The sequence below is a fragment of the Bombina bombina genome, chromosome 3 (assembly GCF_027579735.1).
Source record: "Bombina bombina isolate aBomBom1 chromosome 3, aBomBom1.pri, whole genome shotgun sequence".
NCBI classification, from domain to species: domain Eukaryota; kingdom Metazoa; phylum Chordata; class Amphibia; order Anura; family Bombinatoridae; genus Bombina; species Bombina bombina.
Window position 1 is genome coordinate 348,015,169 of NC_069501.1, and position 72,089 is coordinate 348,087,257.

Genomic DNA, 72,089 nt, shown 5'->3' on the forward strand with positions numbered 1-72,089 from the left:
AATGCACCACTTCGCCCAGTCATAGGACCCCTGCATTTCTGTCAGATAATGCACCACTTCGCCCAGTCATGGCACCCCTGCATTTCTGTCAGATAATGCACCACTTCACCCAGTCATGGCACCCCTGCATTTCTGTCAGATCATGCACCACTTCGCCTAGTCATGGCACCCCTGCATTTCTGTCAGATCATGCACCACTTCGCCCAGTCATGGCACCCCTGCATTTCTGTCAGATAATGCACCACTTCGCCCAGTCATGGCACCCCTGCATTTCTGTCAGATAATGCACCACTTCGCCCAGTCATGGCACCCCTGCATTTCTGTCAGATCATGCACCACTTCGCCCAGTCATGGCACCCCTGCATTTCTGTCAGATCATGCACCACTTCGCCCAGTCATGGCACCCCTGCATTTCTGTCAGATAATGCACCACTTCGCCCAGTCATGGCACCCCTGCATTTCTGTCAGATCATGCACCACTTCGCCCAGTCATTGCACCCCTGCATTTCTGTCAGATAATGCACCACTTCGCCCAGTCATGGCACCCCTGCATTTCTGTCAGATAATGCACCACTTCGCCCAGTCATGGCACCCCTGCATTTCTGTCAGATCATGCACCACTTCGCCCAGTCATGGCACCCCTGCATTTCTGTCAGATAATGCACCACTTCGCCCAGTCATGGCACCCCTGCATTTCTGTCAGATCATGCAGCACTTCGCCCAGTCATAGGACCCCTGCATTTCTGTCAGATAATGCACCACTTCGCCCAGTCATGGCACCCCTGCATTTCTGTCAGATAATGCACCACTTCGCCCAGTCATGGCACCCCTGCATTTCTGTCAGATAATGCACCACTTCGCCCAGTCATGGCACCCCTGCATTTCTGTCAGATCATGCACCTCTTCGCCCAGTCATGGCACCCCTGCATTTCTGTCAGATAATGCACCTCTTCGCCCAGTCATGGCACCCCTGCATTTCTGTCAGATAATGCACCACTTCGCCCAGTCATGGCACCCCTGCATTTCTGTCAGATAATGCACCACTTCGCCCAGTCATAGGACCCCTGCATTTCTGTCAGATAATGCACCACTTCGCCCAGTCATGGCACCCCTGCATTTCTGTCAGATAATGCACCACTTCGCCCAGTCATGGCACCCCTGCATTTCTGTCAGATAATGCACCACTTCGCCCAGTCATAGGACCCCTGCATTTCTGTCAGATCATGCACCACTTCGCCCAGTCATGGCACCCCTGCATTTCTGTCAGATAATGCACCACTTCACCCAGTCATGGCACCCCTGCATTTCTGTCAGATAATGCACCACTTCGCCCAGTCATGGCACCCCTGCATTTCTGTCAGATAATGCACCACTTCGCCCAGTCATAGGACCCCTGCATTTCTGTCAGATCATGCACCACTTCGCCCAGTCATAGGACCCCTGCATTTCTGTCAGATAATGCACCACTTCGCCCAGTCATAGGACCCCTGCATTTCTGTCAGATAATGCACCACTTCGCCCAGTCATGGCACCCCTGCATTTCTGTCAGATAATGCACCACTTCGCCCAGTCATAGGACCCCTGCATTTCTGTCAGATCATGCACCACTTCGCCCAGTCATAGGACCCCTGCATTTCTGTCAGATAATGCACCACTTCGCCCAGTCATAGGACCCCTGCATTTCTGTCAGATCATGCACCACTTCGCCCAGTCATGGGACCCCTGCATTTCTGTCAGATCATGCACCACTTCGCCCAGTCATGGGACCCCTGCATTTCTGTCAGATAATGCACCACTTCGCGCAGTCATGGCACCCCTGCATTTCTGTCAGATAATGCACCACTTCGCCCAGTCATAGGACCCCTGCATTTCTGTCAGATAATGCACCACTTCGCGCAGTCATGGCACCCCTGCATTTCTGTCAGATAATGCACCACTTCGCCCAGTCATAGGACCCCTGCATTTCTGTCAGATAATGCACCACTTCGCCCAGTCATGGCACCCCTGCATTTCTGTCAGATAATGCACCACTTCGCCCAGTCATGGCACCTTTGCATTTCTGTCAGATAATGCACCACTTCGCCCAGTCATGGCACCCCTGCATTTCTGTCAGATCATGCACCACTTCGCCCAGTCATGGCACCCCTGCATTTCTGTCAGATAATGCACCACTTCGCCCAGTCATGGCACCCCTGCATTTCTGTCAGATAATGCACCACTTCGCCCAGTCATGGCACCCCTGCATTTCTGTCAGATCATGCACCACTTCGCCCAGTCATGGCACCCCTGCATTTCTGTCAGATAATGCACCACTTCGCGCAGTCATGGCACCCCTGCATTTCTGTCAGATAATGCACCACTTCGCGCAGTCATGGCACCCCTGCATTTCTGTCAGATAATGCACCACTTCGCCCAGTCATGGCACCCCTGCATTTCTGTCAGATAATGCACCACTTCGCCCAGTCATGGCACCCCTGCATTTCTGTCAGATAATGTACCACTTCGCCCAGTCATGGCACCCCTGCATTTCTGTCAGATAATGCACCACTTCGCCCAGTCATGGCACCCCTGCATTTCTGTCAGATAATGCACCACTTCGCCCAGTCATAGGACCCCTGCATTTCTGTCAGATAATGCACCACTTCGCCCAGTCATAGGACCCCTGCATTTCTGTCAGATAATGCACCACTTCGCCCAGTCATAGGACCCCTGCATTTCTGTCAGATAATGCACCACTTCGCCCAGTCATAGGACCCCTGCATTTCTGTCAGATAATGCACCACTTCGCCCAGTCATGGCACCCCTGCATTTCTGTCAGATAATGCACCACTTCGCCCAGTCATGGCACCCCTGCATTTCTGTCAGATAATGCACCACTTCGCCCAGTCATGGCACCCCTGCATTTCTGTCAGATAATGCACCACTTCGCCCAGTCATGGCACCTTTGCATTTCTGTCAGATAATGCACCACTTCGCCCAGTCATAGGACCCCTGCATTTCTGTCAGATAATGCACCACTTCGCCCAGTCATGACACCCCTGCATTTCTGTCAGATAATGCACCACTTCGCCCAGTCATAGGACCCCTGCATTTCTGTCAGATAATGCACCACTTCGCCCAGTCATAGGACCCCTGCATTTCTGTCAGATAATGCACCACTTCACCCAGAAAATTGTTGCAATTACAAATGTTTAGGCATTCTCATGTTTATTTCTTTTGTTTCTATTGGTATGACACAAAAAAAGTGTAGAAAAAAAGCCAAATCTAACACATTCCACGCAAAACTACAAAAATGGACTGGACAAAATTATGGCACCCTCAATTTAATATTTGGTACCACACCCCTTGGAAAAAATAACTTAAATCAACCAGTATCTTTCTTATCTCTAAGAATCAGTCGAGAAGGTGACAGCAATAATCTAATATTTATTAGATAAGACAGAAAATGGGCTACGTTTCGGGGTATTATCCCTTATTCTAATCTCTAACAGCCATTCAACCGCTATTTTGATTAAGCAGGCAATATTAAAATTAACAAAGCTACTAGTGGGTCTGTATAAATATTTTAAATAATTTTAAATAATTTTCCTGTATTTTCTTTTTCTTCTTTTTTTAAAGCTGTTTATGTCACCTTAAGGATAAAGCATTCAACTAAAAAAAATACAATTTACTTGTATAGTCAAATTTACTTTGTTCTAATATTAGTCTTTGTTGAAAACCTAGGTAAGGCATAGGAGCTCAGGAGCGTGCACGTGTCTATAACAAAAGAGGTTGATGGTGTGACGACTGATTGCTTGATATTGTGGGTGCTGGTCTGTGAGATTGCAGCAAACTCAAGATTCCTAAAGAGAGATGCTGTAGCAGTTGATGATTTTGTAGCTGCAACTTTCTGATAGGAGACCCAGATGAAGATCTTGAACAATTCCTCAACAGAAAGATGTTCTTAATCTCTTAACAGGATTTGATAAAGCTTTAGCCCAAATCAGACTACAATATTTGCTAAACCGTATCACTTTATTGGTAGCAATATCCTTATTTCTGCACCACTTTAATAAAGTTCTGGGTTTGTCACAAACACTAAAAATGAATATCAGATGTTTAAATTCCCACTTATTGAGCCACAATAAAATAAACAAAATATTAATTAATAAATTATAGTCAGAGGATGGGCAGTGGGGTAGTGAAATGTATATTATGTGCTGTCTTGCTCTATTCTTCTAGTATGTTTAATACTATGGAGAAAATGTTTTAAAAATTAAGAGGACTTCAGGTTAGAAATAGAAAAACAAGGTGAAGATGTGTATATTTCCCACACCTAAATCCAATAAGGTAAGCAAGTGCTCTTAAAGGGACAGTCAACACCAGAATTTTTGTTGTTTTAAAAGATAAAAAAAACTAATTACCCATTCCCCAGTTTTGCATAACCAACACAGTTATATTAATACACGTTTTACCTCTGTGATTACCTTGTACCTAAGCCCTTGCAGACTGTCCCCTTATTTCAGTTGTTTTGCCAGACTTGCATTTTAGCCAATTAGTGCTCACTCATTGGTATATTCACGTGCATGAGCTCAATGTTATCTATATGAAATATATGAACTAACACCCTCTAGTGGTGAAAAACTGTCAAAGGCAGAGGCGGCCTTCAAGGTCTAAGAAATTAGCATCTCCTATGTTTAGCTTTAAACTAAGAATACAAAGAGAACAAAGCTAAATTGGTGATAAAAGTAAATTGGAAAGTTGTTTAAAATTACATGCCCTATTTGAATCATTAAAGTTTTTTTTGGACTTAACTGTCCCTTTAAAGATAAGGTGATCAGTTATAGACAAATATTTCAACAAATATTTTAACTTACCCACTATTAACCTCTATTATTAACCCACTAGCCACCCCCAGCAAAAATCCCCCACTGCATCCAGATATTTGCACCCCCCTAATTTCTCTATAGCAATAAAAATTACACCCTTCAGACCTGATGAGTGTTGGTCTGATTGGGTTACACATATGCACCAATGATTAAGTGATAAAAGGGGGGGGGGTTCTTTAGAAGTTTAATTTGTTACTTATTGAGCCAAAATAAAATTAACAAAATATAAATTAATAAATTATGGTCAGAGGATGAGCAGTGGAGTTTAGATATTTATTTTACATGCAGTCTTGACCAGTGTTCCCTCTAAGACCAATTTTGTGAGAGGCCCAGCAGTGAAATAGTTAATATGGGAACCACACCTTGAAGTCTGCATTGTGTAGTGTTTGCTAATTGCTCTAATTAACTATTTCACTCCTGTGCTGCCCACAAAACTGTCTCTAGAGGAAACACTGGTCTTGACCTATTCCAGCATGATGAATACTTTGGGCCAGATTTATCAAGCACAAGGAGAATTCTCCATGCCCTTTAGAGAAGAGCATCTGTTCTCTCAAATTTATAAAAAATTGTTGTTGTTTTCTGCTTCTCCGTAGGAGAGCTAAGCAGATTTAATGATACATTTCTCCAGTGGGATTAGTATCTGCACCTTATTTAGCATAGAAAATAAGCAACTATTCTCCCATGTAACTCATATATAAACCAATAGAAATATTTATTCAGACCCACTAGTAGCTTTGTCAACACTCCCCTTCAACAAACTGTCATAGATCTAAGTTTACATTGTTTTTGTGCTTCTATTTTAGCGCTTCTATTATATATTATTTTTTTGCCCCAAAAGATATTATTTTTGCATTCTGTTAAATATTTTTGCGCTCCGTTAGATATTATTTTTTATTATTGTGCTTTGCTATATATTATTATTGCGTCTTGTAGAGCTTTTGTTTTTTTGTAACATTGCTTCTACAACTAGTAGAGAATAGATTTCTAATGCTGTTCTCCATAGTAGTTATGGAGAACTTTAATGCAGGCACTTGCAGGAGAACTTTCAGTCCTCTGTAGGAGAAAAGAAATGATACATTTGTAACTGGGAGAAATAATGAGGAGTACTATAGCAAATATACTATGGGATCCATTTATCATTCCGTGGGGGACAGGGACATACATGTTTGCGCCTGTCCGCCTCTGGCAGGCTGCAATCCACTGTCCACATTTAACATTCCACACAAGCGCTCCTGTGCACTTGTGTGCAACCCCACCCCCTGCCCACGCACAGCCAATCACGCACAGGCAGGTGCTGTCAATCTCCCCAGTCGGACTAGACCAGGAAGATTGAAATTCTCCACCTCTTAGGTGAAAAACACGGTAGGGAAGCAGCGGTCTGATGACCGCTGCTTGATAAATACTTACTTTATGTTCGCTTGTGCAAACCTGCAGTCAAAGGGGGAAGAAGGGAACATTTAACCATTTTTTTGGAGCAAATTTTCTTCACAGAGAATGAGAACAAAGTGAGAGAGTTTTACAGTCGAACTTGCCCTATTTTAGGCACATTTTTGAATGATAAAAAGGGGAATTATTTCTCATGCACATTTTTAAGAGAAAATATAGGAGAATAGCAATGATAAATCTTGCCCAATTGAGGAAATGTTTCAAAATTAAAAAGACTTCAAGTTAGGAATGGAAAAACAAAGTAAAGACGTGGATATTTTCCCCACACCTAAAACTGATAAGGTAGGTAAGTACTCATAAAGATAAGCTGATCAGTTATAGACAAATATTTTAACAAGAAGGTGTATTCTATTTAATCAATGCATGTTACTACGTAATATGGAGGAAGCAATTATAGTGTTTTATAAGTTTTAGCCCATATTTACACATACTAAGAGTCCGAATTATCAATGTGCGGGAGGACAACGATAAATGCCGACAGCATACGCTGTCGGCATTTATCATTGCACAAGCATTTCACTATAAATGCTTGTGCAATGCCGCCCCCTGCACATTCGCGACCAATCCACCGCTGCTTCTTAACTCCTGTTTCCGGCGAGCCTGAAGGCTCATGCGGAAACAGATGCATTCTGCTGCATTTGGGGCTTGTTAAATCGGCCCCAAGGTGTTGGGGAAAAGGGACTTTAAACACTGAGAGCTAGATTACAGTTAGGCATGAGTGATATCGGGTTTATCACAACTGTTTGCGTGTATATGATTTAGCGTGTGTATTACAAGTTGAAAGTAAACACAAACGCTTCAGCTCAATTAAATTTAACACACATCTGGATAGCAACCTCAACGCCAGGGGCGGACTGAGACCAACCAGGGCCCCCGGGCAAAAGTGTGACAGGGCCCCCCATCCCCTCTTTGATCCACCTACCTACCTCATCTGCCCTTCCTCCACCCTATTGCCCCTCCCATCTCCTGTGCCCCTCCCACCTTCCTTGCCCCTCCCACTTCATATGCCCCTCCCCCACCATGTTTTTAATTGCCATATAAAGAGACAATTTGTTTCCTTCAATATTTATTATATGAACTAAATATTGTAAATTGGCAAGTGCTTATTGCAAAAAATTCCTTTAAAGGGACACTGAACCCAATTTTTTCTTTCATGATTCAGATAGAGCATGCAATTTTAAGCTACTTTCTAATTTATTCCTATTATCAATTTTTCTTTGTTCTCTTGCTATCTTTATTTTAAAAAGAAGACATCTAAGCTTTTTTTTTATTATTCAGAACTCTGGACAGCACTTTTTTTATTGGTGGATGAGTTTATCCACCAATCAGCAAGAACAACCCAGGTTGATCACCAAAAATGGTCCGGCATCTAAACTTACTTTCTTGCATTTCAAATAAAGATACAAAGAGAATGAAGAAAAGTTGATAATAGCAGTAAATTAGAAAGTTGCTTAAAATGTCATGCTCTATCTGAATCAATAAAGAAAAAATTTGGGTACAGTGTCCCTTTAAATAAGAGATGCATAATTCTATAAGTATGCGTCTATACTAAATAAAGATAAAACTATCTCCATTTTAACTGAAACCAGGGCAAGTTTAGAGAAAAAATTATTTCATGATTTAGTAGAACATAGTATTTTAAACAACTTTTCAGTTTACTTTTATTTTCAAATTTTCTTCATTCTCTTGGTATCATTTGTTGAAGGAGCAGCAATGCACTACAGGTTTCTAACTGAACACATGGGTCAACCAATGGCAATCGGTATATATATGCAGCCACCAATCAGCAGGTAGAACCTAGGTTCTTTGCGGCTCCTGAGCTTACCTAAACCTTTCAGCAAAGGAAAACAAGAGAAGAAAGCAAATTAAATAATAGAAGTAAATTGCAAAGTTGTTTAAAATGTTATGCTCTGTCTAAATCGTGCGTCTAATTATGACTTTACTGACCCTTTAATGATTCAGATTGAACATACAATTTTAAACACATTCATTACAATTTACTTCTATTATCTAAGTTGCTTAATTCACTTCCTATCATTTGTTGAAAACCATACCTGGGTAGGTTCAGGAGCAGCAATGGACTACTGGCATTTAGATGCAGATTGGTGGATGCACATATATGCCTCTTGTTATTGGCTCACCCAACATGTTCAGCTAGCTCCCAGTAGAACATTGCTGCTCCCCTCCTATAGCATCTCATGTAGAGATATGCAGTACTCAAGAGAGGTCTAACGCCCACCAAAACCTAATGTATACAAATTTAACACAATTGTAGAGGTTCCCTATGCCTCAGACAAAGCCCCATCCCCAGTACCTTATATACAGATATATAACATTATTGAGAGGTTACTTCTTTCTCTGATACACACAGCACCCTCCCCAATACCTTATATACAGATATATAATATTATAGAGAGGTTACCTCTTTCTCTCATACACACAGCACCCTCCCCAGTACCTTATATACAGCTATATAATATTATAGAGAGGTTACCTCTTTCTCTTATACACACAGCACCCTTCCCAGTACTTTATATACATATACTGTATATAATATTATAGAGGTTCCCTTTGTCTCACACACACAGCACCCTCCCCAGTACTTTATATACAGATATATAATATTATAGAGAGGTTCCCTCTGTCACACGCACACAGCCCCTCCCCAGTACCTTATATACAGATATATAATATTATAGAGAGGTTCCCTCCTTCTCACACACAGCCCCCTCCCCAGTACCTTATATACAGATACATGTATATAATATTATAGAGGTTCCCTCCCCAGTACCTTATATACAGATATATAATATTATAGAGAGATTTACTGTGCCACACACACACATCCCCTCCCAAGTACCTTATATACAGATATATAATATTATAGAGAGGTTCCCTTTGTCTCACACACACATCCCCTCACCAGTACTTTATATACAGATATATAATATTATAGAGGTTCCCTTTGTCTCCCACACACATCACCCTCCCCAGTACCTTATATACAGATATATAATATTATAGAGAGGTTCCCTGTGCCACACACACACACACACATACATCCCCTCCCCAGTACCTTATATACAGATATATAATATTATAGAGAGGTTCCCTGTGCCACACACACACACACATCCCCTCCCCAGTACCTTATATACAGATATATAATATTATAGAGAGGTTCCCTGTGCCACACACATCCCCTCCCCAGTACCTTATATACAGATATATAATAGTATAGGGTTTCCCTTTGTCTCACACACACACACAGCCCCTCCCCAGTACCTTATATACATATATATAATATTTTTTTTTTAAAATAAATTTTTTATTGAGGTTTTGCACAATAAACATAAGACATAAATCGCCTTTTTGATAACAGAAGGAGATAAAAAGTATTATTAGACAGCAAATATCAACAATCATAATGTTCAGCATAGATAGGCAGATGAAACCTCGATTTTTTAGTATATTAGCATAAGTGTCTGACCTAGCGATGGCTCATTTTTAGGCCAAATGGCTAATTAGTATAGTAGCTAACTGATGGTCAAGTAGATAGCTCTTAAGGAGCTGTAACAATAGTAGAAGTGAATATACGTTATGGGGGGGGGGGGTGAGTTTCAGCGGATAAGCACCGCTCTTAAAATGAGGGGGGGTTTGGGGTGGTGGAGCCATATGCGCAAGTACTTATATGTAATAACTTTACTTTGGAGTATCCTTGGTTACCGTATAACCAGTTAGAGTATACAGTATAAGTAACTCTTAAGAGGCTGATGTCTGATTATGCATGTGTGACAGAATGAAGATATATAATAGGTCGAACAAATGCCTAGTCTAGAATTGCAGCATTGCAGTCTCTGATATAACTCAGTGGATAGGAGAGTAGCATTAAACAATCAATTTGTTTTTAAACCGATACTATACTATGCCTATAAACTCAGATAAATGGAGCAATAGAAATAATAATAAAAAACATTAACATTTTACACTTTCATAAAGCGTTATGCATACATATTAAACATTTATATCAAAAGTAAGTCATATTATAGCCAAACTACAGTTAATAAAATAATTTTATGTTGATAAGTTGACATGCCTGTCCTAACTCTATTGGTGAAAAATCTAACATGGTGAAGCGCAAGTGTCTGTCAATTTCTGGATAATGGCGCATTTAGCAAGGTGCTCATAGCCAATGTCAACTATGTAGGGGCATTATGTCAACGCTAGGGCAAACATCTTTGATAAAAATTTAGCTCTGCAGTATTATATCTGGTATTACACAGGCCAATGGCCAAGCATTATACTCCTATCTCCACAATTATAAGCATATGTCTATGTAACTCATTCAATACTTTGTGACTTGGGATTGTAAAAAACATATTCATGAGATAATATAATGCTATATACGCCTATCAATAACTAAGTAGTGGGATTTCCTAGTTTATTAACACAATAGTACAGTGCAGTGCGGTATGACACAAAAAAAGATGTAGTCCGCTGTTATAGAACTGCAGTGCAAAGAGTAGCCATGTTATGGGCACTTAAAGTATATTACATGAAAAATAAGATAACAGTGTTATCGTTCCACAAAAAGTAATAAAAACGGTGAATTCTAGCTCCTAGAATGCAATAGAGTTACAGCCCAAAATAGCCTATTCATACATAATGCATCCATGAATTAGTAGTGTCTCTTCAGTTAGCAGAGCAAGTTTATGAAAGTATGCATATTTATAAAACCTGCAAATTTACTAGAGAGACGTCATATTTAGGCGTGTGAGAGAATAGGAGTAGTAGCTTACTCAGAGTGTCATACAGAGTTTTAACATTATCCATGCCCAGTGGTGAGCTAAGCACACAATGCAGTCCTGAAATATCAAAATACAAAATACAAGCAATATAGAGAAAACCAAACATTACTCCAGAGTCATGTAGTCGAGGTAGCACAAGTAGGACTTGTTTGAATTTAGATTAGTAAAAATATAGGTGTAATACAATATATATATGCTTTTTTTTTTTCCCCAATAAAAACCCTACATTGACAGTGTATATAGACAAGCAATTAATATTATTGTATGTAGCATTAAATTATATAAAGCTAACTTCACACAGATTTATTAATCTAGACTGTCTTATAAGATACCTAAGGTAAGACCTAGGTATAACAAGCTATAGGGTGTTAGCTTTATACATATATATCAGACACATTTTGAATATATAGTGAATATGCAGCACTATAAACCTCAATGACAAGGTGACTGGATTAGGGGTACTGCAGCTTACCGGTTAGGTATTCTAGGCTCATTAAATAGGAATAGCAACTTCTGCATGTAAATAAGATCCTCAAACCATAACAACCTGAGGATCACTAGTTTGTGACAAGCTTAATCAACAGTATAAACTATAAACTAATAGACATAGGACCAGGGGCGTATTTAGGTTTTGTGCTGCCCTAGGCACTCAAAATTCTGCTGCCCCCCCCCCCCACCCCACCCCAGGTTTAAGGCCTTTTTTTAGACATAATATTTTTGGGGCAGGGTGTAAAAAATAAAAAAATAATGTCTTTTTAAGTAGATGTTCACCAGGGCAAGTCAGATGATTAAAGTGTTTATATCAGAAAAAAATATCCTTCACTGTATGATAGTTTGTCAGTAGGTAGCTGTTTAACCTTAAACATCTTCTTTAGTGATTGACAGTTATTTAAGCAAAATATCTGCTTGGATAAATATGTAATGAATATACAAACTGGCCTTTAAAAGTACTTAAAAAATACAACAGTAGTTATGATAGGTTTAGGAATTGTATCCTAGGGGATAAAGTCACATTATACAATCATAATAAAGTATATAATTGTATTGTTTCTGAATGTATTAAATGCATACAACATATTTTTAGTTGTGTTTTAAGTCACATGGTTGTATAGATTCAGCAATAAATACTTATTCTTTGCATGTAGACAAACAGTAAATGTACAAGTATTTAGTGACTAATCTGTTTAAGTATTTTAATGCCTAATGAAGATGTATTGAAGGGAGAAAGGCATATGCTGTTTCACAGTGGTCACGTTGTAGTGCACACTGCACTGTGTAGTCTGTGTGAGTCTCAATCACACGGTGGAGCCAGGAAGAATACCGCATTTCCTCTCAGTCCAGGCCAGGCTGCGCAAGTGAGCTCCACCTCCACTGTCACCACGTCATGCGCACTTACATACAATCCCATAGGATAGCAATAGCCGGGCCCTGGTTGATTTAGCCACCCGGCCCTGAGTTCAGTAGAGTGGCCCTAGGGACTTAAAATTCTGCTGCCCCTTAAAAATCTGCTGCCCTAGGCACCGGCCTTGTTGGCCTATGCCTTAATACGCCCCTGCATAGGACCACACATAGGAAGGCTATATAAAATGTGAATGTCTCAAGCAAATGATCAATGTTAAGAAGGTTCATACAGTCCTTGAGAGCTTGATAAAGGTGTTACTGGGATCTTGAGTCAGCACCTGAAAATGTCCCTCGGTCCAGCAGGGCAGCAGGGGCACTAAACCTGTATTTTGGCTGACCATCAACCTATTCCACATGGAGCTTGTTGGGATGCATAGTGTAGGATGGTATGTGAAAAATCAGAGTCTGAGACCATTACCCTCAGACAAAAGGAGAGTTGGAAATTACTTAGGTTTGTTATAAGCAGTCCCTGTAGTTCCTGAAGACACAGTGTCAATATAGCTACAGTCCGTTTCAACATCAAATCTCCACAGTGTCTAGGAATCACCTGTCTAGCCGGGTCCAGTGCGTCAATCATCACCAGAGAGTAGTTTCCCAAGTCCGAGAAGAAAACTTGGAGTAGGGCCAGAGGATCACGGCGAGCCGGCAAAGCTAAAGATGATGTCCCCTCATGCGCGCTCACTATAACCGAGCAAAGAGTCTCCTTGGGTTCTAGTTTCTTCTGCATAGACAGTGGGGGTGCAAGAGCTGAAGATCGATTCGTATCGTAGAGCCCGGTGTCTTGCATGAACCTGTAAGAAGGCTTTTCTAGATTTTCCTGGATGCCGTCTGCAAGTGCCGTACAATCCCTGACACACTGAACAAAGTCTGTGGTCTCAGCAGCATGATTCAGCTGCAGTGTAAGGGCTGATAGAAGTGACGCCAGATCCTCCTTCAGGTTCTGAAAGTGTTGCTCTAAGAGTTGTTGGGTACGGTCCTCCCAGTTTTCTAGGGCTTCCATGTTAGCAGTACCGCTGTAGGGAAGGTGCCGCCTGAAATCTCCACGTGGCGTAGTCTGGCAGTAATCATCAACGTTATGCTCATTAGATAATAAATCTTTGGTTTCATGAAGTATGCAATCGATGATACTGGCTTTCTAGGGTTATATAAGAAAGGTGTGGGCTCTCAATATATTAATTAAGTTTAAATATGATATCTAATAGCCCGGAGCTGTTAAGACACACGTCCTGCTGCCTCAGTAGTTGGCTCCGCCCCCCCACATATATATAATATTATAGAGAGGTTCCCTGTGCCACACACACACATCCCCTCCCCAGTACCTTATATACAGATATATAATATTATAGAGTTTCCCTTTGTCTCACACACACATCACCCTCCCCAGTACCTTATATACAAATATATAATATTATAGAGAGGTTTCTCTGTCTCTCTCACACACACACACAGCCCCCTCCCCAGTACCTTATATACAGATATATATAATATTATAGAGGTTCCCTTTGTCTCACACACACAGCCCCCTCCCCAGTACCTTATATATATATATATATATATATATATATATATATATATATAATATTATAGAGAGGTTTCCTCTGTCTCACACACACACAGCCCCCTCCCCAGTACCTTATATACAGAAATATAATATTATATAGAGATTCCCTATGCCTCACACACAGCCCCCCTCCTGTACCTTATATACAGATATATAATATTATAGAGAGGTTCCCTCTGTCTCACACACATACCCCTCCCCAGTACATTATATACAGATTTATAATATTACAGAGGTTCCCTCTGTCTCACACACAGCCCCCTCCCCAGTACCTTATATAGAGATATAGAATATTATAGAGAGGTTCCCTCTGTCTCACACACAGTCCCCTCCCCAGTACCTTAAATACAGATATATAATATTATACAGAGGTACCTATGCCTCACACACAGCCCACTCTCTATACAGGGTCGGCAGAACTCTCAGCCAGCCCAGAGGTAAAGTCATTCTAGTTCTAGTTTAAAACAATATATTTTGTCTCCTGCACTGATTCATTTATGCTGTAGGTCTGTGTGTCTGTGCAGCCAGCCTGGGCCATGTGTCACTCATCTGCCAGAGTCCAGATAGTGGTCTCAGTATGAAAGTCACTTTGCAATAATCCCAGACCCCAGCAGACTTATTTTAAAATTGAAATGCTGTAACTTAAAAGTTCTGTTTGAAAATTATGGAGCATACGTAGAAAAGCTGTGTAAGAACTGGTACGTTAAAGGGAGATAAAATGTATTAATGTATTTTTATACACAGTGTATGTCCGCATCATGTCACTGTTTGATAAGATTTTCCAAAACAGATTATTGCACTGTGTCTGCCAGTCTGGAGTGGACTGTCTGCCTGGTCTGCCACTACTTACCTTAGTCGACTCACTGACTCGTCAACGTCGTTGAACTTGTCCGTCTCCTATAGGCCCGCCTGCCTAACTCGACTGTCAACTCTGTCTCCTCCGCAGATCGGTTCCTCACGTGTGGCCACCGTCTGTCTGCTGCAGCTGCCGCCTAGCCTCTAATGCGTGCGCAGTTAAAACTTTGTGCGCACGGCGTGTGGAGGCGGAGCTGAGCAGCCAGACAGAGCCTGGGCAGGTGATGTCACTGTGACCACTAATATGTGGACCCGGATTCCGGATTGTTTTTGTTACACCAGCCGGTTGGTCCACATATTGCAGGGCAGGCTGCCGCTTACTACACCCGGCTCCACGCTCCAGTCCAGTGTCCAGAGTTCTAGTTTCTGGCTGCTTCAAACTTCATCACAGTCACGAGTCACGTCTCCTTCAACACTGTACCGGAGACCCCCCACCCCCCTCCGCAAAAAAAAATTAAAAAATATTTAAGACAAAACAAATAAATATATATTTAATTAAAAAAATATATATAGAGAAAAAAAATGCAGCATCAGTATGATGCATGGGGCCCCTTAGAGAAGCCGGGCCCTTGGGCCAGGGCCGATTTGCCCGACTTGTCAGTCCGCCCCCTGCTCAACGCTCTGGTTAACTGTTTTGGAAAACAAAAAAGTGTTACAAAACACATTAAAAATACTTTTAAAAGTACAGTTACACTTACAATAACACTATCTAATAAAAAATATTGTAAAAATATATTGCACAAAAAAGTTCAGGTGTTAGAAAAAAAACGGAGTTAAAGGGCTTTAAAACAGAGATACATACATATACATGCCTAAATATGTATATGTGTGTATGGATTTATTTATGTATTTATATGTGTATATATATGTATTTACAGAAATATATTCACATATAAACATATATATACATACAGTCATGGCCAAAAATATTAGAACCCCTGCATTTCTGTCAGATAATGCACCACACCAGAAAATTGTTGCAATTACAAATGTTTAGGCATTCTCATGTTTATTTCTTTTGTTTGTATTGGTATTACACAAAAAAGTGGAGAGAAAAAAGCCAAATCTGATACATTACACACAAAACTCCAAAAATGGACTGGACAAAATTATTTGCACCTTCTCAACATTGTAAGAAATAATTGCATTCAAAGTTTGTGATGCTCCTGTATTTAGTAATTAAACTCACCTGTATCAATTAACAGGTGTTGACAATATAGAAATCACACTGGAAACCAGTTAAAATGGTGAAAAAAATACTTAACCTTTCTGTTGTTTGTCTCTGTGGGTCACACTGAGCATGGAGAAGAGAAAGAGCAGCAAAAGAATTGTCTGAGGATGTGAGAACAAAAATTGTGGAAACGCATGGACAATCTCAAGGTTACAAGTCCATCTCCAGAGATCTTAATTTCCTGTGTTCACATTGTCAAGAAGTTTACAGCCCATGGTACTGTAGCTAATCTCCCTGGACGTGGACGAAAGAGAAAAATTGATCAAAGATTGCAATGAAGGATTGTTGGAATGCTGGATAAAAAGCCTCAATCAACTTCCAGACAAATTCAAGCTGACCTTCAGGCACAGGGTACAAATGTGTCAGCTTGCACTATACGTCGCCATCTGAATGAAAAGGGAAGCTATGGTAGGAAACCCAGGAGGACCCCACTGCTGACACAGAAACATAAAAAGTCAGATTAGAGTTTGCCAAAACTTACCTGAGGAAGCCAAAATCATTTTGGGAGAATGTGCTGTGGATAGATGAAACTAAATTTTGGTAAAGCCCATCATTCTACTGTTTTCAGAAAAAGAAATGAGGCTTTTAAAGAAAATAATACAGTCCCTACAGTCAAACATGGTGGAGGTTCACTGATGTTTTGGGGTTGCTTTGCTGCTTTAGACACTGGATGTTTTGACTGTGTGCATGGCATTATGAAATCTGAAGACTACCAAAGAATTCTGTGGTGCAATGTAGGGCCCAGTGTCAGAAAGTTGGGTCTCCATTAGAGGTCATGGGTCTTACAGCAGGACAATGACCCAAAGCACAAATCAAAAAGCACCCAGAAATGGTTTAAGACAAAGTGCTGGAGAGTTCTGAACTGGCCAGCAATAAGTCCAAATCTCAATCCCATAGAGCACCTGTGTAGAGATCTCAAAACAGCAGTTGGGAAAAGGAACTTTTCCAAACTGAGAGACCTGGAGCAGTTGGCGAACAAAAAGTGGTCCAAAATTCAAGTAGAGAGGTGTAAGAAACTCTTTGATGGTTACAGGAAGCAATTGATTTCAGTTATTTTTCCAAGGGGCGTGCTACCAAATATTAAATTGAGGGTGCCAATAATTTTGTCCAGTCCATTTTTGGAGTTTTGCGTGGAATGTGTGAGATTTGGCTTTTTTTCTCCCCTTTTTTGTGTCATAACAATACAAACAAAAGAAATAAACATGAGAATGCCTAAACATGTGTAATTGCAACAATTTTATGGGCGAAGTGGTGCATTATCTGACAGAAATGCAGGGGTGCCAATAATTTGGGCCATGACTGTATAAAGACATATATAAAAGTACATTGGAGCCCTTTGCAGTCAAGTTGATGAAAACATGTTATAGCGTATTTATGCAATATTCAATTACTTTAATAAATTGTTATACTTTGTATTTACTGTAAATATTTCACTTTCCAATTTTCTATACATAGCAGAACATGTTCTAAGTATTTATAAATAAATATTCCTATATATATATCTATTTAAAATCTATACCTATATATAATCATCTATAGATATAGGTGTAGATATATATTGTACTAAAATACCGTCAGATATATGTAACAATATGTATTTATGAATAAATAGAACATATTCTGCTATTTAAAGAACATTGGAATGTAAAATATTATCATGCTGGCTTAGCAAACTTAAAAATATGCAATCAGGTTTGCTCACGAGTAGGGTTTTTCTTGCTCTATTGACTTCTATGGGAGAATACGTTAATGTGGTCGCGATATTCTAACTTCGGATTTTTGTGTGCATTAGGTTAGCACGTGAGCAAAAACGTTTTACTTTTAATTGGTAATACAAGCGCTACCCGACAAGCGCAAAATGTTTTCTTATGGCGGAGTTAGCACGTGAGCGCGAGCGTTAAATACCACTCCACTTGTAATCTGGCTCTAAATACATTTTATAAGCATAATACTGGGGTTTTTCCCAACCTCCCTCTAGTCATAAATGCCATCATGTTAAAATATAGCTCATGTTGAAATCTAGCTTTCACTGCATTCCAGTGCTGACGTGTTTTCATATGTCCAGCAACTTTTCTTCAGATACCTGCGGTGAAACCTAGGTTCCAAAATGACTACACATGTAGTTAGAGGGAGGTGCATGAAATGTTTTTAGTGTTTAAACTAGATAGAGCATGCAATTTTAAGCAACTTTCTAATTTACTCCTACTATCAAATTTTCTTCATTCTCTTGGTATCTTTATTTAAAAAACAATGTAAGTTTTGAAGCCGGCCCATTTTTGGTGAACAACCTGGGTTGTTCTTGCTGATTGGTGGATAAATTCACTAACCAATAAACAAGTGCTGTCCATGGTTCTGAATCAAGAATTGGCTGGCTTCTTAGCTTAGATGCCTTCTTTTTCAAATAAAGATAGTAAGAGGACGAAGAAAAATTGATAATAGAAGTAAATTAGAAAGTTGCTTAAAATTGCATGCTCTATCTGAATCACGAAAGAAAAAAATTGGGTTCAGTGTCCCTTTAACGTTTTTTTAATCCTATTCCAAAATTCTTTAAAAAGTTAATACTACAAACAGTGAGCAGCTTTTTTTAAGGGGTGTTTTATAATGTAGATTTATTTTTTAAAGTAACTTTTATTAAGGTAGGAGACCCTTTGGTGGGGGGTCCTTGGTGATACTTTTCTAGACTATTGTTCTCAGGCTTTTTTTTTTTGCATTGCGCTCTGGCAGTTTAGGGGTTAATTAAAGTAAAAAAAAAGAAAAGGAAGATAACAGGGGTTTAGTGCGCTCCCTCTTGCATATAAGAATAATAAAAAAAAAAATCACTTTTATTAGATGATTGAATAAAAAAAACAAAAAAACAGTAATCTTAACGTCAGGCTAGAAAAAGCAAAGCCTTGATTTCAAACAACTGTTCAAGTGTCACCTCCTTTGTATTTCTTGACAATAACAGGAACCTCGGCATAGACAAATGCTAAAATGAATAAAAAACGGCACCCACATGGGCCTTTCTTAATGCTGGTTAAAAGGATTACACAGGCGTGTGCTTTTTATATAAAGTGTTATATTTTGTATTTACTGTAAATATTTCACATTTCAATGTTCTGCACATAGCAGAATATGTTCTATGTATTATTAAATGGATATTCCTATCTGTATATATATATACACCAAAATACCATCAGATATATATAGGAATATGTATTTATGAATAAATAGAACATATTCTGCTATGTACAGAACATTGGAATGTGAAATATTAATATTTTCATGTCGGGTTAGCACTTGAGAATATGCGATCGGGTTAAAGGGACATAACACCCAAACTTTTTCTTCTTGATTCGGTTTCCAATTTACTTCTATTATCAAATTTTCTATGTTTCTTGTTATTCTTTGTTAAAAATCAGAAAGGTAAACTCAAGAGTGTGCACGTGTCTGCAGCACTATATGGCAGCAGCTTTTGCAACATAGTGCTCCAGACATGTGCATGCTACCTATCTAGATATCTCTTTAACAAAGAATACCATGAGAACAAAGACAATTTGATAATAGAAGCAATTAGACACTTTTTTAAATTAAATTCTCTATCTGAATCGTGAAAAAGAAAAATTGGATTCCATGCCCCGTTAAAGGTAAAGGTACAGTAAACTACTTGTAATTACAAGACATTTCAGTTGTATTGCTATGGATTAACATATCAGACAAGTCTAAACATTTTGAAAACAAATTAAAGGGACAGTCTATACCAGAATTTGTATTGTTTAAAAAGATAGATAATCCCTTTATTACCCATTCCCCAGTTTTGCATTACCAATTTACCAACACAGTTGTATTAATAAACGTTTTACCTCTGTAATTACCTTGTATCTAAGTCTCTGCAGACTGCCCCCTTATTTCAGTTCTTTTGACAGACTGGCATTTTAGCCAATAAGTTCTGACTCCTAGGGAACTCCATGGGCGTGAGCACTAGGTTTAGCTTTCAACTAAGAATACCAAGAGAACAAAGCAAATTGATGATAAAAGTAAATTGGAAAGTTGTTTAAAATTACATGCCCTATCTGAATCATAAAAGTTTATTTTTGACTGGACTGTCCCTTTAACATCCTTTTTACTACAATTATTTTTCAATAGGCAATTTCCACCCAATATTTGTCTTATTTAGAGTAGCCAATCTGAGCTTAAGTTTGTGGACAACTAGGCTAGCCACTGTCATCATTTTAGTATAAAATGCTTTGTTTTAAAATGATCAGTTAAAGTGAATTACGGAAAGATATGTAACAGGGTTAGCCATTATAAGTTAGCAGGGCGCATTTCACTTTCTGAGCATTAAAAAATCCTCCACTCTCTGAGCTAAATTACATAAAAAGGGGACAAAATAAGGATAATGCTGTTTAATTATTATCTAAAATAGGTATATGAAAATAGTCTAACTCTTAAAAATCAACTGTTATAGAACATTTTATATATTCACTTTGGTTAGAAAGTAAAGATTTGCCAGTATAATTTAATACATTGCACTCAGTATGTACAAAATTCTGCAAAAAATTTATTAGATTATAAAAACGTAACACACACACTAATTAAACAGAATACACCTTCATACACTTTCTTGTTAAAATATGTGTCTATAACTGAACACCTTATCTTATGAGAACTTACCTACCTTATCAGTTTTAGGTGTGGGAAAATATCCAAGTCAATTTTTTAACCCAAAGTAATTTTTAAAACATTTCCTCCATAGTATTCAGCATACTGGAATAGGGCAAAGCAGCATGTAAAATAAATCTCTATACTCAACTGCTCATCCTCTGACCATAATTTATTACTTTATATTTTGTTGGCTCAATAAGTTACAAATTAAACATCTTATAACCCCGCACTCTTATTAACACTTAATCACTGGTGGATATGTGTAAGCCCAATGCTCAGCAGGTCTGTAGGGTGTCATTACTATTGCTTGATTTGTGTGCGCATCAGAAATAGAGTGTGTATTACAAGGTGAAAGTAAACATGTTTGCTCAAGCGCAGGGCCGGCCCTAGCCATTGCGGGGCTCAAGGCAGGATGACAAAGCGGGGCCCCCTTTCACCCCGCCCCCAACCCAACCAATCTCCGCCCAAACCCGCCCAATCTCCGCCTCCAACTCCGCCCAATCTCCGCCGCACAACATTTTATATATATATATATATATATAAAAAACATACATCCACAAATGTGGAGCACTATAACATTGTATATATTGCAATATACCATTTGTACTATTGGAATAACTGTTTATGTATATAATGAAGAATTATGCTGACAATTAGGAACGGTTGAGTTGAACTGGGCCTTATTTTTATGTCTTTTTCTTATGATAACAAGAACATTACAGAGACGCCAGGGCCGGCCCTAGCAAGTCCAGGTCCCTAGGCAGATTGACAGCCCGGGGCCTCTACCCAGAACAAAAAATACTTAAAAGAAATGGGGCAATGCACTGTACCACACAAACACACAGATATAATACACACAGAGATACTTATATACACATACATCCACACATTGTGTCAGACATACACAGGTGTACACACAACACACACACACCACAGCCCACACACACACACACACACCACACACACACAACCCACACACACACAGCCCACACACACACACAGCCCCCCCCCACACACACACACAGCCCATACACACACACACACAGCCCACACACACACACACACAGCCCACACACACACACACGCACAGCCCCCCCCCACACACACAGCCTACACACAGCCCCCCCCCACACACACACACACACACACACACACACCCCACACACACAGCCCACACACACACAGCCCACACACACACAGGCCACACACACACAGGCCACACACACACAGCCCACACACACACAGCCCACACACACACAGCCTACACACACACAACCCACACACACAGCCCACACACATAGCCCACACACACACAGCCCACACACACACAGCCCACACACACACAGCCCACACACACAGCCCACACACACAGCCCACACACACAGCCCACACACAGCCCCCACAATCACACACACAGCCCACACACACACAGCCAATACACACACGCAATAAATAAATAAAATAAATGGTGCCCCCAGCAATAAAATGATGCCCCATCTCCCCTGCTATAAAATGATGCCCCCTGAAATAAAATAATGCCCCAACAAAAATATGATGTCCTCAGCCCCCCAGCAATAAAATGAATCCCCCTGCAATAAAATGATGCCCCAGCCCCCTGCAATAAAATGAAGCCCCCCTGCAATAAAACAAAGCACAGTCCCCCTGCAATGAAATTATGCCCCAGCCGCCTGCATAAAAATTATGCCCCTGCAATAAAATTATGCCCCCAGCAAGAATAATGATGCCCCAGCAATAAAATTATGCCCCAGCTCCCCTGCAATAAATTGATGCCAACAACAAAAATATGATGCCCCCAGCAATAAATGATGCCCCCAGCAATAAAATGAAGCCCCCAGCAATAAAATGAAGCCCCCAGCCCCACTGCAATAAAATGATGCCCCCAGCAAAAAAATGATGCCCCAGCAATAAAATTATGCCCAGCCCCCCTGCAATAAAATGATGCCCCAGCACCCCTGCAATAAATGATGCACCCAGCAATAAAATTAAGCCCTCAGTCCCCATGCAATAAAATGATGCCCCCAGCAATACAATGAAGCCCCAGCAATAAAATGAAACCCCCTGCAATATAATAATGCCCAGTCCCCTGCAATAAAATGAAGCCCTTAGTCCCCCTGCAATAAAATTATGCCCCCAGCAATACAATGAAGCCCCAGCAAGAAAATGAACCCCCCTGCAATAAAATAATGCCCAGTACCTCTGCAATAAAATGATGCCCCCAGCCCCTGCAATAAATTGATGCCCCCAACAAAAATATGATGCCCCCAGCAATAAATGAAGCCCCCAGCCCCACTGCAATAAAATGATGCCCCCAGCCTCACTACAATAAAATGATGCCCCTAGCAATAAATGATTACCCCAGCCCCACTGCAATGATGCCCCCAGCAATAAAATGATGCCCAGTCCCCCTGCAATAAAATTATACCCCATCCCCACTGCAATAAAATGATGCCCCCAGCAATAAAATGAAGCCCCATCAATAAAATGAAACCCCCTGCAATAAAATAATGCCCAGTCCCCCTGCAATAAAATGATGCCCTACCTGCAAAAATAATGATGCCCCTGCAATACAATTATGCCCCAGCTCCCCTGCAATCAAATGATGCCCCCAGCCCCTGCAATATATTGATGCCCGCAACAAAAATATGATGCCCCCAGCAATAAATGATGCTCCCAGCCCCACTGCAATAAAATGATGCCCCCAGCCCCACTGCAATAAAATGATGCCACCAGCAATACAATGAAGCCCTCCTGCAATAAAATGATGCCCAGCCCCCTGCAATAAGATGATGCCCCTGCAATAAAATGATGCCCCCAGCCCCCCTGCAATAAATGATTACCCCATCCCCACTGCAATGATGCCCCCAGCAATAAAATAATGCCCAGCCCCCCTGCAATTAAAATGATGCCCCATCCCCACTGCAATAAATGATGCCCCTAGCAATAAAATAATGCCCAGTTCACCTGCAATAAAATGATGCCCCCAGCCCCCCTGCACAAAAATGATGCCTCAGCAATAAAATTATGCCCCTGCTCCCCTGCAATAAAATGATTGCCCCAGCCCCTGCAATAAAATGATGCCCCCAACAAAAATATGATGCCCCCAGCACCCCTGCAATAAATGATGCACCAAACAATAAAATGAAGCCCCTAGTCCCATTACAATAAAATAGTGCCCCCAGCCCCACTGCAATAAAAGGATGCCCCCTGCAATAAAAATATGCCCCCAGGGTCCCCTGCAAAAAAATGATGCCCCCAGCACAATAATGATGCCCCAGCAATAAAATTGTCCCATCTCCCCTGCAATAAAATTATACCCCCAACAAAAATATGATGCCCCCAACCCAACAAAAATATGATGCCCCCAGCAATAAAATGATTTCCCTCCCCAGACCCCCAACAATAAAATGAATCCCCCCTGCAATAAAATTATGCCCCAGCCCCCCTTCAATTGCCCCCAGTAATAAAATAAAGCCCCCAACAATAAAAATGAAGCCCAGTCCCCCCCCCACAATAGAATTATACCCCAGCCCGGAGCCCCATGCAATAAAATTATGCCCATGGCCCAGGCCACCTGCCAGAGTGCCTTTGAAAAATTAAAATGTGGCACTAGTCAGTCACACGCACTGTGTCTGATTGACAGTCTGGGGGCCTGGGCCAAAACAGGGCTCCTACCTGGCTATGATCGGTCTACGACTCTGGACTGCTGCTCACTCTGTCTGTTGCATGCTGCTCACTGAAGTCCCTCGTGAGCGTGACAGGCAGCAGGCAGCTATGCTCTGCCTCTGCCCTCCGCTCCGGTGCAATATTCAACAATTATTGCGCCAAAAAAGGCGCAAAAAAAAATACATGTAAAAAAAAAATACAATAAAAAAAAAATATTAAATTTTTTTTTAAAAAAATATTTTTTTATTAAATTTGCGGGGGCCCCCCTGACCGCGGGGCCCGAGGCGGTCACTTCTCCACCTTGCCCAAAGGACGGCCCTTCAAGCGTCGGGTTAGCATGACTTGAAAGCTTGTGTAAAGTATAGGGTAATTTGCATGAAACACAACGTAATACTGTACACTTAAAAGTACAATAGCACTCATATAAACACTGTGTGATAAAAATTATTTTAAAAAAATTATTTAAAATGTGCTCAAACATATATAGTATAAGGTGTTCGCAAAGGGCTTTAACATAGATTTACATAAATATACGTCTAAATTTGTGTATATATGTATGTATAGATGTGTAAACATATGTATTTGTGTATTTTATTGTATATTTACTGTACATATTTAATGTTCTTCACTTACAGGATTATGTAATTTTTATTATAAATATATATTTCTCTATATATACCTATACCTGTATATCTATTCCTATATATATATATATATATATAGATATAGATATATATAGGTATAGATATCTATTTTACAATAACATTATCACACATATATATATATATATATATATATATATATATATTATGACTATTATTTTTATTTTTTGGGGGTTAGCGCACATGAAGATTTGTTAACTTCAATGCGCATTATTGAAATGTTAAATATAAAATATTAAAACATATTAATATAATAATTACACTGCTCAACAATGAAAATACTTCTAATTTATTTCATCATTCGAGATAGAAATATGACATTTAAATCTCTTGATTTCAATATAGACCAAGGGTAATAAGAAAGTGGCTTGGGAAGATTTAAAGGTGTTTGGCTTCTTGGGTAACTGACAAGCTGGAAACTATGTTGAGCCTGCAAACAACCTTCTAGAAAAGTATCATCAATTAGGCTGCAACAAAATCTACTCTCGAGTCTCTCATCTGGACTTCTTCCCTGACAACTGCAGTGCAGTGAGTGATGAGCACGGTGAGTGGTTCCACAAAGACATTTCAGAAATGGAACAAAGATAACAGAATTTATGCTTACCTGATAAATTACTTTCTCCAACGGTGTGTCCGGTCCACGGCGTCATCCTTACTTGTGGGATATTCTCTTCCCCAACAGGAAATGGCAAAGAGCCCAGCAAAGCTGGTCATATGATCCCTCCTAGGCTCCGCCTACCCCAGTCATTCGACCGACGTACAGGAGGAAATATGCATAGGAGAAACCATATGATACCGTGGTGACTGTAGTTAGAGAAAATAATTCATCAGACCTGATTAAAAAAACCAGGGCGGGCCGTGGACCGGACACACCGTTGGAGAAAGTAATTTATCAGGTAAGCATAAATTCTGTTTTCTCCAACATAGGTGTGTCCGGTCCATGGCGTCATCCTTACTTGTGGGAACCAATACCAAAGCTTTAGGACACGGATGAAGGGAGGGAACAAATCAGGTCACCTAAATGGAAGGCACCACGGCTTGCAAAACCTTTCTCCCAAAAATAGCCTCTGAAGAAGCAAAAGTATCAAATTTGTAAAATTTGGCAAAAGTGTGCAGTGAAGACCAAGTCGCTGCCTTACATATCTGGTCAACAGAAGCCTCGTTCTTGAAGGCCCATGTGGAAGCCACAGCCCTAGTGGAGTGAGCTGTGATTCTTTCAGGAGGCTGCCGTCCGGCAGTCTCATAAGCCAAACGGATAATGCTTTTAAGCCAAAAAGAAAGAGAGGTAGAAGTTGCTTTTTGACCTCTCCTTTTACCAGAATAAACAACAAACAAAGAAGAAGTTTGTCTGAAATCTATAGTGGCCTCTAAATAGAATTTTAGAGCACGGACTACGTCCAAATTGTGTAACAAACGTTCCTTCTTCGAAACTGGATTCGGGCACAAAGAAGGTACAACTATCTCCTGGTTAATATTCTTGTTGGAAACAACTTTCGGAAGAAAACCAGGCTTAGTACGCAAAACCACCTTATCTGCATGGAACACCAGATAGGGCGGAGAACACTGCAGAGCAGATAACTCAGAAACTCTTCTAGCAGAAGAAATTGCAACCAAAAACAAGATAATAACTTAATATCTACGGAATGTAAGGGTTCAAACGGAACCCCTTGAAGAACTGAAAGAACTAGATTAAGACTCCAGGGAGGAGTCAAAGGTCTGTAAACAGGCTTGATTCTAACCAGAGCCTGAACAAACGCTTGAACGTCTGGCACAGCTGCCAGCCGTTTGTGAAGTAAAACAGATAACGCAGAAATCTGTCCCTTCAGAGAACTTGCAGATAATCCCTTCTCCAAACCCTCTTGTAGAAAGGATAAAATCCTAGGAATTTTTATCTTGTTCCATGGGAATCCTTTAGATTCACACCAACAGATATATTTTTTCCATATCTTATGGTAAATTTTTCTAGTCACAGGCTTTCTAGCCTGAATCAGAGTATCTATCACAGAATCTGAAAACCCACGCTTTGATAAAATCAAGCGTTCAATCTCCAAGCAGTCAGTTGGAGAGAAACCAGATTCGGATGTTCGAATGGACCTTGAACAAGAAGGTCCTGTCTCAAAGGTAGCTTCCATGGTGGAGCCGATGACATATTCACCAGGTCTGCATACCAAGTCCTGCGTGGCCACGCAGGAGCTATCAAGATCACCGAAGCCCTCTCCTGGTTGATCCTGGCTACCAGCCTGGGAATGAGAGGAAACGGTGGGAAAACATAAGCTAGGTTGAAGGTCCAGGGTGCTACTAGTGCATCTACTAGAGTCGCCTTGGGATCCCTGGATCTGGACCCGTAACAAGGAACCTTGAAGTTCTGACGAGACGCCATCAGATCCATGTCTGGAATGCCCCATAATTGAGTTGTTTGGGCAAAGATTTCCGGGTGGAGTTCCCACTCCCCCGGATGGAATGTCTGACGACTCAGAAAATCCGCTTCCCAATTTTCCACTCCTGGGATGTGGATTGCAGACAAGTGGCAGGAGTGATCCTCCGCCCATTGAATTATCTTGGTCACTTCCTCCATCGCCAGGGAACTCCTTGTTCCCCCCTGATGGTTGATATATGCAACTGTCGTCATGTTGTCTGATTGAAACCTTATGAATTTGGCCTTTGCTAGATGAGGCCAAGCTTTGAGAGCATTGAATATCGCTCTCAGTTCCAGAATGTTTATCGGGAGAAGAGATTCTTCCCGAGACCATAGACCCTGAGCTTTCAGGGGTTCCCAGACCGCGCCCCAGCCCACCAGACTGGCGTCGGTCGTGACAATGACCCACTCTGGTCTGCGGAAGCTCATTCCCTGTGACAGGTTGTCCAGGATTAGCCACCAACGGAGTGAATCTCTGGTCCTTTGATCTACTTGAATCGTCGGAGACAAGTCTGTATAATCCCCATTCCACTGTCTGAGCATGCACAGTTGTAATGGTCTTAGATGAATTCGTGCAAAAGGAACTATGTCCATTGCTGCAACCATCAATCCTATTACTTCCATGCACTGCGCTATGGAAGGACGAAGAACAGAATGAAGAACTTGACAAGAGCTTAGAAGTTTTGATTTTCTGACCTCTGTCAGAAAAATCCTCATTTCTAAGGAATCTATTATTGTTCCCAAGAAGGGAACTCTTGTTGACGGGGAAAGAGAACTTTTTTCTATGTTTACTTTCCATCCGTGAGATCTGAGAAAGGCTAGGACGATGTCCGTATGAGCCTTTGCTTTTGACAGAGACGACGCTTGAATCAGGATGTCGTCCAAGTATGGTACTACTGCAATGCCCCTTGGTCTTAGAACCGCTAGAAGGGACCCTAGTACCTTTGTGAAAATTCTCGGAGCAGTGGCTAATCCGAATGGAAGTGCCACAAACTGGTAATGCTTGTCCAGAAAAGCGAACCTTAGGAACTGATGATGTTCCTTGTGGATAGGAATATGGAGGTACGCATCCTTTAAATCCACCGTGGTCATAAATTGACCTTCCTGGATGGTAGGAAGGATCGTTCGAATGGTTTCCATTTTGAACGATGGAACCCTGAGAAATTTGTTTAGGATCTTGAGATCTAGAATTGGTCTGAATGTTCCCTCCTTTTTGGGAACTATAAACAGGTTGGAGTAAAACCCCATCCCTTGTTCTCTTATTGGAACTGGATGAATTACTCCCATCTTTAACAGGTCTTCTACACAATGTAAGAATGCCTGTCTTTTTATTTGGTTTGAAGATAATTGAGACCTGTGGAACCTTCCCCTTGGGGGTAGTTCCTTGAATTCCAGGAGATAACCTTGAGAGACTATTTCTAGTGCCCAAGGATCCTGAACATCTCTTGCCCAGGCCTGAGCAAAGAGAGAAAGTCTGCCCCCCACCAGATCCGGTCCCGGATCGGGGGCCATCCCTTCATGCTGTTTTGGTAGCAGTGGCAGGCTTCTTGGCCTGCTTACCCTTGTTCCAACCTTGCATCGGTCTCCAGGCTGGTTTGGGTTGAGAAGTATTACCCTCTTGCTTAGAGGATGTAGAAGTAGAGGCTGGTCCGTTTCTGCGAAAGGGACGAAAATTAGGCTTATTTCTAGCCTTAAAAGACCTATCCTGAGGAAGGGCGTGGCCCTTTCCTCCGGTGATGTCTGAAATAATCTCTTTCAAATCAGGACCAAACAGTGTTTTGCCCTTGAAAGGGATGTTAAGCAATTTTGTCTTGGAAGACACATCCGCTGACCAAGACTTTAGCCAGAGCGCTCTGCGCGCCACAATAGCAAACCCTGAATTTTTCGCCGCTAATCTCGCTAATTGCAAAGCGGCATCTAGAATAAAAGAGTTAGCCAATTTAAGTGCATGAACTCTGTCCATAACCTCCTCATACGAAGATTCTTTATTGAGCGACTTTTCTAGTTCTTCGAACCAGAAACACGCTGCCGTAGTGACAGGAACAATGCATGAAATTGGTTGAAGAAGGTAACCTTGCTGAACAAACATTCTTTTAAGCAAACCCTCTAATTTTTTATTCATAGGATCTTTAAAAGCACAACTATCTTCTATGGGAATAGTAGTGCGTTTGTTTAGAGTAGAGACTGCCTCCTCGACCTTAGGGACTGTCTGCCATAAGTCCTTTCTGGGGTCGACTATAGGAAATAATTTCTTAAATATAGGGGGAGGAACAAAAGGTATGCCGGGCCTTTCCCATTCCTTGTTTACTATGTCCGCCACCCGCTTGGGTATAGGAAAAACATCGGGGGGCACCGGAACCTCTAGGAACTTGTCCATCTTACATAATTTCTCTGGAATGACCAAATTGTCACAATCATCCAGAGTAGATAATACCTCCTTAAGCAGTGCGCGGAGATGTTCTAATTTAAATTTAAATGTTACAACATCAGGTTCAGCTTGTTGAGAAATTTTTCCTGAATCTGAAATTTCTCCCTCAGACAAAACCTCCCTCCTGGCCCCTTCAGATTGGTGTGAGGGTATGTCAGAAGCGTTATCATCAGCGTCCTCTTGCTCTTCAGTGTTTAAAACAGAGCAATCGCGCTTTCTTTGATAAGTAGGCATTTTAGATAAAATATTTGCAATAGAATTATCCATAACAGCCGTTAATTGTTGCATAGTAATAAGTATTGGCGCACTAGATGTACTAGGGGCCTCTTGTGTGGGCAAAACTGGTGTAGACACAGAAGGGGGTGATGCAGTACCATGCTTACTCCCCTCATCTGAAGAATCATCTTGGGCACTATTATTATCTGTGGCATCATTGTCCCTACTTTGTTTAGACACCATGTCACAATTATCACATATATTTAAATGGGGAGACACATTGGCTTTCATACATATAGAACATCGTTTATCTGATGGTTCAGACATGTTAAACAGGCTTAAACTTGTCAACAAAGCACAAAAAACTTTTTAAAATAAAACCGTTACTGTCACTTTAAATTTTAAACAGAACACACTTTATTACTGAATATGCGAAAAAGTATGAAGCAATTGTTCAAAATTCACCAAAATTTAAACACCAAAAAACTCTTAGCCATCTCCGTGGAGATGTTGCCTGTGCAACGGCAAAGAGAATGACTGGGGTAGGCGGAGCCTAGGAGGGATCATATGACCAGCTTTGCTGGGCTCTTTGCCATTTCCTGTTGGGGAAGAGAATATCCCACAAGTAAGGATGACGCCGTGGACCGGACACACCTATGTTGGAGAAATCAGGGTAGGTGGAACGCTTCTAAGCTTTCTGACAACTGTTGGACAGTGACAAGAGTTGCCCAGAAGTACAAGCAACGAGAATGTGCTTTCATGAATAGGCCACTATTTCAGATAGTACTTTTAACTGCAGTATGTTTTTTCCTTTTGTGTTGTTTTTTTGAGACCGATGGAAAGAAAGCAACTTTCATTTATGATGTATCAAGAAAATATCAGATTGTTGTAATATTGCTCTTCATTGTGACTATATCACTGAAGCGCAAGTAGCGTATCTCAAAAAAAGGAATATGACATCATAATTTTTTTAATAGCTCTAGTTTTTAACACATATAATTAGTGAAGTATGACTATTTTTAGTAAGGAAACATATTTTGTTTTTGTTGAACACTGTTATTAAACATTATATATACTGTAAAAAAATATATATATATTATATGTATTATTTTGAATTTTGTACAGTACAGGGAGTGCAGAATTATTAGGCAAATGAGTATTTTGACCACATCATCCTCTTTATGCATGTTGTCTTACTCCAAGCTGTATAGGCTCAAAAGCCTACTACCAATTAAGCATATTAGGTGATGTGCATCTCTGTAATGAGAAGGGGTGTGGTCTAATGACATCAACACCCTATATCAGGTGTGCATAATTATTAGGCAACTTCCTTTCCTTTGGCAAAATGGGTCAAAAGAAGGACTTGACAGGCTCAGAAAAGTAAAAAATAGTGAGATATCTTGCAGAGGGATGCAGCACTCTTAAAATTGCAAAGCTTCTGAAGCGTGATCATCGAACAATCAAGCGTTTCATTCAAAATAGTCAACAGGGTCGCAAGAAGCGTGTGGAAAAACCAAGGCGCAAAATAACTGCCCATGAACTGAGAAAAGTCAAGCGTGCAGCTGCCAAGATGCCACTTGCCACCAGTTTGGCCATATTTCAGAGCTGCAACATCACTGGAGTGCCCAAAAGCACAAGGTGTGCAATACTCAGAGGCATGGCCAAGGTAAGAAAGGCTGAAAGACGACCACCACTGAACAAGACACACAAGCTGAAACGTCAAGACTGGGCCAAGAAATATCTCAAGACTGATTTTTCTAAGGTTTTATGGACTGATGAAATGAGAGTGAGTCTTGATGGGCCAGATGGATGGACCCATGGCTGGATTGGTAAAGGGCAGAGAGCTCCAGTCCGACTCGACGCCAGCAAGGTGGAGGTGGAGTACTGGTTTGGGCTGGTATCATCAAAGATGAGCTTGTGGGGCCTTTTCGGGTTGAGGATGGAGTCAAGCTCAACTCCCAGTCCTACTGCCAGTTTCTGGAAGACACCTTCTTCAAGCAGTGGTACAGGAAGAAATCTGCATCCTTCAAGAAAAAACATAATTTATGCTTACCTGATAAATTCCTTTCTTCTGTAGTGTGATCAGTCCACGGGTCATCATTACTTCTGGGATATTACTCCTCCCCAACAGGAAGTGCAAGAGGATTCACCCAGCAGAGCTGCATATAGCTCCTCCCCTCTACATCACTCCCAGTCATTCGACCAAGGACCAACGAGAAAGGAGAAGCCAAGGGTGTAGTGGTGACTGGAGTATAATTTAAAAAATATTTACCTGCCTTAAAAAAACAGGGCGGGCCGTGGACTGATCACACTACAGAAGAAAGGAATTTATCAGGTAAGCATAAATTATGTTTTCTTCTGTTAAGTGTGATCAGTCCACGGGTCATCATTACTTCTGGGATACCAATACCAAAGCAAAAGTACACGGATGACGGGAGGGATAGGCAGGCTCTTTATACAGAAGGAACCACTGCCTGAAGAACCTTTCTCCCAAAAATAGCCTCCGAGGAAGCAAAAGTGTAAAATTTGTAAAATTTGGAAAAAGTATGAAGCGAAGACCAAGTTGCAGCCTTGCAAATCTGTTCAACAGAGGCCTCATTCTTGAAGGCCCAAGTGGAAGCCACAGCTCTAGTAGAATGAGCTGTAATTCTTTCAGGAGGCTGCTGTCCAGCAGTCTCATAAGCTAAACGTATTATGCTACGAAGCCAAAAGGAAAGAGAGGTAGCAGAAGCCTTTTGACCTCTCCTCTGACCAGAGTAAACGACAAACAGAGAAGACGTTTGTCGAAATTCCTTAGTTGCCTGTAAGTAAAATTTTAGGGCACGAACTACGTCCAGATTGTGCAGTAGACGTTCCTTCTTCGAAGAAGGATTTGGACACAAAGAAGGAACAACAATCTCTTGATTGATATTCCTGTTAGTGACTACCTTAGGTAAGAAACCAGGTTTAGTACGCAGAACTACCTTATCCGAATGAAAAATCAAATAAGGAGAATCACAATGTAAGGCTGATAACTCAGAGACTCTTCGAGCCGAGGAAATAGCCATTAAAAATAGAACTTTCCAAGATAACAACTTTATATCAATGGAATGAAGGGGTTCAAACGGAACGCCCTGTAAAACGTTAAGAACAAGGTTTAAGCTCCATGGCGGAGCAACAGTTTTAAACACAGGCTTAATCCTGGCCAAAGCCTGACAAAAAGCCTGAACGTCTGGAACTTCTGACAGACGTTTGTGTAACAGAATGGACAGAGCTGAGATCTGTCCCTTTAATGAACTAGCAGATAAACCCTTTTCTAAACCTTCTTGTAGAAAAGACAATATCCTAGGAATCCTAACCTTACTCCAAGAGTAACCTTTGGATTCACACCAATATAGGTATTTACGCCATATCTTATGGTAAATCCTTCTGGTAACAGGCTTCCTAGCCTGTATTAAGGTATCAATAACTGACTCAGAAAACCCACGTCTTGATAAAATCAAGCGTTCAATTTCCAAGCAGTCAGCTTCAGAGAAGTTAGATTTTGATGTTTGAAAGGACCCTGTATCAGGAGATCCTGTTTCAGAGGTAGAGACCAAGGTGGACAGGATGACATGTCCACCAGGTCTGCATACCAAGTCCTGCGTGGCCATGCAGGTGCTATTAGAATCACTGATGCTCTCTCCTGTTTGATTCTGGCAATCAATCGAGGAAGCATCGGGAAGGGTGGAAACACGTAAGCCATCCTGAAGTCCCAAGGTGCTGTTAGGGCATCTATCAGGACTGCTCCTGGATCCCTGGATCTGGACCCGTAACGAGGAAGCTTGGCGTTCTGTCGAGACGCCATGAGATCTATCTCTGGTTTGCCCCAACGTCGAAGTATTTGGGCAAAGACCTCCGGATGAAGCTCCCACTCCCCCGGATGAAAAGTCTGACGACTTAAGAAATCCGCCTCCCAGTTCTCCACTCCCGGAATGTGGATTGCTGACAGGTGGCAAGAGTGAGACTCTGCCCAGCGAATTATCTTTGATACTTCCATCATTGCTAGGGAGCTTCTTGTCCCTCCCTGATGGTTGATGTAAGCTACCGTCGTGATGTTGTCCGACTGAAACCTGATGAACCCCCGAGTTGTCAACTGGGGCCAAGCCAGGAGGGCATTGAGAACTGCTCTCAATTCCAGAATGTTTATTGGCAGGAGACTCTCCTCCTGACTCCATTGTCCCTGAGCTTTCAGAGAATTCCAGACGGCACCCCAACCTAGAAGGCTGGCGTCTGTTGTTACAATTGTCCAGTCTGGTCTGCTGAATGGCATCCCCCTGGACAGATGTGGCCGAGAAAGCCACCATAGAAGAGAATTTCTGGTCTCTTGATCCAGATTCAGAGAAGAGGACAAATCTGAGTAATCCCCATTCCACTGACTTAGCATGCACAGTTGCAGTGGTCTGAGGTGTAAGCGAGCAAAGGGAACTATGTCCATTGCCGCTACCATTAAGCCGATTACCTCCATGCATTGAGCCACTGACGGGTGTTGAATGGAATGAAGGGTGCGGCAAGCACTTTGAAGTCTTGTTAACCTGTCCTCTGTCAGGTAAATCTTCATTTCTACAGAATCTATAAGAGTCCCCAGGAAGGGAACTCTTGTGAGTGGAACGAGTGAACTTTTCTTTTCGTTCACCTTCCATCCATGTGACCTTAGAAAAGCCAGTACTAACTCTGTATGAGACTTGGCAGTTTGAAAGCTTGAAGCTTGTATCAGAATGTCCTCTAGGTACGGAGCTACCGAGATTCCCCGCGGTCTTAGTACCGCCAGAAGAGCACCCAGAACCTTTGTGAAGATTCTTGGAGCTGTAGCCAATCCGAATGGAAGAGCTACAAACTGGTAATGCCTGTCTAGGAAGGCAAACCTTAGATACCGGTAATGATCTTTGTGAATCGGTATGTGAAGGTAAGCATCCTTTAAATCCACTGTGGTCATGTACTGACCCTTTTGGATCATGGGTAAAATTGTCCGAATAGTCTCCATTTTGAACGATGGAACTCTTAGGAATTTGTTTAGGATCTTTAAATCCAGGATTGGTCTGAAAGTTCCCTCTTTTTTGGGAACCACAAACAGATTTGAGTAAAACCCTTGTCCCTGTTCCGACCGTGGAACTGGATGGATTACTCCCATTAACAAAAGTTCTTGTACGCAGCGTAGAAACGCCTCTTTCTTTGTTTGGTTTGTTGACAACCTTGACAGATGAAATCTCTCTCTTGGAGGAGAGTATTTGAAGTCCAGAAGGTATCCCTGAGATATTATCTCTAGCGCCCAGGGGTCCTGGACATCTCTTGCCCAAGCCTGGGCAAAGAGAGAAAGTCTGCCCCCCACTAGATCCGATCCCGGATCGGGGGCCCTCAATTCATGCTGTTTTAGGGGCAGCAGCAGGTTTCCTGGCCTGCTTGCCCTTGTTCCAAGACTGGTTAGGTCTCCAGCTTTGTCTGTAGCGAGCAACAGATCCTTCTTGTTTTGGAGCAGTGGAAGTTGATGCTGCTCCTGCTTTGAAATTCCGAAAGGAACGAAAATTAGACTGTCTAGCCTTAGGTTTGGCTCTGTCTTGAGGCAGGGCGTGGCCCTTACCTCCTGTAATGTCAGCGATAATTTCTTTCAAACCGGGCCCAAATAAGGTCTGCCCTTTGAAAGGTATATTAAGTAATTTGGACTTATAAGTTACATCAGCTGACCAGGATTTTAGCCACAGTGCTCTGCGCGCCTGAATGGCGAATCCGGAATTCTTAGACGTAAGTTTAGTTAAATGTACTACGGCTTCCGAAATGAAAGAATTAGCTAGCTTAAGGATTCTAAGCCTGTCCGTAATGTCGTCCAGAGTAGCTGAACTAAGGTTGTCTTCCAGAGACTCAATCCAGAATGCCGCTGCAGCCGTGACCGGCGCAATGCATGCAAGGGGTTGCAATATAAAACCTTGTTGAACAAACATTTTCTTAAGGTAACCCTCTAACTTTTTATCCATTGGATCTGAAAAGGCACAGCTATCCTCCACCGGGATAGTGGTACTAGTCGGCATAACTCTCCCCTCGTTGTTTGGTGAAATTTGTTCAATTTGTACAGATTGACTTTTATTTAAAGTAGCATCAATACAGTTAGTACATAAATTTCTATTGGGCTCCACTTTGGCGTTAGCACAAATAGTACAGGTCTCATCCTCTGAATCAGACATGTTTAACACACTAGCAACTAAACTTGCAACTTGGAAATATTATTCAAGTAAAATACAATGAAAAACGTACTGTGCCTTAGAAGCACAGAAAGATATATGACAGTTGAAATCAATAAACTGAAAAGGTTACAGCATCAAACTTTGTAAAAACAAAACACAATTTTAGCAAGGGCTTGTTCCCATTAGCAAAGAATAACTAACCCTGATGGCATAAAAAAGTTAAAGAGTAAACTTTTTTTTTATCACAGTCAACTACAATCTCACAGCTCTGTTGTGAAGATTACTTCCCTCAAACAAGCTTTGAAGACCCCTGAGTTCTGTAAGATGAACCGGAACATGCAGGAAAAAACAATGAGCTTCTGACTGAAATTTTTGATGCGTAGCAAAAGCGCCAAAAAAAGGCCCCTCCCCCTCACACACAACAGTGAGAGAGATCAGTAAACTGTCAGAATTAGATCAAGCAACTGCCAAGTGGAAAAATAGTGCCCAAACATTTTATTCACCCAGTACCTCAGAAATGAAAACGATTTTACATTCCAGCAAAAACGTTTAGCATAAATTAAGAGTTATTAAAAAGCCTGTTGCTTGCAAATAGGCTAAAGTCTTATATACACAGTGTAATTCCAGTGAAGTACCATTCCCCAGAATACTCAAATGTAAAAAATATACATACATGATATTATATTGGTATGGCAGGATTTTCTCATCAATTCCATTGTCAGAAAATAAAAGCTGCTACATACCTCTTTGCAGATTAATCTGCCCGCTGTCCCCTGATCTGAAGTTTACCTCTCCTCAGATGGCCGAGAAACAGCAATATGATCTTAACTACTCCGGCTAAAATCATAGAAAAAACTCTGGTAGATTCTTCTTCAAATTCTACCAGAGAAGGAATAACACACTCCGGTGCTATTAAAAATAACAAACTTTTGATTGAAGAAATAAAACTAAATAAAATCACCATAGTCCTCTCACACATCCTATCTAGTCGTTGGGTGCAAGAGAATGACTGGGAGTGACGTAGAGGGGAGGAGCTATATGCAGCTCTGCTGGGTGAATCCTCTTGCACTTCCTGTTGGGGAGGAGTAATATCCCAGAAGTAATGATGACCCGTGGACTGATCACACTTAACAGAAGAAACATGATTTTCATGCAGGACAATGCTCCATCACACGCGTCCAAGTACTCCACAGCGTGGCTGGCAAGAAAGGGTATAAAAGAAGAAAATCTAATGACATAGCCTCCTTGTTCACCTGATCTGAACCCCATTGAGAACTTATGGTCCATCATCAAATGTGAGATTTACAAGGAGGGAAAACAGTACACCTCTCTGAACAGTGTCTGGGAGGCTGTGGTTGCTGCTGCACGCAATGTTGATGGTGAACAGATCAAAACACTGACAAAATCCATGGATGGCAGGCTTTTGAGTGTCCTTGCAAAGAAAGGTGGCTATATTGGTCACTGATTTGTTTTTGTTTTGTTTTTGAATGTCAGAAATGTATATTTGTGAATGTTGAGATGTTATATTGGTTTCACTGGTAAAAATAAATAATTGAAATGGGTATATATTTGTTTTTTGTTAAGTTGCCTAATAATTATGCACAGTAATAGTCACCTGCACACACAGATATCCCCCTAAAATAGCTATAACTAAAAACAAACTAAAAACTACTTCCAAAACTATTCAGCTTTGATATTAATGAGTTTTTTGGGTTCATTGAGAACATGGTTGTTGTTCAATAATAAAATTAATCCTCAAAAATACAACTTGCCTAATAATTCTGCACTCCCTGTATGTATAATAATTTTTAATAATTATTATTAATATTTTATATTTAATATTCCAATAAAGTGCATTGAAATTAGCAATTCTTTGTGTGCACCTGACTGCATAAGTCCTAAATTGCGAACCCCGATGCATGTTAAGCATATTTTACATTCCTATGTTCTTCACATTTTTATATATATATACAGTATATATGAATGAAAGAAATGAGTGTCTATCTTTAGTAGAAAACCTTTTTATCATGTAATATTTGTTTCTTATAACTGTATTTAGAATGATGGTAATTTTGTTCCTATTTTTGTGGAGTGAATTCCTTTCATCTGCTGCCCCCTGTTATGGTATACTTGAAACCATAAAAGGAAGAAATGAAAAAAAATGAAGGGATAGGAGGAAGCTCTACCAAGGATCAGAAAAAAAGAAAACACAAAATGGAGTGTTGGTCAGTTTAAAATCTGATATTGAAAATGTCTTAAGCAGATAATCCTAACAAGTAAAAATGAATGATAAGGGTTTTAACCCCTTAAGTGCTAACGACGGCTCTGAGCCGTCTCAGAGTTTCCCACTCTGGTGCTAATGACGGCACATAGCCATCGCTAGCACTCTCCCACCTTGAGGGAGATCTGGGGGCTCCCATCCGCTCCTACCCCAGCGATCAGGCCTGCATAGTGACAAGTATCGACTGGGATTCACGTTATGCGTGGTGACGTCACACGCAATGACGTGATGACGTCACTGTGCAACTTTATTTATACTTAACAATGTTAAGTATAGAAGCAGGGGGCATGCTGCTTAGAAGCCTGTATCTCAAGCATCTAAGCAACTACAGACCCCCAAGACCCACCGTTGGAAAGGCTATCGCCTAAGTGTAAGTATTGGGGCTCTGAAAAAAAATGTTTTTTTTTTCAAATAATAAAAAAAACAAAAACCTTAAAAAAGCTTAGCACCCAGGTGGGAAAGTGCTTAGCACTCAAAGGGTTAAACCCTGGTGCACACGCACAATATATATATATATATATATATATATATATATATAGACAGCACCAAATAATATAGGTTAAAATAATATATATTTATTTTAAAACAATTCAGTGTAGCATAGTATCATATTATCAATATTATCATAAAACATATGCATATATACAGAATAAATAATAAAAGCAGAGTTGCAACACTAATCTTTAAACAATAAATAAAAAAGTGGTTTAAAAGCATTTAAAGTGGAGAGACAAAAAACTGCTTGCCTAGCCAGGTCTGTAATCCTCACTACGCATTTCAGGGCTCCTCCCCTTTCTCAGGTGAAACTGAATTGCAGTTAATTGCCTTACTGCATAGAAGCTTTTAAAGCACATTATAGCCAATCTCTTGGTTTGTTAAATATAACACAAAGGACTATTTATAAGAACCTTGCTTCTATTGGCTACAGTTTACAAAATAAACAATGACTGCTAAAACATCTTTAAAAAATATATCATAATAAATACAAATTGCCAGTTATATGGGATTGTCCCATATGCATGTAATAAGGATTGTGATTTTATATTTTAAAGCGTTGTTAGTAGCGATCATTTCCTTCTTGCTAAAATGTCAGTCTGGTTTCTTTATTCCCAAATACTATATCCAAACATTGCAAGATATCGCTTTTTACTGATTTACATAGTCCCAATAGCTACAGTATATCTACATTCCCCCACTTTTAACCCCTTAATGACCGCAGCACTTTTCCATTTTCTGTCCGTTTGGGACCAAGGCTATTTTTACATTTCTGCAGCGTTTGTGTTTAGCTGTAATTTTCCTCTTACTCATTTACTGTACCCACACATATTATATACCGTTTTTCTCGCCATTAAGTGGACTTTTTAAAGATACCATTATTTTCATCATATCTTATAATTTACTATAAAAAAAATTATATAATATGAGGAAAAAATGGAAAAAAACACACTTTTTCAAACTTTGACCCCCAAAATCTGTTACACATCTACAACCACCAAAAAACACCCATGCTAAATAGTTTCTAAATTTTGTCCTGAGTTTAGAAATACCCAATGTTTACATGTTCTTCACTTTTTTTGTAAGTTATAAGGCAATAAATACAAGCAGCACTTTGCTATTTCCAAACCCCTTTTTTTCAAAATTAGCGCTAGTTACATTGGGACACTGATATCTTTCAGGAATCCCTGAAAATCCCTTAACATGTATATATTTTTTTTTAGAAGACACCCCAAAGTATTGATCTAGGCCCATTTTGGTATATTTCATGCCACCATTTCACCGCCAAATGCAATCAAATAAAGAAAATCGTTCACTTTTTCACAATTTTTTTGACAAACTTTAGGTTTCTCACTGAAATTATTTACAAACAACTTGTGCAATTATGGCATAAATGGTTGTAAATTATTCTCTGAGATCCCCTTTGTTCAGAAATAGCAGACATGTATGGCTTTTGTTGTTGCTTTTTGGTAATTAGAAGGACGCTAAATGCCACTGCGCACCACAAGTGTATTATGCCCAGCAGTGAAGGGGTTAATTAGGGAGCATGTAGGGAGCTTCTAGGGTTAATTTTAGCTTTAGTGTAGTGTAGTAGACAACCCAAAGTATTGATCTAGGCCCATTTTGGTATATTTCATGCCACCATTTCACCGCCAGATGCGATCAAATTAAAAAAAACGTTACATTTTTCACAATTTTAGGTTTCTCACTGAAATCATTTACAAGCAGCTTGAGCAATTATGTCACAAATGGTTGTAAATGCTTCTCTGGGATCCCCTTTGTTCAGAAATAGCAGACATATATGACTTTGGCGTTGCTTTTTGGTAATTAGAAGGCCACTAAATGCCGCTGCACATCACACGTGTATTATGTCTAGCAGTGAAGGGGTTAATTAGGTAGCTTGTAGGGAGCTTGCAGGGTTAATTTTAGCTTTAGTGTAGAGATCAGCCTCCCACCTGACACATCACACCCCCTGATCCCTCCCAAACAGCTCCCTTCCCTCCCCCACCCCACAATTTTCCCCGCCATCTTAAGTACTGGCAGAATGTCTGCCAGTACAAAAATAAAGGGAATCTTTGTTTTTTTTTAAAAAAATTGTATAGCATATTTACATATGCTGCTGTTTAGGATCCCCCTTAGCCCCCAACCTCCCTGATCCCCCCTCAAACATCTCTCTAACCATCCCCCTTTGCCTTTTTGGGGGCCATCTTGGGCACTGGCAGCTATCTGCCAGTACCCAATTTGCAGAAAAAAATGTTGTTTTTTTTTATTTTTCCCCATTTTTTTTTCTGTAGTGTAGCTTCCCTCCCACATACTAACCAAACACCCCCTGATTTCGCTTTTTATTTTTTTTAATTTTACATTTTAGAACCCTGATGAGCAAAACCTTTTTCTGTAGTGTAGCGGTTCCCACCCGCTCCCTCCCGTGCACGCGCCCGCCCCCTCCCTATCGTGCACGCGCGCGCGCCCGTGCGCGCCCCCCGGTCACCCCCACCCACGATCCCGCCCCCCTCCACATCACTGGGCCCATCGATGGCCGCCACCCGCCTCCCACGTTGGCTCCCACCCACCAACGATACCGGCCATCGATGTCCGGTGCAGAGAGGGCCACAGAGTGGCTCTCTCTGCATCGGATGGCCATACATGGTTATTGCAGGATGCCTCCATATCGAGGCATCACTGCAATAACCGGAAAGCAGCTGGAAGCGAGCAGGATCGCTTCCAGCTGCTTTCCACACCGAGGACGTGCAGGGTACGTTCTCAGGCATTAACTGCCTTTTTTTTGAGGACGTACCCTGCACGTCCTCGGTCATTAAGGGGTTAATGAACAGCTGCAACCCCATTATTTGTTCAATTGAGAGAAATGCTATTCCTGATAATACCAAGTTACTATCTTTTGATTGACAGACTAAGCGGCCAATAACTATTTTGCTACTTATAATAGTCAGGTCAGTTAACCAATGAGCATCCAGATTAAAATGTTAACTATAAAAAGCCACAAAATATTTTTTTATATTGTAAAATTGTTCGTAAGTAAGTTTTTTAAGGGGATCTGTAGTACGTCTTACATAATTTCAATAAATAAATGACATAGTTGGACTCACAATTTATGTCCTTTATATAAAAACATTTGTTCGTATTATTTTAATCCCTTAAAGGGATGGTCTAGTCAAAATTAAACTTTGAATATTTAGATAGAGCATGCAATTTTAAGAAACTTTCTAATTTACTCCTATTATAATTTTTTCTTCGTTCTCTTGGTATCTTTATTTGAAAAAGCAAGAATGTAAGCATAGGAGCTGGCCCATTTTTTGGTTCGGCATCTGGATAGTGCTTGCTGATTAGATGGCTTCATTTAGCCACCAATTAGCAAGTGCTACCAAGGTACTGAACCAAAAATGGGCCAGCTTCTAAACTTACATTCCAGCTTTTTTTACATGAAGATACTAAGAGAACGGAAAAAAAAAATGTATAATAGGAGTAAATTAGAAAGTTGCTTAAAATTGCATGCCCTATCTGAATTATTAAAGTTTGATTTTGACTAGACTATCCCTTTAAGGACCACAGCACTTTTCCATTTTCTCACCGTTTGGGACCAAGGCTATTTTTACATTTCAGCTGTGTTTGTGTTTAGCTGTAGTTTTCCTCTTACTCATTTACTGTACCCACACATATTATATACAGTTTTTCTCGCCATTAAATGGAATTTCTAAAGATACCATTATTTTCATCATATCCTATAATTTACTATACATTTTTTAAAAAAATATGATGAAAAATGGAAAAAGACACACATTTTCTAACTTTGACCCACAAAATCTGTTACACATCTACAACCACCAAACAACACCCTAAATAGTTTTAAAATTTTGTCTTAAGTTTAAAAATACCGAACGTTTACATGTTCTTTGCTTTTTTTTGTAAGTTATAGGGCAATAAATACAAGTAGTACTTTGTATTTCCAAACCATTTTTTTTTTAAAAAATTAGCGATAGTTACATTGGAACACTAATATCTGTCAGGAATCCCTGAATAACCCTTCACATGTACATATTTTTTTTTAGTAGACAACCCAAAGTATTGATCTAGGTCCATTTTGATATATTTCATGCCACCGTTTCACCGCCAGATGCGATCACATAAAAAAAATCGTTCACTTTTTCACAAACATTTTCACAAACTTTAGGTTTCTCAATGAAATTATTTACAAAAGCTTGTGCAATTATGGCACAAATGGTTGTAAATGCTTCTCTGGGATCCCCTTTGTTTAGAAATTGCAGACATATATGGCTTTGGCATTATTTTTTGGTAATTAGAAGGCTACTAAATGCCGCTGCGCACCACATGTATATTATGCCCAGTAGTGAAGGGGTTAATTAGGGAGGTTGTAGGGAGCGTGTAGGGTTAATTTTAGATTTAGTGTAGTGTAGTAGACAACCCCAAGTATTGATCTAGGCCCATTTTGGTATATTTCATGCCACCATTTCAACGCCAAATGAGATCAAATAAAAAAAAAGTTTACTTTTTTGCAAACTTTAGGTTTTACAAACAGCTTGTGCAATTATGGCACATATGGTTGTAAATGCTTATCTGTGATCCCCTTTTATCAGAAATAACAGACATATATGGCTTTGACTTTGTTTCTTGGTAATTAGAAGGCCACTAAATGCCACTGCGCACCACACTTGTATTATGCCCAGCAGTGAAGGGGTTAATTAGGTAGCTTGTAGGGTTAATTTTAGCTTTAGTGTAGAGCTCAGCCTCCCACCTGAAATATCCCACCCCCTGATCCCTCCCAAACATCTCTGTTCCCTTCCCCACCCCACAATTGTCCCCGCCATCTTAAGTACTGGCAGAAAGTCTGCCAGTACTAAAATAAAATGCTTTTTTTTATTAAAAAAAATAAAAAAATATCTGTTCAGCTGTGATGCCCCCCCTTAGCCCCCAATCTCCCTGATCCCCCAAACACCTCTCTAACCCCCCCTGCTACCTATTTGCTGCCATCTTGGGTACTGGCAACTGTCTGACAGTACCCAGTTTGCCTCCCAATAAAAAGTTTTTTTCTTTTTTTTTATAAAATTTTCATTTTTCTGTAGTGTAGCTGTTCCCCTCCCAGATCCTTTTGATCATTATTTTTTCCCCCTCCTTCTCCCTCCTTCCCATTCAATTACACTGGTGGCAGTGGTTGCTGCGTGCATGCACAAACACTTGCACACGCGCACCCCCTGCAGGCGTCCCTGCACGCTCCTGGCACCCGGCATGCACATTGCACTTACAGGAACCGGATGCCGGGTAGCCTGCTAAGGCTCCCACCCACCAACAATCAGAATTATCGCTACCGGTGCAGAGAGGGCCACATAGTGGCTCTCTCTGCATCAGATGCTTGAAAAAGGATATTACAGGATGCCTCAATATCGAGGCATCACTGCAATACTCTGAAAACTGCCGAAAGCAATCACAATTGCAATCACCAGCGCACAGTTAGACCAAGGACATACCAGGTACGTCCATTGTCACTAACTGACAGTTTTTGCAGGATGTACGTCTTTAAGGGGTTAAAAGATAGAGATTTTTTAGGACTATAAGAACAATAATGGCATCTTCTGCATCTATGCCATTCCACAAAAGGTGGTGTCAACCTGAATGTGGTTAACATCCTATCTCTATATATACTACTGTGATCTTGTCTTATTAATATTCTTAATAAAGTATTTCTTAAATTTAGAATCACTTTGTCTATCATTTTTCAATATTGAATATCTCTCTATTTTTTTACTTCTGATAAATTAATTTCCAACCGTGTTTTGTTAAAACCCTTCTCTAGAAACCATTTCTTTATGATTTCTGCCTGGAAATAGAAATCCTGATCTTCTAAACAATTTCTTTTTATCCGAATAAATTGTCCTTTAGGGATATTATCCAACCATTTTTTGTCATCACAACTATTTCTGTTGATATTAGTTTTATGATCTACTTTCTTAATAAAAAGTTTTTGTAGGACTTCCGGTGGGCGGCTCCACAAGATGGCTGCAAGCTCCTCTAGCTCTGAAATCAAACGCTTCCAAATTCAACTCTGCAGCCGTCAATCCAGACCATCTGCATCTCCCTTGACAGGAAAGCTGTCCGGGATCAACTAGCAGACAGAGGGAACTCCAGCTCCTCTCCCCCGGAAAGTCACTTTAAGTAAAACTTGGGTTTTAGCCCACCACGTGTCGGCGCTTCTCTCTAACCCGAAGCAATGGAGACTTTCCATGGTCAAGGACCGTATTATGACACCTACATATTAGCAGAGATAAAGGCTATATTGCTACCGAAGCTAGATAGACTTCTAAGGTCCTGCATTGAACTAAGCACAATAGCGGAATCCACAAACCGGCATTTCCGATTCAAAGAACATATGTATACCCAGTATGATCCTGCTCCTCTGAAAGCTGTGAGCACCTCCACCCCATACTCGCAGATTTACAAGAGCCTCACAACATTTGAACCTTTGTGGAGGGGTAAAACCACGGAACCACTCGAGACCGGACTAAATCACTACTGCCTTGGTGTTTCAAATCTAGCCAACGTTATGCCCCTAAAACTAGAGAGGAGCCTACTAATACCCCAATGGGCTCAATGTACGGCTGTCGTAGCTCCGGATGTGAGTTCGGTGCCTGTAAGACTACTCACTATACCGGAGACTATGAGACCGGTCATATGGGACGTGTCACTCGTGGTGAGAGAGCCGCAAGACGAAGGTTGTCGACACAATGAGAATCACTTTGACCGACTGAGACGGCTGCTGGAACTATACAATGGCCCGACGGCTTTAGCTAGGAGGGGAGTGGGATGAGTATGTAGATCCTGCCTGAACTGTTTTTCTGGACATTTGGACTGACGCATCTCTGCAGACATGTTATAATCGAGTACAGTTTGTTCAACATGGTTCTACGGACTAGTTCTATTTGCATGCGTGTATGCTACTGGTTGTCTTTTGGTTGTTGATTGTTTTAAGTCCTGTTTTTACCCGATGCTAGCTTTATTTTTTTTTATTTTTTTACTAGCTTTGGTTCTCAAGGAAGTGTCACTATCTATAGCATGTGTAATATTCAATTGCTACTATTTTAAACTGCTCACTCCCTATATTAATGTAACACCTGTTTTTCTTTATCAGGAATGTATACTTGTACTTAATTTAGCAGAGAGATAGCGAGGTTTCTCTTACTTACTCAAGTGCATATACTCTCAAACATCTAACTAAATGTACATCATTTTGCATTGGATGAAATCTGTATCCATAACACCTTTAAGGGATCCACTCTACCCTTCACTATTTTTATCTGGCAAAAATTCATAGAATGCTAACTCTGTAGATATCAATGGATCCTCTATGATCTGCTCAGCCTTCTCTAAAACTGCCCTGTAGAATGAGTAGCCCCCATATGCTGCACTTATCTATACCGGACCAATAGTGGAAAGACTTTTTAGATAAGGCATAAGTGTACACTGAAAACATAAGTCGATCCAGCACTGGCAATCCTTCCAAATCTATCTTCAGCTTGTGCCTACTATATTAAACCTGACATCAACTAATCTGGCTTGGCATAGGATTAATCCAGGCCTCACCTTGAAAATAATAATATAAATCCACCTATTTATTACCACCAATAGCCCACCTTGCTATAGGGTTCCTGTTATGTGTAGTTTTTTGTTGTTATATGTTCTGTTGTTGTATGTTGTGAGTAGTTTCTGTTGTTGTCGTATAGGTTTGTTTTGTCTTAAATAGTTAAAAATGAGAAAATCAGTCTAAAAAAAACTGTGTGAGGATACACTTAAGTCATATCCCTACTAATGATCTGGGAATGCTTCACTACATATATTGAATAATTCAACTGGGCTTCCTCACAGTCTTAGCTAGCATGAGAGCTACAAAGCTACATATTTCTTATGTTTGACTCAGCATAACAAAATTACTGTAATACCTGTCAATACAATGCTGCCATTTTGAAACTATATGCTGTAAATCTTTCTCTTGATTATATTGACAATATTTTGCACATGAGCTCTCATTATGTATGTACTACTTTTCTCAATAAAAAGAAGTTAAAAAAAAAAAAAGTTTTTGTAGTAATTTTACCTTTTGATATATTGACCTCCGAATCACAAAAATTCCCTTTTGACCTGACTGATTTTTATAGTCAACGATAAATCCTAGTTTATTTATATTAAGATGTTTGAAGAATTATATTGCTTGTTTCTCACTATTTTACCATATAATAAACACGTCATTAATATTGCATCTATAGAGTAGTATATCTTTAGAGGAGTTTGAATATTGCCAAATAGATTCTTCCTCCCAATTAGCTAGGACTAGAGTAACATAGCTAGGGGCAAAACGCGTCCCCATGGCTGTACCCTGGATTTGCAAGTAAAATGTGTCATTAAATCTAAAAGGATGAACCTAATACTTTGCAGTAAAAAGGATTTATGAGAGTCAGATGGAAAAACATATGAGCACAGCATGTTCTTAATTCATCTTAACCCTCCTTAACGGTTGAAGAAACAGTTCAATATAAAGAGAGATTTGATGTTAAAGAACCAATAGCAGAAATTATGGGTCTACCTGGAGGGTTCAACATATCCTTATGGATCTTTGGTTAGTTATAAAGTATTGGAACTCTCAGTTCCTTAATCCAAAGGAAATCAAATTCCTCTTTATTTATGATATCCAAGTTAAGAGCTTTAAAGAGGATATTTCTTAATTTCATTGGTAATTGATATGTTGGGTCTTTGGAAATAACTCTATAGCTGGTTTTTATCAGAAATTAGTCTTAAAGCCTCATTAATATTAACCTCTGTATCTTGGAGTGCTACTTTTCCGCTTTTATCTGATGGATTACCAGATTATTGTTATTTTTCTATTCTTTCAGAGCTACTTTCTCTGATTTAACTCATATTGGACTAGTGTCTCAAAGGTTTCTAAATAAGTATCCTTACTTTGTGTGGGGTTGAATTTTGATGACAATTTTAAATTTGTGTTTAGTTTTATATCTTTTTTTTTATATTATCACTTTCCATATTAAGATATTCCAAATTATACAGATCTAAAATATCAATACAATTTTGATCAATATCCCATACGTCTATTATTTTCCCTTTAGTTTTATTTACCTTTTCTTGTATTTAGAAGAATCTTTTTCATTTTTTTTAAAGAGGCTTTTGACTTGATATCATTCCTCTAATGACCATTGGTTTTTATAATACTGTTTCTTTAATGATCACTTGTTTAATTTTGTTCAGGTTTTTTTTTTTTTTAAGATTTATTTATATACCCTATTTTGTTTCAGTCATACAACTATACAGCTGGACTTGAGGATACTTATTATAAAAAATTAAAAAACATTATTTATACACAAATATAAACACTTTCGAACACAAAAAGATTCTTGACACAATTATGCATTCACTCACTGTCTTGATAACACATTGATTTTGTATTGATATGAAAATAAAAATATTAGCATAAGAGCAATATGTTCTATTGATTCTTTTGATCTACTATATAAGTTTTTTCTTTTTATATATTAGTAGAAAACATAAGTTACATTTAGTTTTTACTCTATCAAAATCATAGAGGCACAAGGAGTAGTCACATTAAACTGGATTATTATGCACAATTAAGTTATAAATATAAGTATAGTTAAGAATCCATAGGTATGATCACTAATAGTAAGGTAACAAAAAGGGTTTGATTATTATTAATAATTGAATTGAAACACAAATTTATTTCCCTCCCCCATTATAGTTATAGATACATTGTAACAAGCAGTTGACATTATTTATTTAATAATTATACTAAGAGATATGGGGGCATATGTATCAAGCTCCGTATGGAGCTTGATGCCCCGTGTTTCTGGCGAGTCTACAGGCTCGCCAGAAACACCAGTTATGAAGCAGCGGTAACAAAGACCGCTGCTCCATAACCTGTCCGCCTGCTCTGAGCAGGCGGACACACATCGTCGGAAATCAACCCGATCGAGTACGATCGGGTTGATTGACACCCCCCTGCTGGCGGCCGATTGGCCGTGAGTCTGCAGGGGGCGGTGTTGCAATGCTGAATACGGCGAGCGTATTGCTCGCCGTATTCAGCCAAGTCTGGCGGACCTGATCCGCACTGTCGGATCAGGTCCTCCAGACTTTCAGAACTTGGGGCCTAGATGTACAAATCTGTATAATTTTAATTTATATTTATTTAATATATATCCTATAAAGATGTCAGTTGTTTTGTTTTGGAATAATATGCTGTGCCTTTTTTTAATTGGAATAATATTATGTGGCTGTTTATAGTTAACATTTTAATCTGGATACTCATTGGTTAACTGAGCTGTCGATAATAAGTAGCAAGCCACATCCTAAATAGTTATTGGCCACTTAGTCTGTCAATCAAAAGATAGTAACTTGGTATAATCAGCAGCTGTTCATTAAAAATGGGCAAATGTAGATATAGCTATTGGGAATATGTAAATAAGTAAAAAGTGATCTCTTGCAATGTTTGGAAATAGTATTTGGGAATATAGAAACCAGGTACAAAAAAGAGAGAGAAATTTCACAGTACCCAGCACTCACAAAACACTATATAGTAACAGTATGCATTGAAAACCGGATTGTGTCCAGAACTGGTTATTAAAACGTAACTTTTACTAATGATAGGATAAAATAAAAAAGGTTGGTAAATAGTACCAAATGTATAACATAAATATGTGAGACATACATTTAAAACTTAGATTAAGAAACAGATCAGGACTGTGTGTGTGAGACTTCAAAAACAGAATTACTTCCCTGGGCAATAGTTCAAATACACCGTAACCCTCAGGGCTCAGAGAATACACGGATTGCTCTAAAGCTAATCTAAAAAGGGGATTGACCCCAACAACATTACCTAATCTGAGCAATACTGGTACCTAGAGCAGGAGAGGAAACGGTTTATAAATGACTGATTAAGGAAGGCAATTGCCACATCAATATAAGCTTAGAAAAGTCCCAGGTAAACACAAATTAGCAAGTCTCATGCACACAGACAAGGCCTTCCTTAATCAGTCATTTATAAACCGTTTCCTCTCCTGCTCTAGGTACCAGTATTGCTCAGATTAGGTAATGTTGTTGGGGTCAATCCCCTTTTTAGATTAGCTTTAGAGCAATCCGTGTATTCTCTGAGCCCTGAGGGTTACGGTGTATTTGAACTATTACCCAGGGAAGTAATTCTGTTTTTGAAGTCTCACACACACAGTCCTGATCTGTTTCTTAATCTAAGTTTTAAATGTATGTCTCACATATTTATGTTATACATTTGGTACTATTTACCAACCTTTTTTATTTTATCCTATCATTAGTAAAAGTTACGTTTTAATAACCAGTTCTGGACACAATCCGGTTTTCAATGCATACTGTTACTATATAGTGTTTTGTGAGTGCTGGGTACTGTCAAACTTCTCTCTCTTTTTTGTACCTATATATCTATCAGACAGTCAGCACCCCCCTTCTCCTACACTTCACCAGTGATACTAACTGGTATATAATGAACATTGAATAGATTATATATCTACTATTATTTCAGCATACTATATTATGAAGGGGTTGATATTTGCTTAAACTAACACCGTTGCGACTATTTCGAATATAGAAACCAGACTGACATTTTAGCAAGAAGAAAATGATTGCTACTAACAACGCTTTAAACTATAAAATCACAATGCTTATTACATGCATATGGGACAATCCCATATAAGTGGCAATTTATATTTATTCTGATATGTTTTTTAAAGATGTTTTAGCAGTCGTTGGTTATTTTGTAAACTGTAGCCAATACAAGCAAGGTTCTTATAAATAGCCCTTTGTGTTTCATTTAACAAACCAACGCCTAGATTTAGAGTTGGGCGGTAGCCAACAAAACCAGCGTTAGAGGCTCCTAACGCTGGTTTTTACAGCCCGCTGGTATTTGGAGTCAGTCAGGAAAGGGTCTAACGCTCACTTTGCAGCCGCAACTTTTCCATACCGCAGATCCCCCTACGCCATTTGCGTATCCTATCTTTTCAATGGGATCTTTCTAACGCCGGTATTTAGAGTCGTGGCTGAAGTGAGCATTAGAAATCTAACGACAAAACTCCAGCCGCAGAAAAAAGTCAGTAGTTAAGAGCTTTTTGGGCTAACGCCGGTTCATAAAGCTCTTAACTACTGTGCTCTACAGTACACTAACACCCATAAACTACCTATATACCCCTAAACCGAGGCCTCCCCACATCGCTGCCACACGATTAAATTTTGTAACCCCTAATCTGCCGCTCCGTATACCACCGCCATCTACGATATCCCTATGAACCCCTAATCTGCTGCCCCTAACACCGCCGACCCCTATATTATATTTATTAACCCCTAATCTGCCCCCCCCCCAACGTCGCCGCCACCTAACTACAATTATTAACCCCTAATATGCCGACCGCACCTCACCGCTACTATAATAAAGTTATTAACCCCTAATCCGCCTCACTCCCGCCTCACTAACCCTATAAGAAATAGTATTAACCCCTAATCTGCCCTCCCTAACATCGCAGACACCTAACTTCAATTATTAACCCCTAATCTGCTGACCGGATCTCGCCGCTACTATAATAAATGGATTAACCCCTAAAGCTAAGTCTAACCCTAACACCCCCCTAAGTTAAATATAATTTAAATCTAACTAAATAAATTAACTCTTATTAAATAAATTATTCCTATTTAAAGCTAAATACTTATTTGTAAAATAAACCCTAATATAGCTACAATATAACGAATAATTATATTGTAGCTATTTTAGGATTAATATTTATTTTACAGGCAACTTTGTATTTATTTTAACCAGGTACAATAGCTATTAAATATTTAAGAACTATTTAATAGCTAAAATAGTTAAAATAATTACAAAATTACCTGTAAAATAAATCCTAACCTAAGTTACAATTAAACCTAACACTACACTATCAATAAACTAATTAAATACAATACCTACAAATAACTACAATTAAATAAACTAACTAAAGTACAAAAAATAAAAAAGAACTAAGTTACAAAAAACAAAAAAATATTTACAAACATTAGAAAAATATTACAACAATTTTAAACTAATTACACCTACTCTAAGCCCCCTAATAAAATAACAAAGACCCCCAAAATAAAAAAATGCCCTACCCTATTCTAAATTAAAAAAGTTCAAAGTTCAAAGCTCTTTTACCTTACCAGCCCTGAAAAGGGCCATTTGCGGGGCATGCCCCAAATAATTCAGCTCTTTTGCCTGTAAAAAAAACATACAATACCCCTCCCCCAACATTACAACCCACCACCCACATACCCCTAATCTAACCCAAACCCCCCTTAAATAAACCTAACACTAAGCCCCTGAAGATCTTCCTACCTTATCTTCACCATACCAGGTTCACCGATCCATCTTCCGAAGTCTTCATCCAAGCCTCCGAAGTCTTCATCCAAGCCCAAGCGGGGGCTGGCGATCCATAATCTGGCTGAAGTCTTCTATCAAGCGGCGGCTGAAGAGGTCCAGAAGAGGCTCCAAAGTCTTCCTCCTATCCGGGCAGAAGAGTAGATCCGGACCGGCAACCATCTTCTTCAAAGCGGTGACAAGCGGCTCCATGTTGAAGACCTCCGGTGCGGATCCATCCTCTTCTTGCGACGTCCTAAGTCCGAATGAAGGTTCCTTTAAGGGATGTCATCCAAGATGGCGTCCCTCGAATTCCGATTGGCTGATCGGATTCTATCAGCCAATCGGAATTAAGGTAGGAAAATTCTGATTGGCTGATGGAATCAGCCAATCAGATTCAAGTTCAATCCGATTGGCTGATTGGATCAGCCAATCAGATTGAGCTCGCATTCTATTGGCTGTTCCGATCAGCCAATAGAATGCAAGCTCAATCTGATTGGCTGATCGGATCAGCCAATCAGATTGAACTTGATTCTGATTGGCTGATTCCATCAGCCAATCAGAATTTTCCTACCTTAATTCCGATTGGCTGATAGAATCCTATCAGCCAATCGGAATTTGAGGGACGCCATCTTGGATGACGTCCCTTAAAGGAACCGTCATTCGTCGGGAAGTCGTCGGTGAAGATGGATGTTCCGCGTCGGCGGGATGAACATGGATCCGGAAGAAAGAAGATTGAAGATGCCGCTTGATAGAAGACTTCAGCCGGATCATGGACCTCTTCCGCTCCCGCTTGGATGAAGACTTCAGTCGGATCATGGACATCTTCAGCCCCCCGCTTGGGCTTGGATCAAGACATCGGAGGAGCTCTTCTGGATCGATCAGTGAACCCGGCGTGGTGAAGATAAGGTAGGAAGATTTTCAGGGGCTTAGTGTTAGGTTTATTTAAGGGGGGTTTGGGTTAGATTAGGGGTATGTGGGTGGTGGGTTGTAATGTTGGGGGGGTATTGTATGTTTTTTTTTACAGGCAAAAGAGCTGAATTCTTTGGGGCATGCCCCGCAAAGGGCCCTTTTCAGGGCTGGTAAGGTAAAAGAGCTTTGAACTTTTTTAATTTTAGAATAGGGTAGGGCATTTTTTTATTTTGGGGGGCTTTGTTATTTTATTAGGGGGCTTAGAAAAGGTGTAATTAGTTTAAAATTGTTGTAATATTTTTATAATGTTTGTAAATTATTTTTTTATTTTTTTTAACTTAGTTCTTTTTTTATTTTTTGTAACTTAGTTCTTTTTTATTTTTTGTACATTAGTTAGTTTATTTCATTGTATTTATTTGTAGGTATTGTATTTAATTAATTTATTGATAGTGTAGTGTTAGGTTTAATTGTAGATAATTGTAGGTATTGTATTTAATTAATTTATTGATAGTGTAGTGTTAGGTTTAATTGTAACTTATGTTAGGATTTATTTTACAGGTAATTTTGTAATTATTTTAACTATTTTAGCTATTAAATAGTTCTTAACTATTTAATAGCTATTGTACCTGGTTAAAATAAATACAAAGTTGCCTGTAAAATAAATATTAATCCTAAAATAGCTACAATATAATTATTCGTTATATTGTAGCTATATTAGGGTTTATTTTACAGGTAAGTATTTAGCTTTAAATAGGAATAATTTATTTAATAAGAGTTAATTTATTTCGTTAGATTTAAATTATATTTAATTTAGGGGGGTGTTAGTGTTAGGTTTAGACTTAGCTTTAGGGGTTAATACATTTATTATAGTAGCGGCGAGCTCCGGTCGGCAGATTAGGGGTTAATAATTGAAGTTGTCGGCGGTTAGGGAGGGCAGATTAGGGGTTAATACTATTTAGGGTTATTGAGGCGGGAGTGAGGCGGATTAGGGGTTAATAACTTTATTATAGTAGCGGTGAGATGCGGTCAGAAGATTAGGGGTTAATTATTGTAGGTAGCTGGTGGCGACGTTGTGGGGGGCATATTAGGGGTTAATAAATAAATAGCGCTGCGGAATCTGTTGGCGCTCTACAAATAACCGATAATAATAATAATAATTATAATATAGGGGTCGGCGGTGTTAGGGGCAGCAGATTAGGGGTACATAGGGATAATGTAGGTTGCGGCGGTGTACGGAGCGGCAGATTAGGGGTTTATAATAAAATGCAGGGGTCAGCGGTGGCAGAATAGGGGTTAATAATTGTAAGGTTAGGGGATTTTAGACTCGGGGTACATGTTATGGTGTTAGGTGCAGACATAGGAAGTGTTTCCCCATAGTAAACAATGGGGCTGCGTTAGGAGCTGAACGCTGCTTTTTTGCAGGTGTTAGGTTTTTTTTCAGCTCAAACAGCCCCATTGTTTCCTATGGGGGAATCGTGCACGAGCACGTTTTTGAAGCTGGCCACGTCCGTAAGCACCGCTGGTATCGAGAGTTGCAGTTGCGGTAAATATGCTATACGCTCCTTTTTTGGAGCCTAACGCAGCCCTTCTGTGAACTCTAAATACCAGCAGTATTTAAAAGGTGCGGCCAGAAAAAAGCACGCGTAGCTAACGCACCCCTTTCGCCGCAAAACACTAAATCTAGGCGCAAGAGATTGGCTAAATTTTGCTTTAAAAGCTTCTATGAGGTAAGGCAATTAACTGCAATCCAGTTTCACCGGAGGATGGGAAGGAGTCCTGAAATGCTCAATGAGGATTACAGACTTGGCCAGGCAAGCAGTTTTTTTTTCTCCACTTAAATGCTTTTTAAACCACTTTTCAATTTATTGTTTAAAGCTTAGTATGTCGATTTTAAATTGTTTCAAAATAAATGTATATTATTTTAACCTATATTTGTTGGCGCTGGCTATTTTTATACATTTCTAAGGCTTTTTTTCCGGTTATTAAGACAGCAGCCTCAATATAAGGTTTAATTTTTTACTTATTGTATATATTATATATATATTCTTCAAGGTGCTCTTATTTTCTTTACATATATATACATATATATATATATGTGTATATATAAATATATAAATATATATATATATATATATATATATATATATGATAATATTCATGTAAAATACATATCTATACCTATAGGAATAGCTATACAGGTATAGGTATATATAGCTATAAGCTATATATATATAGAAATATGTATTTACAATAAAAGCCACATTGTTCTGTATGTGAAGAACATTGGAATGGGTGTTAGTTTTTTTCAGTTTGCATGCTGCATTGAAGTATATGGGGTGATAAATTAGCGTGATCCTGACTTTGCAAAGTATATATTTTTGGGTGTGTCGGGTTTCTCTTTTGCAAACTTTTTACTTTCAATTTGTAATACGAGTGCAACCCAATATTCTGATAAATCCTCCGTCTAGCAAAGTGAATTTGTGAGCGGGAGCGCAAAATAGCGCTCCACTCTTTATCTATATATATTTCCAGAAAGACTCAGTGATCCAGATAATTCACTGAGTCTTTTTGGAAATATTGATAATACTGATTTAGTGCTGTGAACAATGAGGAGTTTGTCTCAAAATTGATATATAAATATATATATATATATATATATATATATATATATACACACACACACACACACACATATATATATATATATATATATATATATATATATATTATATGTTCTCTTAGATAAGCTGTACAGTTTGAGAATTTTGCTTTGTTTATATGGCTTTTAATAAGATTCAAATATTGTCACTGAATAAAAATGAATTAAGAAAATCAGTACAGAAAACCCCCAACAACTAATATTTCTAATGGGACATATTTATATTATTGTATACAAAATATTAAATCTTACAAGCTGTTCTAATTATTTAGTACTAATATGAAAAAGCCTTCACATTTGTTCTAATGCAGCAGCATGAAGCTTCATAGACAGGATATATGTGATTGTGTTCGTTAAGGTCAGGCTGAGACATATTAAGGCTATAATTAAGGGCCGTTACTAGGTTTTGCAACATACAAAACAGTTGCCAGGTGAGAGATAACATGCATTATAGATATATATGTCTAGTGATTTAGGTTAAAAGCATTTGAGTAAATGGACTTGTTTTCAGTCTCTTGGCAACTGGCAAGTGTGAAACTAAATACCGGTTTTGTGTGATAAGCTTGAATAGGACACCACAATGTGTGTTTGCTACAGCTATACAACATCAAAATGTTAGTTAAGCAAGGAATGAAGGTTCTATTTTTGCTCACTGAAATTTAATTTTAGAATAAACATTCATGCAACCTTGTTTTTTTCATCTTACACAGATCATTTCTTAATATGACCCTGGAGAGACATCGGAAGAGCCACTGAGGGGACTCCAGGTCATGCCCTATCTGGCTAACACAGCTAATCTTCAGCTGGCTGGATTTGCTATTGTGACCATGGGCTGGGTTTTAGGTTGTATTTCAACTGGACTTGTGCAATGGAGAGTGTGGCACGTGGAAAATACCACTATCATTACCTCTGGCATTGCTTGGATAGGCATCTGGAGAGCTTGCTTCTTTAGTCAAACCCTAGTATCCACAAACCTACGGACAATGTACTGTCACGAATTCAGTGCAATGGATTCTTTTCTACCATATGAGATATTTTTTGCTCAAGGTCTAATGGTGACAGCTATCATTCTTGGGGCGGCAGGAAAAGCTTTGTGTATGTTTGCGCTGAAAAACGTATATCAAAATTCATCTAATTTATCATTGACGACGCGTTGTTTCACCATTGGGGGAATTTTAGACTTGATTGCTGGCCTATGCATTATAATTCCAGTGGCTTGGAATTTACATTCAGTTGTAAACAATTTCAGCATCTCCTTCCCAAGCACATACTACATGCCAACTAAACCAGAAAAACAAGAAATTGGAGCGGCACTTCCAGTTGGTATTGTAGCTGCAATTCTATTTTTCATAAGTGGATGCTGTTTACTTTGTTATAAGTTGCCACGGGGTCCTGACTCAAAAATATTTCCATACCCCTCAGAGGATTCCCTTTTCTCTGACCGATGGAGTGTAGTTTCATATGATCGATCAAGCGCAATAAGCAATGCATTTACAAAACCTTCAGCACATCCAATAATTAACTGTGATGGAATTAAAAATGAAGCCTTTGAACTAGATGAAAGACTATAGGTTTGCATTTTTTTTTCTCTTTTTTTTTTAATATCACTGTTGTTTTTCTTTAATAAAAATAAAATGTAAAATATGCTTTTTTATATTTCTTATAAAACCAATTTATTCCACAGATTTATTTATTTTAATACTATCAATTGAAATATATATATTTGTTATGCTTAGTAATGTATTTGTTTTTCCATCACAGAGTCTACCACTGGTTTGCCTATGTTTGACATTGTAATCCTACACATGTCAGATATTAATTTGTTGCCCATAATTTTTAGTTTAGTTTTTTTTTTTTAGCTGTTTTATGATAGTAACAGACTTGCATAAGGGTGACAGAGAATTAGGTCTTAAAGTGATGGTTAAAGGGTCATGAAGACAAAACATTTTCTTTCATGATTCATACAATTTTAAACAACTTTCCAATTTACTTTTATTATCTTATTTGCTTCGTTCTTTTTGTATTCTTTATTGAAAAGGATATCTAGATATGCTCAGGAGCTGGGAGCAAGCTGCTGATTGGTGGCAGCAAATATATACCTCTTGCCATTGATTTATTGATGCGTTTGCTAACTCCCAGTAGTGCATTGCTGCACCTTAAATAAAGGATACCAAGAGAATGAAGCAAAATTGATAGAAGTAAAATGGAAAGTTGTTTAGAATTGTATGTTCTCATGAATAAAAAATGTGGGGTTTTATGTCCCTTTAACCCTTTAAGGACACATCTTTCAGTTTGCTCAATTGTTTTATGACGGAAAAATTCCGTCATATGTCCTTAAGAGGTTAAGCAAATCTGTGATGGATGAACATCCTTAAAAATGAGCACTCTATGCCGAACATGGAATATATTAGTATTTAATGAGGTTAAAGGGACAGTCTACAATATAATTTTTATTATTTAAAAAGATAAATAATCTTTTATTACCCATTCCCCAGTTTTGCATAAGCAACTCAGTTTTATTAATACACTTTTTACCTCTGTGATTACCTTGTATCTAAGAATCTTCTGACAGCCCCCTGATCACATGACTATTTATTTATTATCTATTGACTTGCTGTTAGTACTGTGTTGTTCTAAATCTTAAATAACTCCCCAGACATGAACCTAATGTTATCTATATGGCTCACATAAACTAGCAGTCTCCTGTTGTGAAAAGCAAATATAAAAGCATGTGATAAGAGGCTGTCTTTAGTGGCTTAGAAGCAGGCAGAAATTTAGAGGTTTCAATGTTATAAAGTATATTAATATAACAATGTTGGTTGTGCAAAGATGGGGAATGGGAAGTAAAGGCATTGGGGCCGATTTATCAACCCCCCGTATGGGCTCGCTGGAAACAGGAGTTAAGAAGCAGCGTTTGGTGGCTGGTATAACCTTTTTGAAGTGATATTGAGAGGTGGCAGCTCTATACCGAGCCTCACCAGTCCATTGGAAGTGCTGTATCAATTTATATATCTTATACTCATATTTAGTGTCATAGATTGCTAAGTAATCACACTAGGTTTCACAATGCTGAGTAACCACACAAGTTCTTCCACAATGCTCAGTGCTCCCATCATGCAGCACACATTGGACAATATTTCTTAGTTTAGAACTCTGTTTAAATCATAAATCATTAAAAGTGAGATCCATAGGTTATGTCCCTGGCAGATCTTCTAATTGTAACACATTTAGCAAGATGATCCTGATTTGTAAGCAGTGCCTTGTTTTCTTTCTTTCACTATTTCTATCCAGACTAAACTATATCCATAAACAGCAAAATCCTGTTTAGAAACATCCCAAATCCTCCTCCTAATTGCTTGTCTCTCACCCAGACAACCTGATATTTACAACCGGTGCACCCAGACTTTGCCTATCTGACCTGTTCAGAGTTGTTGTTTTTTAATATTTTAATATTTCTTTTTATTTTAAAGGCAGGGTTTTTACAAATATACACCTAGATTACGAGTTATTCACGCTATAGGGAATCTAATGAACGCAACAAAAGTTGCGTTATTTCACCTTCTATAGTGCAGTCATTACAAGTTTTGAAACAGCCGGCTTGTACGTACGATATGGTTGCATTGAGCTCCATACCGCACAAAATACAAGCGCTGTTTTGACGTGCTCGTGCATGCTTTCCCCATAGACATCAATGGGGAGAGCGGGTTAGAAAAAATCTAACACCTGCGATCGCGGAATGAAAAGCTCCGCAACGCAGCCCCATTGATGTCTAAGGGGGAAAAAAAATTAACGTTTAAACCTAACACCCTAATATAAACCCCACGTCTAAAGACCCCTAATCTGCTGCCCCCAACATCGCCGACACCTACATAATGTTATTAACCCTAATCTGCCGCTCCCAATATTGACGCCACCTAAATAAAGCTATTAACCCCTAACCTGCCGCCCCCAATATCGCTGCCACTATACTACAGTTATTAACCCCTATTTCCCTTAACCCCAACATTGCCCACACTATAATAAATCTATTAAACCCTATTCCCCCGCTCCCCGACATCGTCGCAACTAAATAAAGTTATTAACCTCTAAACCTCTGGTCTCCCACATCACTACCACTAAATAAACATTTTAACCCCTAAACCATCAGCCCTCCACATCTCAACAACCTAAATTAAACTATTAAACCCTAAACCTAACCATAATCCTAAGCCTAAACCTAACCCTAACACCCCCTAACTTTAACATAATTAAATCAGCCAATATAATGAGAGCTGCTTAAATCCTATTAGCTGATTTGAACAGCCAATAGGATTTTAGCAGCCCTAATTCCTATTGGCTGATTCAAATCTTTCAGCCAATAGGAATGCAATGGTACCCCCAGTATAAAAGGGGTACCTTGCATTTCAATCCTCAGTGTGCGGTGGACGATCGCATGAAGAGGACCTCCACGTCGGATCGATGGACCTCCGCTTGGACCTCCACCTTGGACCTCTGCCTGGACCTCTGTATTGGACCTTTGCCTGGACCTCTGCCTTGGACCTTCGCCTGGACCTCCGTCTCCGCGCATCGCCGCTCTGCCTCCGCAGGGATGAAGAAGATGCCGGTCATGCAATGGATGAAGATGGAGCTGCCTGGATGAAGATGGAGCCGCCGGGATGAAGATCCTTTAAGCGGGACTTCAACAACTGTCAGTACCTTAAGAGGGGTTAGTGTTAGGTTTTTTTAAGGTTTTTGGGTGGATTTTTATTTTTAGATTAGGGGTTGGGCATTTCTTAAAAGAGCTAAATGCCATTTTAAGGGCAATGCCCATACAAATGCCCTTTTCAGGGCAATGGGTATCTTAGGTTTTTGTTTGAGTTAGGCTTTTTTTTATTTTGGGGAGTTAGTTGGGTGGTAGGTTTTACTGTTGGGGGGTCTTTGTTTTGTTTTTTTACAGATAAAAGAGCTTTTTAACTTAGGGCAATGCCCTGCAAAAGGCCCTTTTAAGGGCTATTGGTAGTTTATTGTAGGCTAGGTTTTTTTTTTATTTTGGGTGGGCTTTTTTATTTTTATAGGGCTATTAGATTCGGTGTAATTCTTTTTTATTTTTGATAATTTTGTTTGTTATTTTTTGTAATTTAGTGTTTGTTATTTTTTGCAATTTAGTGTTTGTTATTTTTTGTAATTTAGTCTTTTTTATTTTTTGTAATTTAGAGTAGTGTTAGGTTTTTATTAATGTGTAATATAGTTTATTTAATTGGTAGTTAGTTTAATTTTAGTTTAATAGTTATATTTGTTTAATTGTTAGTTTAAACTTATTTTTTTTAATCTAACAGGTAAGTTTTTATTTAATTTAAGATAAGGAAATTGTAATTTTAATATAAAGTAAGGGGGGCATTAGGTTTAGGGGTTACTAGTTTAAATTAGTTTATTGCGATGTGGGGGGTTTTCGGTTTAGGGGTTAATAGGTTTATTTAGTATATTTAGTTGTGGGGGCTTTTGGTTTAGGGGTTAATAGGTTTATTATAGTGGCGGCGGTGTCGGGGAGCGACGGAATAGAGGTTAATAATATTTAAATAGTGTTGGCATTGTGGGAGGGCGGCAGTTTATGGGTTAATAACTTTAGTATAGTGGCGACGATGTCGGGAAGCAGCGGAATAGGGGTTAATACATTTTATTAGTGGCGGCGATGTTGGGAGCGGCAGATTAGGGGTCAATAACATTTATAGTGTTTGCAATGCAGGAGGGCCTCGGTTTAGGGGTTAATAGGTAGTTTATGGGTGTTTAGTGTACTTTGTAGCACTTTAGTTATGAGTTTTATGTAACAGTTTTGTAGCGTAAAACTCATAACTACTGCTTTAAAATGGCAGTACGGAACTTGTCGTTATAGGGTGTAATGCAAGTTTTTTAGCCTCACTGCAAAACTCGTAATGGCAGCGCTATGGAAGTCCCATGAAAAAACTTAATTTTTACGAGTGCGGGACTGACGTTGCGTTACAGCCTAAAAGTCTTGAGGTACAGCTATACCGACAAGACTCGTAATGGCTGCGATGCTGTTTTAACAATGAAATTATCATTTTTTTCAGCGTTAAAACTTGTAATCTAGGTGATAGTACATTACATTAATAAGTAATATACAAATCACAAAGGTATAAAGATTGTAATTATATTTGCAAACTTTAATTTCCAGATTTCAGCTTTCTACTTTTGGATTAAATAAGTAAAAAAAAAGAGGAACATTTTAAAGTGTTTTCCAAATTAAATGTCTGTGAGGCCAAAAATTGGATATAAAATTTGACTTTGCACAATCAAATCCTGAATCTTAACCCCTTAATGACCACAGCACTTTTCCATTTTCTGTCCGTTTGGGACCAAGGCTATTTTTACATTTCTGCTGTGTTTGTGTTTAGCTGTAATTTTCCCCTTACTCATTTAATGTACCCACACATATTATATACCGTTTTTCTCGCCACTAAATGGACTTTCAAAATATACCATTATTTTCATCATATCTTATAATTTACTATAATTTTTTTTTATAAAATATGAGGAAAAAATGGAAAAAACACTTTTTCTAACTTTGACCCCCAAAATCTTTTATACATCTACAACCACCAAAAAAACATATGCTAAATAGTTTCTAAATTTTGTCCTGAGTTTAGAAATACCCAATGTTTACATGTTCTTTGCTTTTTTTGCAAGTTATAGGGCCATAAATACAAGTAGCACTTTGCTATTTCCAAACCACTTTTTTTCAAAATTAGCGCTAGTTACATTAGAACACTGATATCTTTCAGGAATCCCTGAATATCCATTGACATGTATATATATTTTTTTTTTAGAAGACATCCCAAAGTATTGATCTAGGCCCATTTTGGTATATTTCATGCCACCATTTCACCGCCAAATGCGATCAAATTAAAAAAAAACGCTACATTTTTCACAATTTTAGGTTTCTCACTGAAATTATTTACAAACAGCATGTGCAATTATGGCACAAATAGTTGTAAATGATTCTTTGGGATCCCCTTTGTTCAGAAATAGCAGACATATATGACTTTGGCGTTGCTTTTTGGTAATTAGAAGGCCGCTAAATGCTGCTGCGCATCACACGTGTATTATGGCTAGCAGTGAAGGGGTTAATTAGGTAGTTTGTAGGGAGCTTGCAGGGTTAATTTTAGCTTTAGTGTAGAGATCAGCCTCCCACCTGACACATCAGACCCCCTGATCCCTCCCAAACAGCTCCCTTCCCTCCCCCACCTCACAATTGTCCCCGCCATCTTAAGTACTGGCAGAAAGTCTGCCAGTACTAAAATAATTTTTTTTTTTTTAAAAATAAAATACATCTTTAGCATATTTACATATGCTACTTTGTAGGATCCCCCCTTAGCCCCCAACCTCCCTGATCCCCCCCAAAACAGCTCTCTAACCTCCCCCTCTGCCTTATTGGGGGCCATCTTGGGTACTGGCAGCTGTCTGCCAGTACCCAGTTTACAATATTTTTTCTCTTTTTTATTTTATTTTTTATGTTTTTCTGTAGTGTAGCTTCCCCACGACCAACCCCTACCCCCACCCCCTCCCAGATCCCTTAGATTACTTTTTTGGGGCATTTATTCCCCCTCTTCCTCCCACTTATACAGTGTAGTGTAAGCGGTTCCCACCGGCTCTCTCCCCGTGCACGCGTCCGCCCGCCCGCCGCCCCCGTGCACGCGCGCGTGTCTGTGCACGCCCCTGACTTACGTGCACGCCATACGTCCTCAGGCGTTAACTGTATTTTTTCTGAGGACGTATGGCGTACGTCCTCGGTCATTAAGGGGTTAATAATGGCTTTCCATCTTGCAAACTAACAAATATCTATCTATCTATATATATAAACAGAAGGAGACTGCACTCTCAGACTGGACTGGATACACATCCTATGACCCTGCAACATGCTCAGCTCTGGGTGCTAATAGCACTTTCAAAAAACTGTGCTGTCCCCAGAGTCCCAGGCAGTTAACCCAGACCAGCAGAGGCGTAACTAGACATCTCAGGGCCCCGGTGCAAGAATCCATGAAAGCCCCCCTGGCTGTCTGTATTCATGTGCATGTATGGGTATTTTGTGTGTGTGTCCAGTCTATGTATAGATACACATACGTATACACAGATACAGACAGCCATAAACACACGTACATCCACTCATGCACAAACCCACACAAAATACCCATACATGCAGATACAGACACCCATCAACACAAATATATACACTTGCACACGCATGCGCACACACACTCAGATACAGGCGCAGATCAACACAAATATATATACACACATATGGTATATACATACATTCACACAGATACAAACAGCCATAAACACAAATATTTTAATTTATTTGTAAACGATTTAATACACTTCAGCAGGTAAAAATGTTCATTGGTAACAACTTAAAGGGGAGAACGTTTTTGGGCAAACTGTCCCTTAACAAGGTCTATTAGCAATGATGAGCACTGTTAGAAAGTAAAATAAAAAATTTAAATAAAGACAAAGTTATTGCAAGAAAACAGCATTTTCCAGTCCAAACTTTTGCATTAGTTTAGGGTGACATTAAAGGGACATGAAACCTAAAATTCTTCTTTCATGAATTAGATTGGAATTCAGATTTGATTTTAAACAACTTTCTAATTTACTTCTATTATCAAATTTTCTATTGGTATCTTTGTTGATAAATAGGGGCTTAACCTCAGGAGCGTGCATGTACCAGTGGAGACTGGCAAGGTTTGGCCCAGGTGACAAGTACAGTTCAGTAGCCCAGGTACATCTATGCCCCCCCCCCTCTGAAATTATATATTTAATAGTTAAAAAATACAAAGGAAGCGAAACACCAAGGAAATCATGAATAGGGATGTTAAATACAGAATTTTAATGATATCTTTATCTAAAATAAGCATGTGTGAGTGTATATACTGTATATATATTTACACACACACAAAGGCCCTGTATATAAAAGCATTACACGTTCACAAAATGTATGATTTATAGCCCTAATAAAATATTATATTTGATAACAAACTACTGTTAATAATGGTTAGCATAATTTCCTTAAATTCTTTATATTATTTTATTTTGCACACATTTGTTCAAATGTATTAGTAATTGAGCTGGAAGTATAAAGTGGACATTACAGACGTTATCTCTGCCCAATTGACCTTAACATATGGATGGGTGCTGCAAAGACTTGATTTACAACCAGGCTAAAAGAGCAGCAATGCAGTGCCAATATTTATTACATTTTCTTTGTTATTTGGCCCCTTATTAATAATTACATGAAAAGTAACTCATTGAGGTGAAATATTTATGCAATAACTACATTACAGAATCATGTAAAATGTTATTTCTATAATCAGTTCCCCTGTGCCTAACTTATTTCAGCGTTATAGAAAAGAATGTGTACTGCCCCCCTGCCTCCCTTACCTTCTCAGTTTCCTCTTGACTGTAATTTATCCGTGTCACTGTGCGTGCCTGTGCTGTCTCATGTGCCGGTGTTCTGTCGAGAACTCCAATTCCTTGAAAACTCCAATCTGACTTCACTTTTGGTAACTCTTTGCCCCCTTGAATCCCCCAGGCGGAGGCAAAATAGATAGTGTAGATAGGCGATTACAGTACCCATCTGATTGGTTGTGAATCCTGTCACTCACTGGATACGGTCCAATCAGATGTATGAATTTACTGGAAGTGATGTCAGATTGGAGTTTTCAATGTATTGGAGTTCTCGATAGAACACCGGTAGCACCGTACAAACCAGTGAAGAGAAAATTATTTTTATTTGTAGACAGATAGATTAAAGACATGTTCGACTGTATCTAAAAACCTCCCTGGATGAGTGCACAACAACACCCACCAGCTCCTATTTCCCCACTGATTGCTGTCTAGCAGGCCCCTGCTAGTAGCGTGCTCTTGCAATAAAAAAAAAAACTGTATCCCAGCCTATGGGCTGCATAGCAGCTTTTTTAGTACGGCTCTGGCCCAGGTGCAGACCGCTCCTGCCCTGTGTTAGGTATTAAGGAGCTCTGTCACTAACTGCATTAGAGTGGCCTCAGCCTGCCCTGCATTCTGTATTGGTGTGCACACCTGTAAAATATGTCTCATACTGCAGAAAAAACATAACTGTTAGTGCAGCCTGCCGGTGGTGTGTACATGAGTGACTGGTCTGCAGTGCTGACAGCTGTTGCTCCACTGGGCCCCCTGTAATAGTGCTCTCACTCTACACAAATAGAAATATATATATTTAAAGGGCACTGTGTTCCCGGGATCGCCCTTGTGTTTGCGCATCTCTGGGGACCAGGCCCCCTATAACAGCGCACGCTGAACTCTTGCTCTTCAAAAAAAATGTCCTATGTCAGCGCGTCCTGTGCAAAGTGACTTATTGACAATGTACCTGTACTTCAACTCTATCTACACAGTTCACACTGTTCTGATTCAACGCATGTCTTCATTCAGCTGCAGCGTTTAAACTCACAGCTCTTCTCTGCAACTGCTGCTGTTACTTTCTGCTCTGAAAGCGCCGCACTGCAGATTCACACACAGACCGCTCACTGACTACATGTGCAGTCAGGAGCGGAGTCAATTATGTGACAGAACAGTGCCAATGGGAATATCTATTCTTCACTCAGTTCTTTTTCAACAGGGTACCGGCTGAGCTGAAAATCACCTGACAATGTAGCAGAAAAGTTTAAAAAAAATTTAATTAAAAAGTTTGTGTTGATGGCGATGCTGAGGCCCCTGGACCTCCAGGAACCGGCCGCGACCGTGACCTCTGTATCACAGATAGTTCCGCCCCTGCAGACCAGTCTGGGTGCAAGGCCCATAGGGAAAATTACTGCATAAATTAATACAACAAACAGAGAAAGTCCAACACTCGCTTGCAAGCTCTCAGCTAAGTTGAAAAGCAAAACTGGAAGAGTTAGTTACTGCATCTGTATATATATAAATATATATTTATATATATATATATATATATATATATATTATTTTTTTTCAAATTGTATTTTGTCTAATTACTTAAATGTCATTGAATTTAACAGTTTTTTTTATGATTGGCATGGAGTCTGTATATTAAGGTCCAGCATATCAAATTTATGAGATTAATAAAGTAAGTTAGCTATTTGTGATATGTTCCCTTGGCAAAAAAAACCTGGTAAGCTTGAATATTAATAGTTCTTTTAAAATATTTTGAAGGCAAGTATGAGATCTTAAAACAGATTTTTTTTTATTTAAAGGGACGTTCCAGACAAAATTGGAATCCACATGCATGCATTTCAGTTTTGAACAGATGTATTTTTGTAATATACATGTATTAACAAAAATGCTTCTCATAAAAGCTACAGCTGTTTCAACAGGCTTTTTATGTATGCACCATGCACCAGCATTTTAAACACGGCACTTGCTCAGAGAGCCTAAGGTGCTTGTACCATGTGGTAATGACTCAATTATCCCCACTGGCTCTCTGAGTAGCTGCAATATTTAGTGAGAAATTGAATATGTAGCTATGCTTTACGTGTACGTGCAGAGAAAAATCTCAACACTTAAACAGTAATAACTTTTACTAGAAGCATTTTGCCAATACAAGTATATTGTAATTATGTTTCTATTCATAGATTCATCTACAGGGAGTGCAGAATTATTAGGCAAATTGTATTTTTAAGGATTAATTTTATTATTGAACAACAACCATGTTCTCAATAAACCCAAAAAACTCATTAATATCAAAGCTGAATAGTTTTGGAAGTAGTTTTTAGTTTGTTTTTAGTTATAGCTATTTTAGGGGGATATCTGTGTGTTCAGGTGACTATTACTGTGCATAATTATTAGGCAACTTAACAAAAAACAAATATATACCCATTTCAATTATTTATTTTTACCAGTGAAACCAATATAACATCTCAACATTCACAAATATACATTTCTGACATTTAAAAACAAAACAAAAACAAATCAGTGACCAATATAGCCACCTTTCTTTGCAAGGACACTCAAAAGCCTGCCATCCATGGATTATTTCAGTGTTTTGATCTATTCACCATCAACATTGCGTTCAGAGAGGTGTACTGTTTTCCCTCCTTGTAAATCTCACATTTGATGATGGACCACAGGTTCTCAATGGGGTTCAGATCAGGTGAACAAGGAGGCCATGTCATTAGATTTTCTTCTTTTATACCCTTTCTTGCCAGCCACGCTGTGGAGTACTTGGACGGGTGTGATGGAGCATTGTGCTGCATGAAAATCATGTTTTTCTTGAAGGATGCAGACTTCTTCCTGTACCACTGCTTGAAGAAGGTGTCTTCCAGAAACTGGCAGTAGGACTGGGAGTTGAGCTTGACTCCATCCTCAACCAGAAAAGGCCCCACAAGCTCATCTTTGATGATACCAGCCCAAACCAGTACTCCACCTCCACCTTGCTGGCGTCTGAGTCGGACTGGAGCTCTCTGCCCTTTACCAATCCAGCCACGGGCCCATCCATCTGGCCCATCAAGACTCACTCTCATTTCATCAGTCCATAAAACCTTAGAAAAATCAGTCTTGAGATATTTCTTGGCCCAGTCTTAACGTTTCAGCTTGTGTGTCTTGTTCAGTGGTGGTAGTCTTTCAGCCTTTCTTACCTTGGCCATGTCTCTGAGTATTGCACACCTTGTGCTTTTGGGCACTCCAGTGATGTTGCAGCTCTGAAATATGGCCAAACTGGTGGCAAGTGGCATCTTAGCAGCTGCACGCTTGACTTTTCTCAGTTCATGGGCAGTTATTTTGCGCCTTGGTTTTTCCACACGCTTCTTGCGACCCTGTTGACTATTTTGAATGAAACGCTTTATTGTTCGATGATCACGCTTCAGAAGCTTTGCAATTTTAAGAGTGCTGCATCCCTCTGCAAGATATCTCACTATTTTTGACTTTTCTGAGCCTGTCCTTCTTTTGACCCATTTTGCCAAAGGAAAGGAAGTTGCCTAATAATTATGCACACCTGATATAGGGTGTTGATGTCATTAGACCACACCCCTTCTCATTACAGAGATGCACATCACCTAATATGCTTAATTGGTAGTAGGCTTTCGAGCCTATACAGCTTGGAGTAAGACAACATGCATAAAGAGGATGATGTGGTCAAAATACTCATTTGCCTAATAATTCTGCACTCCCTGTATGAGCATTTATATTTTGACTGGAATGTCCCTTTAAGACATTGCCAGAAGCAAATAATAACATTTCAATTTGCTGATATACATTTGGGACACTTTTCTTTACCTCATTTAGACATTATTGCTGGCATTAAATATAAGAAATGGATAATACAAATGTCTTACTCTTGAAATACTTTGCATAATATTATCAGTTGCTAATTATGGGCTAGAGTGGAGCAGTACTTTGTGCTCCTGCTCACGCGTTCACTTCTGAGGCTTTTTTACGTGTGCCAGATAGCGAGTGTTATTTGAAAGTACATTTTTTTGCATGAGCGCTAACAAAGCACGAAGCTGAACTTTGAATATCGTGAACGTGTTAACGTCTTGCCCCACAAACCATAATATGTGCATGTATATATATTTATATATTTATCTATATATTTTTATGTGTATATGTGTATACGATCGGGTGGATTGCTGTCCACCGCCTCAGAGCAGGTGGGCAAGTTAAGGAGCAGCGGTCTTAAGACCGCTGCTTCTTAACTCCTGTTTCCGGCAAGCCATTCGGAGCTTGATGAATCGGCCCCATAGACATATGTATTCATATATTGAAATATATATAAGTGCATTGGAGCCCTTTGCAGTCAAGTAGCTGAAAACTCATTTGTATGCAATATTTATAGATATAGATATATATTTTACAAAAAATCATCAGATATATGTATACATATTTATTTAAAAATAAATAGAACATATTCTTCTACGTGAAGAACATTGGAATGTGAAATATTCACAAGTAATGTCAACTTTAGTGCACTTGAATAAACGCGATAATAGAATTAATTTATTTAGATTATGTCTCATGTCTCTTTAAATAGAAGGTGATAGACATGTGCATTCAGCAGTTTCGTTCACAGCCGAATGTGGAAGAAGACCGACGCTTGAGGCATTCGGCTATTTTCAGAAAGTACAACATATTAAAGGATTATAAAACTGCGTCAGAAGATCAAACTTTAAAACACACAGATCAATTTAAATATGTTATAAAAATAAATCCTACTTACTTGTTAACAAAAATAAAGCCTCTAATTTATATAAATCATATAATTTTTTTATCCACAATGGTCTGTTCGACACGCTCTATTACTGTCTTAGCAAACACATCTAATTTCCATATTTAAATGAATACAGAGCAGTCCCCAACGCATGCGCAGTTGATTGAGCTGGATTACTTGGAATAATGTCACCAGCTTTTTGCAGACCTCGCTGCGCAATATCTACATAGTGCAGCGTATTTCAGCAAATAGATTCTGCAACTGACAGAAAATAAAGATTCAGATTATTAAAGGTGCAGATTTTTACTGTTCGCTATTAATGATATATTAATTTTATTTAACAATTGTTTCAGCCATCACACAAACTTGTTAGTCTAGGGGAGCCGGTGCTGATGCTGCTGCTCCGGCGACACTGCGGTCATATGACTGCAAGAATGATGACGTTGCGAGACCTCTGGAATAGATTGCGCAATGCGCATGCATGAGAGAAAGTTAATTCATTGCACATGCGCAGGTAGGGGCAGCTATGTAAAACATATAACCCAGGTTGCCACTGTGATTGGCTAATGCAAATTAGCCTCACGGTTGGTTTGTAAATCCACCTACTTTAGAATAGAAATTGGGGTGGGACAATTACAAATAACAAATTGAAGGTATTTAATCATTTTTTTTATATACATTTTTTTGTATTAATCAAATCATTCAAAAAACATGTTTTCCTTTCATATCCCTCTAAGATAGGTGCAAATCCAGATCTTAGTGTTTTGCATCTTCACAAAAAGAAGCCGCTAGCTGCTGCCTTCCTTTGCATTAGCAGTTTCTTTCAATGTCTAGTGATCACCATAGCATTTGCAAGGTACTTGGTATCATTTAAAGTGCTCTGGATGTTAATTGGAACCCAGCACCCCAAAATATGCACGGCCATGATTAGGAAAGACTCCTCTTTCAAAGAAGAAGCCACATGCCCAAGTAGCTGATAACTGTGGTAACAGTGGTAACCCAAGAGAACCATAGGCATAAGGAAATACATCAGTGTGGAGGGGTATACCGTTATGTTGCCCTCCACAATACATAGACAAACTTACTTATTTTAAAGCAGCAATACCCAGCTTTCAAAGAAGTCCTGGGTCCATCCATCTACCATCTAAATGTCATAGCAATGACAAATATTTCTCAGTATTGGTTCTGTTTTGGGGTAATTTTTAAGAGTACTTTATTACGCTTAACCTAGAACTATATCATGAGACACCTTATTTAAAAGGGTGAGGCCCCACCAATCAAATAGGGGGTTTCTTGTGGATATTTAACAAATAAAAAACTTTAGGAAGCAAAATAGATGGGAGAAGTTGGTTAATATACAAATAGCTGATATTTACAGATAAGGATAATTTTTTGAGCTACTAATTTATGTTTGGTGCTTTATATATATATATATATATATATATATATATATATATATATATATATATATATATATATATATATATATATATATATATATATATATACATACATACAGTATTTATATATTTATTTAAAAAAAAAATTCTGGCAAGCTGTGTGAGTCTGGAAAGATACACACATACATTGCCAAAATGGGTTAAGCCCCTCTCCTGGGAAATTATAATGCTGTGTAATTTTAAAATATAACTAATATTTTTATAGTTACATATTTTAGACCTAATAATTTTCT

At 39.2% G+C, this 72,089-nt stretch overlaps 1 protein-coding gene across 1 annotated transcript; it reads left to right on the forward strand.

Annotated features, from left to right (window-relative positions):
* Positions 1-25,572: 25,572 nt before the first annotated feature.
* CLDN34 (claudin 34) lies at positions 25,573-57,782 on the forward strand. Its single transcript, XM_053704624.1, has 2 exons — positions 25,573-25,704; positions 56,922-57,782. Exon 2 carries the CDS (start codon positions 56,982-56,984, stop codon positions 57,780-57,782), a length of 801 nt encoding a protein of 266 aa, XP_053560599.1. The 5' UTR covers positions 25,573-25,704; positions 56,922-56,981.
* The last annotated feature ends 14,307 nt before the right edge of the window (positions 57,783-72,089 follow it).

Excerpts from the sequence above, each read along its gene's own strand:
- CLDN34 (XM_053704624.1), top strand. The coding sequence starts at position 56,982 with ATGCCCTATCTGGCTAACACAGCTAATCTTCAGCTGGCTGGATTTGCT.